We start from the raw sequence: 72,089 nt of genomic DNA on the forward strand, positions 1-72,089 counted from the left end.
TAATCATAAAGACTTTTTATCTTTATTGTTATCTACTTTTATTTTTTTAAAGCTAACCTAACTTTTTGTTTGTAAAAAGTATGCCTGTTTCTACACTTTTAGAAATCTTATAAAAATCTAAAATGTTTTCACAAAAAAAAATATTAACAACTGTAACGGTAACAATGACATCTTTGTAATTTTTGCAACTCATAATTGTTTTAACCAGCTGTTTATAAGATTTATCTACATATCTTGTATATGTATTTCCCATTTCTTTAATTAATTATTATGAACTTTATTTTATGTACACAAAGCTTGAAACTTACTGGCGCCGATATTCAATCATCGTTAAAAGCACCAGTGCCTATCTCTGTGAGAAAACTATCCTGGGGCATTTCTATGCACTGCAGAAAACTAAGCTTTTGCGAATTATTTATAAAAAACAGTTTGTCGAGCATCAAAGCAGGAAGCAGTTTAAATTTTATTGTAGCTTTTTTTCGTTCAAAACTTCAAAGTAGTAGAATGAAATGTTTTTCGCGCTGTTCATTATAATTTACGTTGCAAAGTTGAGCGTTTGCCAACAATGCAGCCTCGTATGCGACAAGCAACAAATTAAGTTTGACCCGGTGACTCCGGGAAATTCCCTAGTACGAGGGAAAATGGGTCCGAGAGAAGAAAAGGGTGAAAAGGGTAGTGTTGGCTAAAACGGAGCCGACCTTTCGAAGGAGGTTGGCAACTTAGAGCGCAAACTAACAAAAGAAGAAAGAAAAAGTTCAAAGTTGAAGAATTTTGTCAAGTCCATGAACGCGACAATATCAGTTCAAACTGCAGAAATTAAATCATTACTACTAAGTAGCGGTATCTTATTGCTTAATTTTGCTTATATTTTTTACTTAAGTAATTTATACTATTAAATAGTTTTCATTTTTGATATTTTTATAGATGAAATGAACAGCAAGATTATAGTTCAGGAAATGAAGATTGAAGACTTAAACAACACAAAGGAACAAAACATAAGTTTTACAGCTTGTTAAATTATAATCAAGTTAAAATACAGTAATTTTGGAAATTTTGATACTATTATTAAAAGCAAACTTAAAACTCACTAATTTAAACAAATATATTAACAAATAATTTGTTTTTAATTGGAATTTTTTTATACTTTTAGTTTACAACTTTAATGAAAAAATTCAACAATTAAATACAATAATTTTTGTAAGATGAAACCAACACTGTCATTTTCAATCAACAAAAAAAAATTGAACATCTTGAAAATTTATTAAAAGAACAAGTTGAAAAGTTAGAACTATTCTCAAACGCTGTTCCTAGTTAGTTTTTTTTGTTTCGACAAAGTAGTACTTAAGTTTTTTTCTATTTATTTATAAGTTATAACATCTAAAACTTGAACATATGTTTTTTAGTTAGGAAAAAATTCCTTTGTTTAAACTGATTTTACTCATCAGGTTATCATTTTTGTATCTCTTAAAACATTGAAACTTTTTTAATTTAAAATATATTGAACAGTAAAGTTATAAAAGCTCTTGAAAAAAAATATTTTCACAAGCCCAATAATGTGTTGTTTTATATTTAAATTTAAATAGTTTAACTTGTTATAAAAAACTGAAACTATTAACTGAACGAAATTGACTGTTTAGCCATTTAAATTTTGTTTAAATAAACTAACAAAAAATTGCCTTGTATAATAACTAAGCACATTTGGCTTGGCTGATACAGCAGTTCAACATGACTATGTGTGCCTGGTTAGTCCTAATAAGTCAATAAGGGCGAATTCAGGTCGCAAAAATAACATGGTCAACTGTCGTTCAGTTTACTGCTGAGTTTATAACACTTGAACTTAACTTCCACTTTAGAATGCAGTTTGGAGCACATAAAATGTTTAAGTGATGAAATACCTCGCAAAATACCGCATAACACAACAGTGGAGCTCTCATGCAAGTACAATTACAGAACTCATAGCCAAGGCAATAGGACGTGTAACTTTGGTAACTGCGTACCCAACTTTTACCAGCACAAGTTTTCTTGCGGTTGGTTTTAAATAGTAGATGCTATACGTATTCTAACAATTACCAAATATTGTTTAACTCCGCAAATGTGCTTAGTACTTTACAAACTTACAACAAAACTTTCTGTTTTAAAATGTAATCATAGAAAAGTCTAGTTTTGGCTATCTTTAAAGCTTTGTTAAAATTTCAACAGAAATAACTTAAATTATCTACCTCTCTTAATGCTTTGATCAAAAAAACAATTAGCTTGCATTTATTTAATTGTGATACTAGCATCTTTACAAATCGATTAGTACAAACAAAGCTGTTTTCATAATTTACAGTAATGATTGCAACGACATTGAGTAAAGCGAACGATACTTGTTATGATCGAGGAACAACTTTTGTATTTAGAGGCATTGAAACTGTTGAAATACGAAAGTAATTTTATTTCAGTTAATTAATTTTTAGTAGTTTATACTGCAAGAATTTTAAAATAAAAAGAATTAAGACAGATGTTAATTTAATATCTAAATCAAGGGTCGGCAGCCTTATATAAGCCTGTGAAGCAATTTTTCCTGGATAGAGTTGCTGGCGGGCTGCACTGCTAAAATAAGTCTTCTGCGAGCCGCAGTTATTTTAAAACATTTTTAGTAATCAACATACATACGGAATATTAACCAAAAAAAGTGATGAAATAAAAAATATTAGAGTATTAGTTACGAACAATTATATAATTAACAACTTTGTAAGATTTGCCAGAAGAGCTTTTCTTATTACTATTTATAAAAAGATATGTTTTGAGCTGAAAAGTACCTTACAGGCCGGATTCGGCCCGAGGGTCGAAGTTTGCCGACCCCTGTTTTAAAACAATACTATTTTAATATCTAAATTGAAAATCTGTTTTGCTTCAACTACCTAATCTTGTTTATGGTTTTTAAAAGCTAACGTACAAAAAACGAGCTTCAAGGTAACGTATGGATTGGGATAAGAAAGAAGAACGGTAGATGGGTCCTACCTGATGGAAGTATTTTGAACTGGATGGGAATTATCGAGATGACTATTTTTATCTTAAGTGCAACAAAAATTCACTTTTTGATAAAATTAGTAGTTCAAGTAACAGATATTATAATAATTACAATTCTTGTGTGAAAACTAAAACAAGGGCATTTTCGAACAAGACTTTACAAGTGCGTATTTGATTGATGGTTTTTTTAAATGTTTTTATTTCTTTAATATTTTGTTTTATACAACAAATTTTTTTGTTAAAATTTATGTCTAGTTTTGTTTAATTAAAATAATTATTTATATCTTGTATTTACTGTAGCAAAAGTCGTTGCTGAAATTTGTAGTGTTGTTTATTTTTATTTTACTATAAACATTTTAAAAAGAAATTAAAACACCAGTAGTTGTTTTTCCTATTGATGCAATTAATAATTTTTGTTTTAAGCAATATTTATTTACTATGCTTTAAAAACTGGTAAATCTAAAAGGAAGCTAATATAAAATTTACTATGAGTAGACGTTTTAAACTATAAAACACAAAAACAAAATTTAAAGCACATACTTAAAACAACTATTAAGTAATACAGAAAAATCTATACAAACTCTAACAGATTAAAATTTCAATTTTTCAGACTGATTTTATAGAGCAAATGCTAATTTCACATTAATGAATATTAAAAACCTGGAAAAATGTTCAACAATATTTTTTTTTTAATATAAAAGACGAGAGTAGTGTAAAAAATTTATGTAAAAAATAGTATTTGTAATAGTTTAAATCGAAAATTTAATTATTTAAGTATTGAATTAAACTATTATAGTACTAAGCATGTTTATCATGTGAAATGTTCTTTTAATAAGTATGTAGAATCAACCTCAGTTTTTATTTAATAAATGTTCTAGCAAGAGATAAAAAAGTACTTTCAAGTTGAAGAATAGTTTAATTTTATTTTATTAGTTACGTAACACCTATAAACTGATGTCAATAGTACTTAGAAACTTTAGAAGAATTTTTTTTATACTAAAGTTAATAAACTTATTTTAAATCAAAAAAAAAATTACATGCCCAAACTAACATAATTAGCCTGTAACTAATTTAAAAATATTCTAATCCTTTTTGATTTGTTTTCATCAATGTACTTGGAAATGCTCTAGAAATCAGATTACAACAATTAACACTTACTGTTTATTGAGCACAATACTTAAATTTACGCTTATAAATATGGTTAAAGGTCATGGTTTAAAAAACTTCTTTCGGTCATCAATCTACACACGTTTTTATTTACTTAAAATATTTTTATTTAAAAAATCATTGGTAATATCATCAGAAAATTTATCAAGAGAAAAAGAAGAAAAACACACAAATAAGTACTACACTTAATCCAACAGTAACTTTAAAAAACAATTAGTAACATTTAGCTAGAAATGTGCACAAAATGTAAACTTGTGCATAAGTATAAATTCAAACAAAAAACTATAATATTTAACGATTAAATTAGATACTTTAGTAGCAAGTTAACATATAACAAAACCAAAACAAGACATTTTTACAGTTGTGACTAAACCAATATAATAAGAAACCTAGTTATTGTTATTAAAATTGACAAGTTTTAAAGATGAAGTAGCTAAAAGCATTTTTCTAACTAGAACTTATGATAATAATACCCTAATGCTATCTGTTATGAATTTTTTATAAAATTTTCCTTAGTAAAGTATTACTCAGTTCAAACTGGAATCTTTCAAGAAGGCCTTAGTCTTTTACGTTAATAGGTTTTTCAGTACACGAGTTGCTACCCTGGTGAGCTAAAACTAGTTATTCATGTTTATATTATCGTAATAATTAAAATAAAATTCTAAAAAGTTTTGTTGAACTTTTATAAACTTCGTCTACGTGTTCAAATATTATTCATAATTAGTAAGTGAAAACTTATTTTTGACAACTTACTCCAAAGTGTTATTTTAGTTATACAACGCTTAAAAAAACTAAGAATAGATAACAGACAACCTATATAAAAAAAAATCAATTTAACAAAATAAAACTTAGATTTTGCCATAATTATAGTTATTAGTAAGGCTTAAAACATAATAAAAACATATATTTTTTAATAAAAATAAACACTTTTTTGATTTAAAACTTATAACAAAAATATTTTTTGAAGCCAATGAATTAAGGTTTTATTAATACACTTTTTAAGATATAAATATTTACATTTTCTAAAACCTTAACTTAAATGTTTTAAAAGACATATATATAAATTAAACACTGACATTTATAAACATACTTGTTTAAACCTTTACAGCTCACTTTTGAGTTTTGTTTTTTCTTAAATAAAAACTATCATACCTATTGTATAACATCTTTCAATAAAAAGTTATTGGATTTGAAGTTCAAATGAACAAAACATCAACGCTTAACTATGTTTTAATTTATTTTGATGCTGTGCTGTGATTTATTTTAACTTTTTTGGATCTAAGCAGTTTTTTTTATCGAATCGTCGTTATTTGAATAAAGTTGAAATAATACTTGTCTTACAATTTTAGTTGAGTTTCCAGCATAGCTTTTAATAGAAAATACATCATTTAAGTTTAAACAATTTTATCTAAATACAGATTTCAGTCTTTTAGAAATGAAAACTATAATAAAAAAAATTATAAAAATTATAAAAATAATTTGAAAATTTTTATTAAATATAGTACTTGTTGATCTATTTAAAAAAAATTATTTACTGCAATTTATTTCAAAAATTTTGTAACATTGGTGTTTTAATAAAAGTTAATTAATAGTTCAGCGTATGTGAAGAATATATTCTTTTTGATTTCTTATTAAGATAGACAATATCTTCTAGGTTAAATGATAAATATTTTAATAAGTTAGTCAAATGTTAATTAAAACTTATAACTAATCTACATTTTTTTTTAATAATTGATTTTGTTACTTTAAGTTTACAGTACTAGATATTTGTAAATCAATCAAACTTATACCTTGATATATTTAAAAAAAAGAGACTGCGGAGGAAAATACATAGTTAAGCGCACGATTTAAACTTTAAATAATATTATTTTTGTTAAACAAATATATATGAAGAAGTTTAAACTTTCAATTTAAAACATCGATAACCGAAAGCACCAAGCACCAGGACCATTTATTTTGAGCGTCTTTTTATTGTTCTAAAGACTATAAATAATAAACCTTTGACAAATGTTATACAAAACAAAATTTAAGGTATTTTATTTAAATTAAAAGTCATTATTTTTAGTAATATCATTTTTAACCTTGACTTTTTTCGATTATTGCTATTAATTTAATAATATACACAATAAAAAATACTTTGTTGTTTTTAGTTTTACTGTAATTGCAGTAGGTAAATATAAATATTATTTATAAAAACGAAAAGAAAAAAAAAATCAAGGTTCTAGTGGTAAGATGAACTTTTTAAACACTGAATAAAAAAGTTGGTAAGATAACAAAAATAGAATATTTTACTACTCCAGTAGTCCATATAGTCACCTTCTGACATGTGCTTAGGTTATAAATAAGACTCTAACACGCTCTTAACTCTTATATGCTCTCAGTAAATTGCATTACAACATCTAAATAGAAATTTTAGTATGTCAAAGTATTGTGTAATCATTTACTTATTTTGTTTAATTCATAAATAGTTGTAGTATATTTTTAATTGTATACTGCATCTCTTGTTTTTTTTCTTACAATATTATTTTTATGTATTTCTTAAATACATGATTCCCCATAGCTGTTTTTTTTTCTCACTAGAGGAAATTTAACTGGATATTCATAGGTGTTTTTTAAAGGTTAAATTCAGCTGGTTGTGAAATTTTTAATACATTATTTATAATAATAAAAATACAAATATAAACTAGATAGTAAATTTAAAACAGGTTGCAGAACTTCAAATGTCTTTTTTAAGAATTGTTTGTGTTAGAGTGTCTTAGTTAATGGCTTTTACTTTGAAAATACCAGTATATCTGTTTAAGGTACAGTTCAGAATGTGTATTGTTCATCTTGATAACATAAACTAAACTTGGTCAATTTAAGTGCTTCTTTCATGACTTATACTTCATTATTTTTATAATTTTTTTTTTATAATGATCTACAATGACCAAAGATTCTCCAACAAACTTCTTTAATCTTTTAAGTAATTTTGGACAAGTTTTAGTTTAATTTATAAAACGTCTCTCTGGAAAATTCAAAACAACTTAAAAAATTAAAGAAGTTTGTTTGAGAATATTTGATTATTGTAGATCATTATACAATTTTTTTTTGTAAAAATAATGAAGTATAAGTCATGAAAGAAGAAATAAAGTTGACCAAGTTTCGTTTATGTTGTCAAGATGATTGATACACATCTCTCTTACTTAGATTTTTAAAATTTTATGATAAATCACTAAATTTTGAAGTTGAAATGAAAAAATTGTAAAAATTACCTAATTTCTCTAGAATTTCCTTTTTTTTACATGGTGGAAATATGCAATTTTTTTAGAATTATAGCCTAAAAACTACAAAAAAAGTTTGTTGAAACCTTTTTTGATTTTAACAGGATAATAAGGGTATAGGGGTCCCAACTTTTTTTAATATTGGTTCTTATACTTAAGATTTAATAAAAACTGCATTATAGAATATAAAAAGTTTAATATGTTTTTGAGATATAAAAGTTTTTGTTAAAGACTTCAAATACCATTATCAATTTTCTTATAAATTAAAAAACTCTTTAAAAATGTAAATTCTCCTTAATTTTTTGAGCAAAAGACCTCAAATTCTTAAGGAACATTCTTTTTATAGTTTAAAAGACTCTTAATGGTTGAATTTTACAAATTTAAAAAATTAAATTTGTAGATATAAAAACAAAAAAGTGTTTTCTTTCAGTTTTATTTGTTAAAGATAAGATTTTACCTTTTAAATTAAAAAAAACAGGCATCTAATTGATTAAAATATTAGTAAGGGACTTACTGTAATGTTTAAATAAAATTAGTTAAATATGAAGGATAAGATAAATTAAAACAAAAAATCTTTTATTGTGTTTTTAGTTTGCTCCTTTTCTAAATAAGGAATCTATTTAGTTCACTGACTTCGACAGCTTATATCTAAAATGTTACTTTGAATTTTTTTAAGCAGTTAAAAGTGTCTGATAGCTAAAATAAAACTCTACAAAATAAGGTCAACTTGTTAAAATCAAAAAGTACTCCCTATGCCTGAAATGCTCATGTATTGACAAGTTTCCATTGACCACTGGTCAATAAGCAACTTTATTGGTTGAACTAAAAAATAGTTATAGTGAGCTTCACTTGAGTACCTGTTAGAGTACCATAATTTTTTTAACCAGTTATTTATTTTGGCCATCTTCAACAATGTTGAGATGTTTGGGCCATCAATAATAAATAATGAACTTCACCACCCAACTAACAAAAAAACTATTTCACTAAAACCTATATTCTCCTACATTTTTTGATATAACTACCTCAAACTTTCAAGAAATGTTCGTTGCAATATAAAGAAAAAATATGTAAAAACAAAATTTTAAAAAGTCAAAAAAATGAGTTTTATGACCAAAAATGCACTTTTTGGTTTACTTTTATTTTAGTTTTAAATTTTTAAAAGTTTTGTTCCAAAAGAATTTTCTAATTCTTGCAAGGAACATTTCTTTATAGTTTGAGGTAGTTATCCTAAAAAACATAGGAGAAGTTAAGTTTTTAGTGAGATAGTCTTTTTTTTCTTTTTTGGTTTGCGCCTCCCATAAGGAACCGATTGTGCCTCCAATTTTTACCTGCTATATCTTAACAACTATTTTGAATTTTGAAAATCCGAAAAAAGCATCTTGTAGCTTAATTAAAACTACAAAATAAAAACAAGTAGTGAAAAAAGTGATTTACCCCTCTTTCTCCCTATGCCCTTAAATATAATATTTTAATAGATCAATTTTCAAAAGTACATTTGGTCATTAAAGATTTTACTAGTAAGAAAGGCCCACACCTAAATTAGGCTGCAGATATTTTAGCTAGTATATATATGAAGGGTAAAGTTTATCTCTAAACTTACCATCACCTGGTCACATTACCTCTAAGGTAAGCAGCTCTTTTCTACCTTATTGAGTAATCTATTGAATATTTGTAAAAACACTAATGTTTCTATGACTACTAAGCAATAGTCATTTGATAAGCATTTGCTTGTTTTAAATTTGAAAATAAAACTTGAGTAATTTTTGTAAATAATTGTAAATTAAACTGGCAAGCCTGCTCTGTTTTCTGTTAAAATATTTTCAGTTGTCTTTTGAAATATTAAAATGTGGAGCTAAAGAGTGCTTTAGTACATTCCAGTTTTTGAATAACTTGACATTTAAGCAAGTGTTTTAAAAGTTCTTTAGAAGTTTAAGGATAAAAAAAATAGTTTGTAGTTAAGGTTCCCCTTTGATTAATAAAAATAAAATAAATATATTTAGGCTAAAATAAAAACTGGTATTTAGTACTTTTTGAAAAAACTTTGAATTAAGAACAAAAATCATGAAAAAACCTTAAAATTTGAAAACTTTTTTTTTTTATGTACTAGAATATTTGACTATTTATGTACGTCAAACATTACTAAATAAACTGATAACAATGAAGTAAAATACTTAAACAGTCTACTAAAGAATAAAAACCTATTTTTAAACAGGAAAAAAAGTCTAATTAAAATTGTTCAAATATACAATATATATTATAAAAGTAAAGATTAAGTTTGATATTTATATACAAACCTAATACAAATTAAGAGCATAGGGGGATAAATCATTTTTTCTCAATTTGATCATATTTTGTAGAGTTTTAATAAAGCTACAAGTTTGTTTTTACAGATTTTTGAAATTATAATTATATTTTTTTGATATAGCCATTGAAAGTTGGAAAAAACTGATATAGCCATTGAAAGTTGGAAAGTACAATAGGTTCCTTATGGGAGGAGAAAACTAAAGCAGTGAATAACCAGAAGTCACTAAAAGTTTTGTTGAAATAGAATTTAAAAATATATATAAAAAAAAACAAATGAAAAAACATCCTTTTTTGTTTTTGTTATCAAACTATTTTTCAAGTTTTTTAAAATGTTGTTGTTGCAAAGTTTTTTTCTTATTATTGCAAGAATAGAAATCCCTAAAAATTTGAGGTAATTATCTAAAAAACATAGGAGGAGATATATTTTGCGTGAAATAGTCTATTTTTGCCTTTTTAGTTTGAGCCTCCCTAAGAAAACAATTCTACTCTCCAACTTTTACCCGCTATATCTAAATTTTTTTTTTTTGAACATCAAATGATTTTTTGATATGAAAATTTGTAAAAGGCAACTAGTGGGTCAGTTAAAACTCAACAAAATAAAATTATGTTGTGAAAAAAGTGGTTAACCCTGCGGTGTTCCCTTAATAAATTATATTGCTCTAAACCAAAGTATCATGTAAACAAAGAAAAAGGTAAATAAGATTAATTAGAAAGCTAACTGTAGTATTAATTAATATCATCAAAAAACAGTGACTGTCATCAGCATATAAAATGCTGTAGTAGTCTACTAATGAACAAAAAGTTTTTATAAAAATTGTAGATAAACTTTATTAAGGGCATAGGGGGGTCCACAATTTTTTTTAATAACATTATATATAAAAATATCCAATATAAAAATTACATTGGATCTCATATGAAAGCATAAAGTACAAGCCTATTTTTATAGAATTAAAGAATATAATTTAACTTTTGAGATATTGTAATTTTTATAAAAAGTTTCTAATACAAACTTATAGACCACTAATTTTTTGGGGTCATTTTCCTCAGAGTTTTAAAAAATCACTAAAAATCTATCTTTTCCTTCATTTTTTGAGCTAGAGACCTCAAACTTTTAGGAAACATTCCTTTTATAGTTTATAAGACTTTGAATATTGGAATTTAAAAAATATTTTAGAATAAAAATTTTAGATAAAAAACAGAAAAATAGGAAGTTTTTTTTTTTTTAATTTTATTTTTCAAAGTTAAAAAAATTCCTGCATTCAATCATCTTTTAAAAATTTAATAATACACTTTCAGTGAAAGTTTAAATAAAGTTGCTTAAAAATGAAGGAAGAGATAGATTTTTAGTGAAATGGTCTTTTTTCCCTTCCATTAGGAACCTATTGAGGTCACCAACTTGATTTTTCATATCTCAAAAAATACTTTGAATTTTTTCAAGTGGTTGAAAATGTCTGATAGCTCAGATAAAACTCTATAAAATAAGATTAACTTGTAATAATCAAGGTGGACTATAACCACTGACCGAAGGCTTGGTCGTAGTTAGGTTAGGTAATTGCTTATTTTGGCTTTTTGCCTTAGTTTGTGACCGCGTCATGCGTTTTATGTCGTCCATTGATAAGCGTTTGGAGGGTAGGTCTTTTTATGTGTACTATTTTATGGGTACTATATTATGTGTAGAATTGCTGCAATCAATTCTGCCCATAATTTGATGTGATGTCATCAACATTATGTGTAGTATTTACATGTTGCTGCAATTAAGTTGCTGCAATTAAATGAAAAATAAAATACTGTCCAGGCCTTATATGAATATTATGGATAGTTTTTGAGTTTTAAATTTATAAACAAACAAATAAAAAAAACTTGTATACACATAAACCAATAGTTTGATTTATTTGTACATTTATTTGAATTATATTTGTAAACTAAAAAAAGTAGTGGCTAGACTTATTAAAAGATTATGGATAAATTTTTTTTTAAGATTTAATAAAAAAAAAAACTTGAATACACTTAAACCAATTGTTTCATATAAAATTATATTTTTGTAATTTATATTTTTTTATATTAACAGAAGCAATGGCTTGGCATATTATAAATATTTTGAAATTTTTATTTATTTAAGATTTTATAAACAAAATAAAAAAATTCAAATTGAACACACATTAACCAATTGTTTGATTTATAGTTGTATATATGTAATTTATATTCAGTAAACTTATAAAAGTAGTGGTTTGCTCTTATGTGTACTATTTTATGGGCACTATTTTATGTGTAGAATTGCTTCAATCAAATATATTCAATGGGTAGTATTTAGATGTTGCTGCAACTAAATGAAAAATAAAATACTTTCTAAGCCTTATATAAATATTATGGATAGTTTTTGTAGTTTTAAATTTATAAACAAACAAATAAAAAATAACTTGAATACACATAAACCAATAGTTTGATTTATTTGTACATTTATTTGAATTGTATTTTGTAAACTAACAGAAGTAGTGGATAGACTTATTAAAAGATTATGGATAATTTTTCAACTTAATATTTAATAAAAAAAAAAAGCTTGAATACACTTAAACCAATTGTTTGATTTAAGAGTAGACAGTATCTTTTTTTTATTTAATATATATAATCTAAATATAATACTAAACATCTATCTTCTCCTACGTTTTTTGAGATAACTACTTCAAACTTTTAGGAAATGATCCTTGATATATTTAGAAAATTCTGTCGGAAGGAATTTAAAAAAAAAAAATAAATAAAAATTTTATATAAAAAATAAACAAAAAAAACAGTTTTTTTTTTGTTTTTTTATTATAAAATTTTTATTTTTTAATTTTTTAAAATTCTGTTCTGACAGAATTTTCTAAATACTGCAAGGAACATTTCCTGAAAATTTGAGGTAGTTATCTCAAAAAACCTAGGAGGAGATAGATTTTTAGTAATTTCTAGTTATTTGCCATTTTAGTTTGCGCCTCCCATAAGGATCTTATTGTTGCCTCCGACTTTGACCGGCTATATCTCAAAAATTATTTTGAATTTTTTAAATCTGTAAAAAGCATCTTGTAGCTTAGTAAAAACTATATAAAATAAGATCAAAAACCAAAAAAGGGTGTTTACCCCCCCCCCCCCCCCCTATGCCCTTAATGTGTGTTCAATTTGAATTTTTTTATTTTGTTTATAAAATCTTAAATAAATAAAAATTTCAAAATATTTATAATATGCCAAGCCATTGCTTCTGTTAATATAAAAAAATATAAATTACATAAATATAATTTTATATGAAACAATTGGTTTAAGTGTATTCAATTTTTTTTTTATTAAATCTTAAAAAAAAAAATTTATCCATAATCTTTTAATAATTCTAGCCACTACTTTTTTTAGTTTACAAATATAATTTAAATAAATGTACAAATAAATTAAACTATTGGTTTATGTGTATACAAGTTTTTTTATTTGTTTGTTTATAAATTTAAAACTCAAAAACTATCCATAATATTCATATAAGGCCTGTACAGTATTTTATTTTTCATTTATTTGCAGCAACTTAATTGCAGCAACATGTAAATACTACACATAATGTTAATGACATCACATCAAATTATGGGCAGAATTGATTGCAGCAATTCTACACATAATATAGTACCCATAAAATAGTACACATAAAAAGTCCTACCGGCGTTTGGACGACATGAAATCTTAGTTGAATTATAAATATATATAATATTATAAAAACGTTCTAATGGAACGATAGATAACTTTAATGTATTGAGCTCACTTATAATATAGTGTCTAGAAAACAACTTTAAGTGAATAGTGATTTTATATACATTTAAAAACAAAACACGACAATGTGATAAAGTAACGTGATGAAGTTCTACCACAACTGACTCGAGGTTTTCTTAAGCTTAGTGGCTGTACGCTGGTTACGATTTACAAAACTCAAGCAATTCTACTATCCTTTGCAGTGCTTCTATTCCCTTTGCCCGATCCGTCAACAACACCCGCACAACAACCCAAACATCCTTTTAACACACTAAGAAAAACTTATTTATTTTTTTACTCTCTTCTCTACTTACTACGTCACGCACAAAAGTCTTTCTGTAATTTTCCACTTAAAACTTATTGACTCCTTTGATGTAATTTCCACTTAACTTATCTTTGACTCCTTCATTGTACTTCTCAAAACAAGTAGTAAACTACTACTTGTTATACTACCCTTCCTACCTTACTTAATTGATTTGTTTTTATCTTCTGAGTGCTAAAATATTTGAAGTTATTTTCTTGTTCTAGCTTTTAAAACAAGTAGAAGCTACTACTTGTTATAGGACCCCTCCCTTATGTGCTTAATTAAATGTTTTTTTTTTAATTATGTTTCTGTTTTCAAAGGTCATATATTTTTAGTTTTAAGTATTGTCATTGATTAGGTTTAATATTCATTTATGAAAACAACTTGAAAAACAATCATCAGAAAAAGCATCTAATAAGTCATTCTTGAAAAACAGATGGTTTTTAAAAAAAGTTAAAAACTAACTAAATTGCAATTTGTTAGTAACAGGATATCCAAAAAAAATTAATCCTAGAAAACCTATAGTTTGATAATGGCAAAAAAACCTTGAATTTCAAACAAAAATCACTAAAAAGCTTAGAAAACCCTTAAGTTTTAAACTATTTTTACATGTGTAATGAAGTTTGGATAAGACATGAAAAATCTATCATTAAGATTTTTTTATATCATAATATTAAAAGAATACACATTGAAAGTAGCATTAAGTATCTTTTTACTGTTGTTTACCTATTTTATTTATGATAGTTTTTACCTACAATTTTAGTTTCTACTTGTTCTTTAAAAAACCTGGAAGAAAAATTCAAAAAACCTTAAGCAACCCTGTTATATTAAAGTAGTATCCTAGCAAATGTAGCTGTGAAAAACATTGATGTTGTGTTTCTAAGATTAAGTAATTCATCTTGACTTTTCTCTAAAAACTAATAATATCATGTAAATTATTACAAGGTTGCCACACACTTAAGACACTCAGGACAGTTGAATTTTTTAAACTGTAAGGATAATGCAGGTTAGTTTGAATAAAAAAAACTCAGAATAACTCAGGCTAGTATATTTTTTATGAAAAACTCAGGTTAGTTTTAGATTTTTAAAATATAAGACCAGGTTTTTTATAGATCTTCTTAAATGAGATTTAGTTTTTTGAGTTTTAGTATTTTGTTCTAATTACTAGTTTTTATTGATTTTATAAAGTTTATTTAATTTTTTTTTATTTAGGGATTTAAAAAACTCAGGATAACCCAAGATAGTTTAAAGTCACTCAGTAGTCACTCAGGGTAGTTTTTTTGACACAAAGAGGAGCAACCCTGATATAAGCACAATATCATTTACATTGTTTCTGTATATCATGTGTTTTGTGAAAGTGTAGGGGTTCCAATTACATTAAGATATCAAAAGTTGTTATTGGTAAAATTGAAACTTACATCCAACACATACTCAAAAAAAAAAATATATTCTAAACCTACTAAAGCTACAACTTCAAAACTCCAACCGTACTTAGAATATGTGTTTTGAAATAAATTAACAGCTTAAATTAATTTACATAGTATTTCTAAGTTGCAACACAATCAGGATAGTTCAGAATATTAAGGTAGTTTTGAAAATCTCAGAATGATGCAGAACAGCTCAGGATAACCTAGACTATTTTGATTTTTTTAACTCAGGCTGACTCAGAATAGTTATGTTTTTCGTAAATAACTCTTGATAGTTTTAAGATTAAAAAAGTCTCATGAGTTTTTCTTCTAGATTTTGAATGAGATTTAGTTGATTTAATTTAAATTTTGTTAAAAAACTATATATTTTTTAATTTAGACAAGCTATTTTTTTTTTAAGTGTTCAAAAGCTCAGGATGATTCAAAACAGTTTTTAGTCACTCTGTACAACCTTGCAACCTTGTATTTATTAATATTCTAACATCATATTTATACATATTAATGGAAAGCAGTAAAGTTTGACAGTGTTAATGTTTGAATTAAGTAAGTTTATTCTTATTAAATTCCTAAAATCTTACACAAAACATACTAATGTCATAACTAATTGTGTTCATTAGTATAAAACAGGTGTTTGCAAACTAGAATGTGTGCTTTTTTTAAATTTTTTTGTTTCTTCTTTATTTAAAAAAAAACTGGAAAACTGGTTTTTTGATGATTTAAAAATTGTTTTATTTTAGATCTTTCAACTCCAGGAATAGTATATAATTAAACTTGTTAAAAATTATAAAAAAGAGTTTAACAACCAAGATTAGATTTTTCTTCCTATTTTTAAAAAAATAATTTGTTTATTACTAGTAAAATTTTTTAAATCCAAATAAATTAGTTTTGATGTATCACTTTTCTATATATATTAAAGTTTTGTAGAGTAGGGGTAGGGAGTACACCACATTTTTTTGGTCATGTTGTAAAATTTATATTTTTCTTTTTGATTTAGATGTGTTTTAGCATCATTAAGAAGAATTTAATATTAAAAAAAAAAAAAATGCCAAAAAAAAAAATTCCGAACCCAAAAATTGATTTTGACCCCAAAAATCACTTATTTTCATTATTTTTGACTTAAATAGTCATAAAGTCACTTATACATGTCCTATACTTATAGTTTTTATCTTAAATTAAAGTTTACAGTTATAGGCAAACATTTAAAGACATTTCAACTGTTTTTGTTACATTATGATGTCATAATCACACAAAATATGTAAATGTTTTCGATAAAATAGTACTTTTTAAAAATTTAATAAGCATAGCTCTATTTAAATTTTTTTATTCTAAAAGTAACAGTTACTTTAACATTTTAAACAAACTTCTTACTTACTTTTAAAGATTTAAATGATGTGGTACTGGTATGTATATTAGCGTGATGTTTGAAGTCATAATTCATTTAGTCATAAGTGTTTAAAAAACTCTTAGATAATTATTCAATTAGTATAACAACAAAATAAATAACCAAACATTAAAAAATTATAATGTATTATAGGCAAGATAATTTTTTATGGCATCATTAAGTTAATGATTGCAAATAATGATTATATTATTATAAAGAAATAAAGAATATTGCAAAATAAACGAACAATGAACTGTACCATTTAGTTATAATACTTGACTTTACTGGAAAATGACTGATACTTAAAAAAATAATTAAAAAAAAACTGTCACATGATGATAAAATCTTATGGAATATTTAAAAAAGTTAGGTAGATATAATGCTGTTGAAGACACAAAAACTATAATTTAACTTTCTTTAAAAGACATCTGTTTTACTAAAAGTTCTATATGATTATGGTTTCTCAGTGAAAAAGTAATTGATCTTTCATTTGAAACATTCCATTCACCATCAATTTCACAGTCTAGTATAGATTCTGAATGCAAATTAAGCAAATCAGGTTTAGTTGGGCGTTTCCACTTTAAATTGCTTCCATCTTGAACTCTCATAAGGTGGTCCATCTTATAAGTTCCATCACCATTTCTACCTTCACATGTTGCAATGTACCATGTGTCTAACAACCCTTCTTTAATTAACGTGGCATAAAAATGCCCTACCTCAATGTCTGCATTTTTCTCCTTTTGCATATTGAAGGAAGAAGCCCCTACAACTAGTGCTGCATCAGCATTAGTTGGTAATGAACACAGAGACTGAGAGCACTCCTCATCTCCAGTAAGAGTATCCATGTTTTTGCCTATGTCAAACAACTTGTCAACAACTAGAGGTACGTTTTTATGTCTACCTGTAAATATATTAGATTGTCTCCATTCTTTGTTGAGCTGCCTCAAACTCTTTTTGACACCTGATTTATCTCGGGTCTGCTCCTTATACACTTTACTAAAGTAATTATTTACTACAGTTAACAACTTTGACTGTACTTGTTTTATTTTTAGAACATATTCTTCACCAAATGCTTTGGTCCACTGTAAAATGAGAGCTGTTGCATACGCCTTAACACAATTTTTCATCTTTTGTGATTTTGGGTTAGAACAAATGTTAAAAATGTTAATAGCAACATCATAAGTTGTTGGTAGGCAATCTCCCAGAATTATACTTAAATTACTACTATTATTCATCTGTAAAAAATTAACAAAAACTGTTTTTTTAATCTTTAACAGTATAGTGAACTTTATAAATCTTTAGTACAAAAGCAACTAAGAAGTAAGTAATCAAATTTTTTGAGTCAACTATAAAACACTTGAAGATCTTGTAGATATCTAATACTTTTCAAACCACTTAAACAATAAACTAAAAATTAAATAAATTTCTATCTAGTGTGTAATAAAACTATAAAAAATTTAATAACTATTAAACTTTTAAAATAAATAAATTAAAGCAGATAACATATAATTTAACTTTAACTTTTTATCTAAAACTCAAAATTAATATATTGATGATTTGTTGCACTAGCCAGTTTTACTGCACTGATAAAATAAAACTGATAAAAAGTTGCATCATTGATTTTAAACTTCATTTCTCATAACTGCAACAAGCTCTAAATATTCTCTTGAGTTCAACAATGAATGATGCAAGCATTAGTTCATTACACTAATGTAAAAGCACAACAGCAGAATAAATTAGCTCTTTTTAATAAAATGTACCCTTACAGTCAACATTTACATATTTTGTGTGATTATGACGTCATAATGTTACAAAAACAGTTAAAATGTCTTTAAATGTTTGCCTATAACTGTAAACTTTAATTTAAGATAAAAATTATAAGTATAGGACATGTATAAGTGGTTTTATTACTATTTAAGTCAAAAATCATGAAAATAAGTGATTTTTGGGGTCAAAATCAATTTTTGGGTTCGGAATTTTTTTTTTGGGAATTTTTTTTTTTTCAATATCAAATTCTTCTTAATAATGCTAAAACACATCTAAATCGAAAAGAAAAAAAAGTCTAGCAAACATCACCCAAGTACTCCTTACCCCTATGTAGAGTTATTTATTTTTCGTTGAAATAAGGTTATCACACATTCAGGCTAGTTTTGGAGATTTTTTGAGGAACTCAGGCTATTTTTAATTATTAAAACTTTAATGAAATAAATTTGATTTTGATTCCAATGTTTGTTTGTTTTTAGTGGAGGCCATGGGTTACCATGTTGATGTTCATAAGTTAAATATCTTTTTGAAATTATTTTTTTCTTAATTAATAACAAAACTGAAGTAAGCTTTTGAGATATAAGGGTACAAATTTGGAGAGTTCAACAGGTTCTTAATATAAAAGCCAAATAAAAAAGACAAAAAAGACTATTTTAGTACAGTATTTTTTTCTAACAATTCTAATGGAATCATTCTAAAACTTTATCAGTTTAATCTTGAGTTAAAAATAAACTGGTATATGTAGGATTTTAGAACTTTTAAGTAAAACAATTTTTAAAGAATAAAAACAAAATTAAATATAAACAAATTATTTATGGTAACAAAATACATTTTTTTAAAATGTACCATATGCATACTGTATGCAAAGAAGATTACCTTAAAATCTGAAGTTTTTTAAATAAAGTTTGTTTTACACTTCTGCACTTAACTCTGTAACAATGGTTATTATAATTAAATTTTGTTTCTAGATCTATAAAAATGGAGCGAGTAAAAGTTGAGCATATAAAAACGGAACCAATAGATACAGAACAAAGAAAAATGTCTCCCAAATTCAAAGCAACAATTTCAGCATCAATTTTCAAGCAGGCACAGAAGAGCCAATTGAAAACAGGGACTTGGAGAATATCTCCTTATGGTCTGTCATACCAAGGACATACCAGGGCTGACATACCAGTTATGATAGAGTTGTATCTCTCCCCGAAAGAGTTTAAAAGTTATGAGTGCAAAGAAGAGTTTCTGATGGGAGTCGATTCTATGCACTTTAAAACAGCCATGAATAGTGCAGATTGGACTGATACTATTGACATTTCAGTTGATGACAGTGTCAGCCACTTTGATATAACCCTTTACAACACTAGGGGCGGCGTAAAAAAGACACAAACCTTCAGTTTAAAGTGTATCTCTCCCGTACAGTTAAGGAATTTTGTTGACAGTAGAAATGAAAATTTCGTGTGTGAGCTGGTGATGCCTTCTGAAAGATACACAAACATATGTTTTGCGATGAGGAAAATCAGTGATTGCACAAACGACATCATGATTAGCATGACACCAGACAAAGTCCTGTTTGAAGGTTGGGGAGGTACCAAGTGTAAAAAAAGCGCTGTCACAATCACCCCCAAAGGCAAGGATTATCTGTACAGATATTCAAAGGACGTGGGGGCGCCGTTTAGGAACATCATGCTCAACTACCCAACGTTCAACATGTATCTGAACGAAAAAATCTCCCTCAAGTTCACTGATGACAAGATTTTAGTGGCCGAGTACAAAATTTTGAAGTGTGGATTTTTGAGGTACTACATGGGCCCTAAAACATCGCATAAGTATTCGAAAAGAAAAGGTAACGTCAAAGTTAAGAATGAAATCAAGAGAGCAAGGTTTTTTAATTGAACCAGTTGAGGTACACATATGTTTGCTAGAAGGTGAATTCAAGAGGAATAAACAAACTATTGCTTGTTAATTTTATGTTTTATAACTTGTTAATAAGATTTTTATTTACTATTTTAATATCTATATTTATTTATTACAATAATCTATTTTATTGATGTTTATGTTTTACTTTTTTTAAATAAAAAAAATTAACAATATTAATTGTCTTCTTTATTTATAGTTTATTTTTCTATTGAAACAAGTGTTTTAATATACTAGTTTATGTATTTTCGATATTTATAAATATTCTGTTTAATTAAATTTTTTTAGTTTTTTACCTTTTGAAATTACAGAAGAATGTAGAAAATAACAACTTATTCTTTTTTCTTGTATTAAAGTTTAAGCTGAACTTATTTTGTTAAAAATATATTTGTATGTTTATTATTTTGACATATTAGATTCAATCGATTAGTATCTAAGTTAGTGGGTGCTAAAAAGTTTTGATGTTTGACAAAAAAAAAGTTTCTTGCAGAGTCACCACACGCTCAGGCCACTTTGAACTTTTTAGGCTAGTTTTGATATTTTTATAAATCATAAAATATTTTTTTTCGACTTATAAATTTTAATTATATTTAGATTAAGTCATTTTGTTCTTATTTTGGTATTTTTGGTACTTAAGCTTTGTTATTAAATTGCTTGTTTCTTAGTTTGACTATGACTATTTTTCTTTTAATTGTTTTGCTAACTCAGGCTGCCTTTTTGACTTTAAGAGTGGCAACTCTGTTATTGATAGGACTATAAACTTGCTGTTATTACAACTATAATTTAAAATAAATTATGATGTTAAGCAGCAATTAATTTTGACATTTAAAATTTTTTATAAATTTGTTTTACTTTGTGTAAATTATGCCAGATTATGATTTTAATTTAGTGTTTAAAAAAAGGACTGTTTTCTTTATTATTGAGTAAAGGTCCTCAAAGTATTTTTATTTTAAACTTTGTTTATTTTTAATACTAACTGGCTATGTTTAAGTATTTTGCTGCTCTAATTGGTACAGTTACAAAATTATTATCAAATTTGGTTTTTAACATTAAAAGCATTCACATTCTAGTATATACTTTTTGTAATTAAAAAATCATACTTTTATGTTACTTATTTTCGATTTTATATTTTGTTATATCTAAACTAAAAAATTATCATAGTATGATTCCTTAACAAAAACACAAAAAGTATATAATATTTAAACAAAAACAATATGGTTTTGTTTTTTATTCTTTAATTATGTGCTAATCAAGCAGGTTATGAAGTAATTCTTAAATTTAAAATATTTACACTGAAATAAGTTTTGTATTTAATTTTTTTATGCACAGTTTCAATGTACGAGCGTGAACTTGGCTTGAACGGCTTTTTTCGTAATTTTTTTTTTAAACCTAACTTTAAAACCATCTATTTTCAAATTCTTTAATGTTAATCTGGAACTTTTTTTTTTATTCTAAAGAACGTTCTTTTGCTTTGCTTTTCACAATAATTTCCATTGTATTAGGGTTTGACTTTTGTAGTGGGGCCCCTTTAAAAGTTTTGAGTTTTTTTAATTTTACAAGTTTTTCTCAGAAAATAATATATTTTTTTCAATTTTTTTTTTTTAAATTCTTATTAAACTAAGTTTAAACTTGTAATTATTTTTTTTTTTCAATTTTTTTTATTATACCATATACCTAAATAAAATTTTCAGAAAAACTTGAATTTTTCAAGATTTTTAGGTTTACAAACTTTTATGCAAAACTTTTTTTTTTTTATTATTTTTATTTTTAATAGACTTGTTAGTTGAATTTCATGATGTAATTATATTTTTTCCCAATTAATTATCTTTTTTTAAATATATGACCCATACAAATTTACCTAAAATCTTTGCAAAGCTATTTGAGGGATTACTTGCTTAAGTGCTAAGAGTTTAGGTAAAACTTGTATGGGTCATATATTTAAAAAACAATAACTAATTAAGAAAAAAACATGATTACATCATGAAACTTATCTATACAAGTCTGTTAAAAATAAAAATTATTAAAAAACATATTTGCATATAAGTCTGTAAACCTAAAAATCGAAATTCATGGAAAATTCAAGTTTTTCTGAAAAATTTATTTAGGGTTACGGTATAAAAAAATGAGAAAAAAAGTTACAAGTTTAAACTTAGTTTAATAAGTATGTTAAAAAAAAAATTTGTATTATTATTTTCTGAGAAAAACTTGTAAATTTAAAAAAGTAGAAAAAAACTCAAAATTTTTAAAGGTGCCCCATTACGAATTTCAAATCCCAATTCAATGGAAATTATTGTGAAAAGCAAAGCAAAAGAACGTTATTTGGAAAAAAAAGTTCCTAGTTGCATTAAAGAATTTAAAATTAATCTGTTTTAAAGTTTTGTTTAAAAAAAAATTACAAAAAAGCCGTTCATGCCAAGTTCACGCTCGTTTTCAATGTTGCTCTTCCTTACTTCAAAACTTACATCTAAAGTTCTTGAAGTACATTATAAAATGATTTATTTTAGCCCTTTAGTTTCCCTGAATTAAATGAAAAGTTATAAGTTAAAGTATGTGCTTATTTATAGCAGGGAGCATATTACCGTTTGTATTTTAGTTTCAAGCTGAATTTCATACAATCAATCGTTTCTATATGTTCGGTAATACATTTTCATAAATGAGTATTGATTGTGACCACTATTAACTTTTTGATATATTCAGAAGTTGATATATTTAGTTGTGTTTATTATACAAGGTAAGAAATTAAGGCTTTAAAAGTATTTAAATTAGAACAATTTGATCTTGTCCCTAAAACTATCAAACATTTTTTTTACGGTACTATTCAAAATTCCTTATATAATTTTATTAAAAATGAATTAACAAAAGTTTCAAATAAAAATACTTATTGAATTATTTTTTCACATACATATATAATTTCATCAAAAGTTTGTTCAGAGATTGTTACTTTAGCTAACACTGTTTCTCCCAAAAGGATCTCCAGAGCTTGTAACAATTTTAGATTAGTTTGTTAATTAAGCTAGTTTTTGGCTCAAGTAGGGGACAACATTTCTATTTTGTTTTTATTTACTACAAGGAATTTATTCGAGCCATACTTGTTAATAAGTCTTCCAGGACAGCATATTTATAAAATTATGTTTAAAGAGTACTAAAAAGCAAATATGTAATAAAATAATCATTTACTAAATCAAGTAGATACTGATAACTAACTAAAAGCTTAAAACTTAAAAATTGTTTTTATAAAATAAAAACTTTACCTAGTATTTAATTAGTAATAAAAAAATTAATATTATTGTAGGAGATTGATTTTTAGTGAAATAGTCTCAAAATTATTAAAAAAAAATGTTTGTAGAAACATTTAAACAGGTTTCAAAAATTCCTTTGTAGAAGCGCCACTAGGCAAAAGTTATAAAAAAATAATGCCAACTTTATTTTAGACGTTAGTGTTTTATTGATAAGTTATACATTTACTTTTTTGTCATTTTTTTAAATACGTATTGTTATAGCTAAGCCTAAATTTTAAAATAGTTGGTAAAATTTATAGTATATTCCAATATTTAACCTGAAATTGATTTTTTAAGTTGTTAGCAACGGGAATAAGATTTTTGTCGTAAATTGGCTAACTGCTTACCATTTGGCTTGGCTGAGCTGTTTAAAAGTAAGTTTTTTAATTAAGTTTATAACATACTTATTTGCTTTTACATAACTTATATAAAAACAGAGTATTTTTTTTCTATACCTTGATTACTCATACAAAACTATATATAAATTAATGTATGATTAATGTCGTAATTTAAATATAAAACTTAACACACAACTTTAATCTTGGATGGAGTACTTAAATTTGATTTCAATTTTGAAGCTAGAGACTTATATGTTTAGAGTCATAATTACTAAAAACGTTTTTTTGAAATCTTTTTACGTTATCAAAAAATGGCTGCTTAAATTAAATATAGTTTTTTATTTTCTTTAAGTAAAAAAGTATTACTATTTTCAAGGAAAAATACATTAAACATTATAAAACTGTAGTTATTATTCAACTGTTTATTTTGAATGTACTAAGAATTTCAAGTATTTTGTGGTACAATAAAGGTGTAAGGTAACAAATTAAAAGAATTCTAAACAGTTAAACAACTACTTATTTTGAAGAATATACTGTTTGTCTACCGTTTTTATTAACTTCTCCATATTAAAATTTAATACTTAAATGTTGTGAGTTTTAAGTAGTAATTCAATAAATTTACTAAGACTTGGAAATAAAAAAGTTTTAATAAGTTTTGGTACATACTTCTTTTCAAAACAAGTTAACAAATACACGCTAGTTGGAAAATTTTTACGTATACCTTAAATTAGTTTTGAAAATCCTTTGTAATAAATAAGTTTTGATTAAAATTAAAAAATTACAAGTTATAGATACTATGATTTTTTGAAATCAAAGTAAAAAATACTTTAGTTTTGTTAATATAAAAGTCTACTAAAAAATCCTTTCTTCAGTATTTACATGCAAAGTTAATTTGTATAAATTATTTATGCCGTTAGTAATTAATTTTATATTGAAAACTGCTTTCTAATTTAATTTATTAAATACAATTTTAAAATAAACCGTTTGAATAAGAGTAGACAGTGTTGTTGAAAACTTGAATGGGGATGTTTATTACCATAGAGTTGATCATAGTAAAAACCATAATGACTCCCAGTTGTATCACATAGGTCTGTAAAAATTAAAAAAAAACTTATAACTTCTATAGTGGAATAGTACTTAATAGAACTTTAAGCTTCTTATTATATAAATAGGCGCTTTCTTAAATAAAAAAACTTAATTGTGTAAAAGACTTTTTGTAAACCAAAGTATGCATCTTTGTCTAATACCAAACAAGCAATTATTGTGTTTTTATATTAACATTTAAATAACTGTACTCTAACTATAAAAAAAAGAGTAAACATAGATATGTAGATCTGTATGATTTTAATTAATGATTTTTATAAATTAAAAACTTTTGTTTATTAACTTTGTGTATATAAACAAACAAAAGTCTCGTTCCAAACTAATATAATGTATGTAAAGTAGTAGTTTAAATTAAGGATTAAAGAAATATTTCTGTTGGTATCTCTTTTCACATGCACAGTTATAAGAAACTCAGGTAATCATGGTATGCAGTGTTATAAAAAAAGTACCTCTATTCAACAACGAGTCATCCCTGGTTGCTGCATTCAACACCTGGCTCGAAGCTTGTGCGTTTGTTGGATACACACCTAGACACATTCCCTGGTTTCCTGCGTTACCACCTGCGTTACCACCTAATACATTTAGCGTATTTTTAGTATTATTGTTGTCGTTTATTGTCGTATTTTTGTGATGTACGTTTTATTTAATTTTGTTTCAGGTAACATTTCTACTATCTTAAAATTTTTTGATTTAATAGGTTTTTTTTATTAACTTCAAGTCAGTTAAGTATAATTCAACTCTAATTTAAACATCTAAAACATTCTTTTATACTTTTTGACGTAACAATTTTTAGATAGGTATTTAAAAATTACTGATTATAACTAAATTTACACTATATTAGTATCAGTTTTGAGCAAGTTTATTCTGATGAAGAGCTAAACTAATAAACCTTTTCAAAATGAGTGACTTATGTTTCATATTTTTTAGTTAAAACCAGTACCAAAACCTAATTTTATAAGTATGTATTGTAGCATGGTTGTCAACCATCAGTATACGACTCAATTGAAACAAAAATTGCAAAATATGGTTTTTTAAGTATTATAAAGTTATGTATATAGATATTTTAAAAATTTAAGACTTAAAATTGGTCAAAGCTTTAAAACTTTATTTCCCACAATTTTTGAAACCCTGCTCTAGATAGTTAAATTTTATTTCAATATGTTAGTTATTTTGTACTGTTTTCTAAACATGCTTATAGACATTTAGTATACAAGGTTATACTGGCTTTTAGTAGCAAACTTTATAGATGGTTTTGATTAAGGTTCACTTAACTTTTATTTACTAACAAAACTGATGCTGATGTAATTTATGAAGGGAGCGTGTTGATATCTTTTCAGTATAAAAGTTTACCAACTTATTTATAGCGGAATATACTTATACTTTTGAAGCAGACTGTAGCGAGTTCACCTGATTTTTTTAGTTTGCTCGCTTATCAATAGCTTGTTTTGAGTCGTTTATAAATGCACTTATAACCATCTTATAGTATACTATATCTTAGTAAAAATATGCCTTACGTTTCATAGTTTGGTAGTCTTCATTAAAACAGCACAACTGCGTTTACATATTGTCTTAAGATTGTTCTTAGTTTATTTACGATTAAAAGATACTAAACAATAAAACTACTTAGACTATTTTTTGTTTGAACGTTTTGTATCTTGGTAAAAAACAAATTTATAGAGTTTTGCTAAAATTCTAGTATGTATATAAAAGTTTTTATGTTAATAAACTGCTTTTAATATTAAAATTTTCTTTTGACTTTAAAGTTAAAACTATGTACTGTACTGTACAGTAATCTGCTGCGCAGCTTGCTAAACCGAACTCAAAAATATAAATATATTAGTATGCAAATAACCATGTTTAAATGTTTTAGTAGTTTTTGAAGATTCCTTTTAACAAAATAACAATCCTTCTTTGGGTATGAGCTTTAAATTTATTTAGTATAAAAAAATTTAAGCATTTACCATACCAATCAAACAAGCAAAGTAGTTTCAAATTTTGAGTTGAAATGTCTAAGAAAGCTGAGTTTCAACATGAAAATATTATAAATGTTTTTTTAGAAATTATTAAATACACATAATCTAATCTACATGGCAAATCTAACAAATAAACATCTGACAGTAAACTTTTAAATTTATTTGTGAATCTTACATCATTTCAAACAGCACTGTGCAGTCTGTTAAATCATTTAATCAAAATTTAACAAATTTTTCTTCAGCTTTATTTTATTCAATTCTATATTAAATTACTAAGAGTTTTAAATAGCTTTAACCAATTCTTTATGATTAAAAGAAAGATAAACTTTCAAAAACTGATTATAAAACTTATAAAAATTATTACATAACTGTTTATACAGCTGTATAATATTGTTAGCAATTTGTAGAAAAAATAGTTTATAAGGCACTGTTGTTACACAGAAATGTTGTACTTAAAAGGTGTACATTTAAGTAAGTAATATACAAATTCCTTCAATACACCAAGTTTTTATATAATTCTTAAATGTTTTTTAAAACAACAGTGTAGTGTTTTCTAGGTTTTTTATACAGACTTACAGTCAATTTATTAGAATAAACCATCTTATTTAGTCTATAATGCGAATAAACAATTTTAGATGGAAAAAGAAAAATTAAAAACATTACATAGCATATTTGTTACATTTTGAAAACACTTATATTTTAACCTATTGTGAATACTTATTCAAAACAAGGTTTTCATAGCGATTTTTTTTTTGAAAGAAATTTAGATATCTTGTGTATTTAATTACCGTTTTGAAAAACATAAAAAAACTATAAAGTATTGTACTTTTCTTTTTAATCTTTTTTTTATTATTTTTTTGATTTTCCCACCTTACAAATGCAAATCAAGAAAATTGTCGCGTTATTTATGTGAATAGTAATAAATCTTTTAAAAGCAGATGTTCGGCGAACATCTGTCGCTGTAAAAAGAATATCTTTAATTTTAAACAACAGTATTCTAAATTTTTGGATACTAGTTCGTATTAAAATTAATCAACTGACTGTTGAGTCATTTGCACAGATCTAATCAGTCTGAAATAAAAGATTTTTTTTTTGCTTTTATTAGAGAAGTATAAAAAAAAATTCTTTTAAGAAAAAAATATTTTAATTCGTAGGTTATTTGGTATATAGCATTCCAATGTTATATATTTTTTATTTTGTATCAAATTATGCAATGAAATGTTGATCAATCGTTTTCTATTTCTTTAAGTTTAAATTTTTACCTATTTTTTAGTATTCAGTTGTAATTGAAATTCTGTTAAGCTAAGTAAGTTTATTTAAAAATCTGAGCTAACGTTTGTTATGTGAAGTACTGAAAGTTTACGCTTTTACTTTTCGAATATTGTGCAACTTTTTTAAAGATGTTAGATATAAGCATAATATATTGCATGAAATAATTGGCATGTTTTCGAAACATTAAAGATACTTTTAGATAAGTTTTTGTTGTTAAAAGTTTTATTGATTTGGAAAAAAAAAAGTTTCCTAGTTTTTTATTTAGCATCCATAATTTAAATGCACGGTTAGTTTTTATCTTATAAAAATGTTTAGTATACATCAGTGGCGTAGCGTGGTATTTTGGTCAGGGGTTGCGCAAATTTTTTCTCAAAAGATACCCTAAATTAAAACTTTTGTAGTTAGCTTTAAAAAGATCTTTTTATAAGTAATAAAATTTAAATAAATTCATGAAGTAAAATAAGTTCGAAGTAACTTTTTTGAAAAATACTTATATATTACAAAATTAAACAATTTTTAATAAGTATAAATTTCATTAGAATTACTTATACTTGCACAAATGTAAACTTACTAGATTTTTTTTTACTTCTTACAGTAAACTTTATATCTTGTTTATAATTAAATGATGTTATTTGAAATTAGTAAAATGAATGTATTAAACAAAACGAAAGTATCTGTTTTATTTACGAAAAAATATCAATCTCTTTAATATACAATACAACAATGATAACAACACCTCATACAACATAATTTAAATAAAGTTACACAGAAGTTAAAAAAGACCAACTTTATAACTGTTATTACAATTTATTACAACTTTGCAAAATAGTTAAAAGTATACTTTTTAAATTTAATTCACCTGATTGTATTTGTTTAAAATAAAAATCACAAACAAAGTTTATTTCTCATAGGTCGACACCCTTACAAAATTCAAATCAGAAAACTAGCAGTAGTCTTAACATCTATTGTAGCATAAAAAAAACTTGTAAAATTGTTTAATTTTCTTTTAAGCGTGACGTATTTTTGTAAAGTTTTTGTAGAAAAATCTGCCATAAGGTCATACTCCTGCGGTGCACTAGTTAGTTGCGTTCTTTTTGAGCCCAAATTCTTATGAAGTTAATAAAGTTATAAAAATTTTCATTATAAAGTTTTTCATCAACATCGGTGCGCACTTTCGCTTGCGCACCGAGTTAGTATATTGGGTAATTTCCCTATCTTGTCACTAATTAGTATTCAAAATTTCGTTTGACTTTTCGAATACTAGATAAACATAGTTGAAAAAAGGCAAATTAAGCAGAAATATAAACAATAAAGGATAAATATATTACATTCTTTTTTTTTACTTCTTTTCTTTTTTTGGCATGCACGCATGCGCCAGTGTCCCTCCCAACGCTACGCCCCTGGTATACATACACGCATAGTTTGCGTCAAAAAGTCCTTAAAGTTACGAATGCTTTGTAAAATTAAAACACTTTGTAAACTACAGAAAGTAAAGCACGACCTACGTTAGCGTAAAATAATAGTCATAATCTACTAGCTAGTCGCTTTGTTTTGTTAGTGTATAATAACATAAGTTATGCTTTGAAAGTTTACTAATTTAAAGGTAAACACATTACAAAAAAGATTTTTCCGAACAAACCGTTATGTTAAAAACTTAATCATTTCTTAAAACATGTTTCTGAAATTATGTTTAATGTATGAACTAGAATTTACAAAAGTTAAGTTAACAAACTTCAGTTTTTTATAAACTCGTTCAGATACTGATCACTAATTTAATTAAGAATTTTAATTTATTTACTTAAAACTAAAAAAAAATTTAATATCCACGCTAGTTTTAACTAAGATTTTTGAGTAACTAAGATTTTCACAATGAGCTCAGTGTTTAAAAGATCACAATTTAAGACAAAGTTTTAAACTTTATGATTTTTTTTTCATAACGTAATAACCCTAACCAACTTTTCATATACAAGAAAGTAAAAATAATTAAAATATTTGCATCAAATGACTTTATTAAAAATTATTAAAAAAAATTTTTTTTTAGGAAAAACTTAACAATGTTCATAGATAGAAACTAATTAAATTGAAGATATTCTAACGGAGTTAAGTCTTATTTTAGTAACTGCTATAAGTTAGGCTAAGGTTATTGAAAAGTCATAAATTAAGATTCATTAAGTATACTAGCTTGAATCAAATTCTAGGATATCTTAACTTACCATAAAGTGTAAAATTGTTTTCACTTAATTGTGTTAATAAAATTTATTTTTTGATACACACAAAACATTTAGCTAAAGTTTATTTGAACTGATTCCATCGTGACGTTTTATTATTTTTTTTCTTACGATTAGAATTAAAACACTAAAGTTTTTTGTATTTTTTATTATTTTAATTGGCTTCTCGATCAACACTAAAATTGGGTAAATACTTACAAAAATACGCTAAACATCAAGTTCTAAGTACCAATAATGTAAAACTGTAAAGTTCAAATTTTTAAAATAAAAAACGTAGCTTAGAACAAAAGTTGACGTTTAAAAAAAAAGTGCAATTATATAAACTATGTTACAATAGTAGTTGTTCCTAATATTACTTGCTTAACTAAGAATTAAAAACTATTTTATTATAAAACTTTGACAAAAAATACGAATACTCTGGAAAATATTAAGCTAGTTTAATATTATTGTATGTTCAAATTCAATTCACACTTAAAGATCAGTGTAATATTACTTTCTTTTAAAAATTCATTAAGCTTTAAACAATTTTTTATTATTTGTTTTAGACTTTGACTCGAGACTTTGTTTTGATTTCTTGGATCAATAGTAGAAGTGTCTTCGTTTAGTTCAACCTGTAAATCAAAATAAAAGTCTTCAAAATAAGTTTAATTCGAAAATGTAGGATTGATATCTAGAAAAAGCTTTATTGAACTAGACAAAATGCAATTTTTTTATTAAAATCTTAAATGTTACAGAGAAAAAAATCATTAATTTTTTTTTATGCTAATATTAGAATGTGCAACTTTTAAGTAATTACTTAAAAATTGATTTTATTTTTGTTAAAATTTAGTACATAATTTTCTTTTACTACGTGTAACTACTTATATAAGTTCTTTTTTAGTATACTAAATCTATCAAATAAGCTTCTTAATAAGTCAGGTAAACTACAAAAAAAAAAGTACAATTTAAAACCTGAATTCCTTTGAAACTTGGTTGAGTAACCCTCCTGTACCCTCCATTGCCGTCTCTTACCAATTCGTGATGCCTCCTCATTTGTTTGCGGAGTTTCACCATCACAACTGGTTCATCAAATTTATCGCTGTTCACTTCTGCGACTTTAGCTCTGATCACAGCAATTCGCTTCTCGTGTTCTTCATGTGATTTCACCTTGTTGTGAAAATCTTGCAATGCGTATCTCTTGTTTCTGTATAAAGTTCGCACTACGTTAAGATTTAATATACAGTGCAAATAAAAAAATAAAAATCGGTTTTTTATATTTAAATATTTACTTCGAACTTTTCTTGTACAAAATACACTTGATAAAATGTATACATTTAAATTTGTTAGAAAAAAGCAAGTTATAAATATTTTAAAGGAATTTAAATATAAAAAAATATCGATTTAGATCACCTTGATAGAGATTTTCCTTTGCAACAAATTGATGTAAATATTGCAACAAAAATTAGTGTTCTAGTCACACAGCGTATGGTACTAAAACTCATTTTTGATTTTTTGTTTTGGCTACAAACCTTAAAATTGACTACTATTTCGTAGAAAATAAAGTGATTGTAGTAGCGATTTAACAGCGCGAGAGCTTTTATTTTAAAGATGAGATAAGTAAATGAAAAACGCGAGGATTGCTTCTTCTCTTTATCTCTTCATCTTCATTAGTCTAGTTCGTAATTAGGCTTACACTTTTTAAGCACATGACTGGTTTATGCTTGAACATTTTACAAATCTTTAAAAACAAATTATTAAACTGTTTTTTAAGATTTAAAGAAATTATAATTTTAAAACCATTTAAAATCTTTTAACGTTAAATACACTTTTTAAACTTATATTAAAATAGTTTTCTCATATACAGTTGTTTATACTCAAGTTTTAAAAATACTTCTCAAAAATTAAAGCGTTCATTTTTATAAATTATCTATAAATGCAACAAATGTATCATCTATAAAATATTAAGCTTTATATGTATAATTTATGTCTAAATAATGTCTTCTGCTATTTATACTACCTGTTAAGAGAAAGTTATTAAATAAAATAAATACATCTGTGTACTTAGTTAATTAAATCACTTAAACTTAGCTAGACTTAAGTTTTAGTTTTGAAAGTACAAATACTAAGTGTACTTAGTTTGCTTTTAATTTTAACAAAAATAAAAATAAAACAATAATTAAATCTATACAACATTAAGACTGCTGAATTTAGCAGAGACAAAGATTTAAACAATACTTTAGTTTGTAGTTTATACCGGTTAAGTGAAGTTAAAAATGTTTAAAAATAAATTTAACAAAATATGAAAGTACAAGTTAATTTATGTAACCTAAAAATTTATTCAAAAATACTTTAAAAACTTTTCTGTATTTTCGGTAGAAAATAAATTATGCTGTGTAGTTTATTCATCTTAGAAATTTATAAACAAAAAAATTTCGCTTAAAAAATTTCAAATTTGATTTTAACACATTTAAGTATGTTTTTTTTTTTGTTTTTGATAAATTTTTAAGTAATATATTCAAATTTTTGTAGTAAGTGAGAGGTAATTCAAAACTGCAGACGGTGTTAATTACTTAAATAAATCTAAATCGTAAAAAAAATAACCAGATTTTGTTTTCTTACTTATAATCCTTTTTTATCAACCGATTATTAAAAAATAAAGATTGTTAATATAAAAATGTAAGTTCATTTTCTATTTAAAGAAGTGCAGTTTAAAAAATTATTAAACTTTATAAAACTTTTTTTTTTCAATTTAATGAATTTTTTGATAAAATTTAGTTATTAAAATGCTAAACTTTTTTTTTATAACAAATTTATAAATTTAGTCTTACTTTTTGGATGGGTGTTACAAAAGTAAACTATTAAAATTTGTTTAATTTTTTTTCAATGTTTTATAAAGTTAATTAATTTGCACACTTTATTCTACTGCTTTTGGGTGACAAAAACATGAATAATACAAAAGCTTCATGAAAAGCTTAGATATGTATTTATAACAATAAAAACTATCACAAAGTTATATTAGTTTTAATTAAAATCGTAAAAAAAAACAATCTTTTAGATAAAAAGACCTTTTTGTTATATTGAGTGTCAATTTCTCTTTGTATTTGTTTATAGACTATTAAAACAAACTTACCTGTAAATTAATAATTGTTTTCTGCATTTTCAACCTATTTTCTTGCTCAATAGTGTTTCACAATTTTTTAAGAACTTTTTAGACACAAAATCTTTATTTTTTATTTACTCTAAAGCTTTATTCCCGTACCTCAGTATTTTAATGTTTTAAAAAAAAAAATTTGCTGTTTTAAATGTGCATGCGATATTAAGTTATTTAAATCTTTAATTCAACTGGTTTAAAGAAACTTTATTGATTTTATATAATTATATATAAGATTTTGCTAAGTTTGCTATAAAATAAAATAGTTATAAAAACAAATTTTCTTCGATTTTTGTAACTAAAACGTTAAAATTTTTTAATTTTTTTGCTAAATTCATTTTTTTGAAATATTTTATGCATTACATTTAATTTTATGTTTTTTCTACATTGTTTTATTAAAGGACAAAAAAAAGCGCTCAAACAATTGGTCCTAGGACCTAGTGCAAGAAAAAACCTTTCGGTTATCGAGTCGTGCACCCCTTGGATACCTTTTAACGTCCTGTCTAGGAAAGGTCTATTGTTAAAAGCTAGAGACAATAAAACAATTGTAATCTTTGTTAAAAAACTTTTATAATTTATTTTAATTATAAATTAGACCACTTTAATAAACAACATTGCTGATTTATAATTAGTCGTAATAACAATATTTTTCTTTTCTATTGTTAAAAAACAATTTCCAAACAACTATGTTTGTTAAACTTTAAAAAAACTACTGGGAAAATAAAAATTACATTTAGCTTGGAGGTATTTATTTAATTCTCGACATTTTTTAGTTAGAAGGTTAATTACAGAAAAAAGCCCTTTTATTAAGAAATCAATATAGTAGTTTTCCAACAAATTTTAAATTTTAAAATTAAGTTTAACTTTTTAACGTACATTTATAAGAGACCATATGATCGAAAAGTTTCATTCAAATTAAAAAAAAATATTCCAGTTACCTTAGTTTAGTGTCATAATTTTTTAAAGTACGCAACTTAAGTATATAAAATATTTTAATATTTTTAATATGAGTATCCTTGTACTAATACTTTAGCTATCATGCAGTATTAGTTAAACTAAACTTTTTATAGTATGAGAAACATATTCAAAAAACCTATGTTATGAAATTAAAAACTAATAATTATATGTAACTTAAACTTAACTAAATAAGTAAATAATTTTAATAAGTAAACTTTATTTCGTACAATAAGTTAACTTTTTTTAATCCTTAGTGATCGATATATTGACCTATTATACTTTTAAAACTTAAAATTTATAAAAGACTTTTGCATTTTTACTTTATTGTAAATCAAATAAACATAATATAAAGTTACTTTAACTTAAATATAAACCAGCGAACCAGTTTGATATAATAGTCTCCATAAAACAAGACTGTTTTTAATGTATAAGTCAATGTTTTAAACATAGAAGTAAATTTTATTAAAAAATAAGTTTCTTTTTATATACGGTTTGCAATAAAGTATAAAATAAAATGAGTAATTTGTTCATAATAAGTTGCAAATGGTGTATATATACGTTTAAAAAACTTTCTATAATAGTACTTATGTTTCTTTTTATCTTAGACTTTTTAATGCATAGCTTACCATCTAAAAGTAAAGTATACTTTTTCAGCTAACTTACGAGAAAAAATTTTTAAAGATATTTTTTTGAACGAAGTGTATAAGTCTGTATACGTCTGTTTAAAGTGTTTAAACTAAGTCTTTTCAATTGCAAATGATGGAAGTTGTTTAGTATGACTAATTGCGAATGTTTGAAAGTAATTTTATTTAAATATATAAACAATAAATTAACTTTAGCCTATTTTTACTCTGAATGTTAGATAACAGCAAAAATACCATTTTTTCAGAAATCCAGCACTGTTGTTTTTACGTAACTGGTTCTGTTCATTACAAGAATGAATTTTCTTCTGTTGAATTGCGTAGAAGAGCAACGATTGTTGTTAAATTTAAATTATAAGCATAAAGTTCAATATTCATGATTTTAATTGAACTTGTTTTTTTATTTAAAGTTACGCATTTAAAATATATTTTACTTACTAAGAACTCGATCGATTTTATTGTATGTAAAACAAACTTAACTTACATACTAAATTGGAACATCTATGCTATTATGAATCATATTCATCATTTGTTAAGTTTGAGCATTTAAAACAATCAGTCAGGTCATTTAAACTAATTGTTTTAATTTTTTAATTTAGTTTAAATATTTTTTTGAGTATAAGCTTATGACGACATACTATATGACAAATAATTTGTTTGGACATTCAAAAAGTTTTACTGGATGAAGATAGAACATTAAAACAAATAACATGTTTCTAGGTAATGTCTGAAATGTTTATAAATTTTTTAAAACTTTTAAATTGTACTTTTTATAATGTACAAAAAAATAATATGTTTACTTAAGTAATAGCATTTTTCAAGTTTATTAAAACTAGTTTTACTTATTTATAAGTTGTTCTCATGTTGTTTGTTTATATCAAACTAGTATGTATGAAACGTTTTGTGATTTTCGTGTTTATGTTGTGTAAGTGTTTGCAGATTTTTAAGTGCTCTTTTTTGTATTTTGGTTGATCTTATTTTATAATATAACTTGATGTAATTATTAAAAAAATATACATGTTAAAAAATAGCTATCGAATGTTTTTCTGCTTATATAAGTTTTCATAATTTAATATATAACTGAATTGAAATGTAAGTAAGCTGAGTAAAAATCTAACTCTATGTATAGTGTTTGTTACGACCTAATTAGCAATTTAAACTTTCAAATATTTTATTTTTTAATTTGACGTAAAGATTAAAATAAGTTAAGTCGCAGTAAAATTTGAAATTTTCAAAAACTAATAGCTGTATCGTTTATTAAGAAGGTAGTTAAACTGCAAATAAACTAGATTTTAAAAAAGATTTAAATACAACTTGTTTATAGCGTAGAAAAATATAAATACTGTTTTCCGTAAAATAACAAAACAAAAAAAAAACAGCGCTTAAAAACTCCTTGTGTTCAAAAATATATTATATATGTGGTAGTACTTTTCAAAATTATCACTAAGTTTTAGCTGTTTTTCATCTAAAGTTTATATCATAGGTCTTAAACAAAAAACATGTTGCTTTTTTGTTTTTACATACATTTTATTAGTTTAGTTAAACCTTTTTTTATTAAAATTCTACAACTTGTTTTAATAAAAAACAATTTTAACACTTTTAAAGCAAATAAAATTTAACCTAATAGTCTTAAAGTATTTATTTTTAACTAATTTAAATTTCCTTAAACCTTAATTTTATTGAACAAACAATTTTTAGAAGAATGCCCATTTAAACGTGTAATGATTACAATAAAACGATTAGTTCGAAACAATAAAAACTGCATAACCAAAATCATATATATTTTACAGGTTGCTGTCTAGTTTAGATTTTTTAATTTAGTTTTACTTAACAATAAACCGAATACTTTTAAGGCAATGTTAGAATATTAAATTTTTTATTAATTGTTTTAGTCAATGTACTAAGCGTTAATTATTTTCAAAATAAATTTTGAAACATAGCTGTAAATTTTAATGAAAGTGATTTAAAAAAATTTACAAATAAAAAGATATATACTATAAGTTTTGTTATATATTTTATTTCTTAGTTGTTTCAATTCAGCAAGTTAAACAAAAATTTAATTAAAGCGAAAAAAATATAACAAATTACAACTGAATTTGTAATAACATGCTTCAAATTATTAACATAATTGGTTAAAAAATGGTTTAAAAGTCATTGCTTAAATATTTTTTGAGCTCGTAGTGAAGTTTTTAAACCTTAGTTGTTAATACAATAATTGTTTTATATTTAGTTTATATAAAAAGCATTTATATGTGTTAATATTTTAAACCATTGTAGCTGAAATAATCTTATAGAAACAACCAGATTTTATGTGTCTAAAAAATATCCGTTTTAGCAATATTAAATTTTTATTAGAATTTCTATTGGAGACGAAAGTTGTAATTTTATGTATTCAAATAACCAGTAATATATAATAAATTTAACTATTACGAATTTGTTTACAGCCCTCAATTTTAGCTCGTTTAGAATCAGCTTAGACGATCTATTATTTCGGTTAATTTTATTTACTTATCTTTTTAGTTTAAATGTTGTTGTCACAGCTTATAATGTAGTTTTTTGTTAAATTGTTACGTTTTACACGTTAATGCTAATGTAAAAATGATTTTTTACAACATTAGCTTGTTGTACTTTAGTTTTTCCTTGCTATTTTTAGTTTTTCACTTAAATTTGGTAACTGATAAATAATTTAAGGTTTTCAAAAAATTTTTAAAAAACTTGTTATGAAAAGTAAAAAAGTTTTCCTGTCGAATTTTTTACTGAAACTTATAAGTTTTACATAGCATAATTGTATTTAATCTAATTTATTATTTTTCAATTGAAGTGAAAACAAGTTTTTAATTTTTATTATAGTTATAGTAATTTATTTATTAAAAAGCTTAGACTTAAGTCCAATCCTCATTTAAACTTAATTTTTTTTACTAGTTTAAAAATATTTGTCAAAGCTGATTGTAACTAATTTATTTAAACTTTAGTTTATTGTAAAATATGGTAGATTAAATGAACGAGTAACAATAAAAATAAAATCTAAATGTTCTATAGAAATTACTTAAGAGTATAGTTTTATTATCTGCTAAAGATAAAATATGCATAAAAAAAAGTAAAAAAAAAACTTTTTTTGTTGGTTGTAAACAACTTACAAAGTACTAATGCAAGAGTGTTAGTCAATTTTATGAAGCCAGTAAATTTATGTTATTTGAACTGTGATAGTCTTTTTAGTAAGTTTTGTAAAACGCTTTTTTATTCAAATAAGTAAATTTTATTATCATTTAAAAGATTAAGACTAAAATTTTAGAAATAAATAAACTTTAACCTAAAAAGCAATGGAAACACTTAACCTATTTAAACGTTTTTAAAAAATGTCGTTTAGAACAATACCTTCCTAATAAGTATGAAGATTAGAATGAATACGTGACATTAGACAACGATTAAAAATTGCTCAATTATGAGCATACATGTAGTTCAGCCTTTTCGTTTATTTTACTTTATGTGAAATAAAGTTAATTAGGTTTTATTTGACAAGATTGACTAAATGAGTTTTTTACTTGTCAGAATATTAATAGAGTTTTTATATTCAAAAATTTAATTAATTCACTGACAAATTGAGTGAACATTAGTAAAAGTAAAACAAAAAGGGGCCAAAGGAGGTAGATGCATGACTGGCCATAAGGCCATAAATTGAAACCTATACTAAAAATTCTGGAGTTGAAAGAAAAAACCCAAAAAAAAAGGTATTCGGCATATACAAAGGTAGTTTTAAAACTGACACTAGATATTGCGGGAAAATTTTGAAGCTTTTATTAAATTTCCTTGAGTTCATTAGCAAGAAAATAGGTCTTAGGTGTATTTAACGGTAGCTTAAAACTTACACCAGATCATACAGGAAAGTTAAAAAAACTTACACTAGATCAGTGCTTTTCAAAGTGGGCCATTTAAAAAAGTTAGGAAATCATAAGCTGCAAAGAGTATCAAATAAGGTTATCATTTGAAGCTTGCACTAGATCAAGGGTCGGCAGGCAGTTGGTGCTCGTGGGCCAAATTTCAAGTTTGCTAAATCTTCGCGGGCCACAGTTTTAGTTTTAGTGATATTTGAATAATTTTTTGGCTTTAGTTTTGGTCACACCAGAGATAGTTTTACTTTTATTCACTTAATTAATTTAATTGACTTTTAGCTACACATAGAATGCCTATTTAATATATAAATGTCTATTGTAATAGAATTTACATTGTTTAATATACTTAAGTCTTTATAAAATATGTACTTTCTTAAATACTTAATAAGTTAAACTTAATAAAGTACTTTTAGTATTTTACTTACCACCTAACTCTCTATAAAAACCGAGTTTGAAAACATATATGGGTCACTTTTATACATTTTATATACTGTGAACTACCTTTTCATATTTTAAAAATGTTAATTTTAGTAAATATTTTTTGCGTTTTAAATAGTTTGTGCTCTTTAGAAAATTCATTAATTAGTTAATTAAGAAAATTAACACCTATTTATACTGTAGATAAGGTAAATATAAACTTTTAGCATAATTAAAGCTAGAAAATAATACTTTATAAAATACTTTATTAATAACTAGTTAGTCTTTTACACGGTTGCCACTTTAAAGCAAAAATATCTAAGTTATATTCAAAGTTTACTAAAACTTAAAATGGCTAAAAAGTTTCTTTTAATCAGGCTTATATACATAACTCAAATATTATTATTATAAAAAAGCACAAAATGTAAATAGACAAAATATTAAAATAGTAAACTACATTACAGTCATCAAAACTATTTTGAGAGTTCGAAGACATATTCAAAGTGTTTGAAATAAAAGTTTCAGATAGACCTGAGATTTATAAAAGTTTCTTAAACAACTTCAACCTAGTCTTTATTAAAAAAAAAACTAGCATGTTGTTTGGCAACCATGTTTAAAATAAAGTTGACAAAATAAAGATATAACGAAATTTATTAACAGTTAATTAATTATATAATTAAAAAAATTGATGTAGTTCAGCTTAAAGGGATAAATAAGTTTTTAAACGTCTTTAACATATGTATAAAAACTTATTAAACTATTAATGAATTTGAAAAACCTATTTTTATTGAGCATTATAGAAATTCTTTATTGCAATAAAAATACTGCATTTAAAAAGAGAAAATGTGAATTATAAGACGAGCTATAAGAACTATAATACGTTAGTCTGGATTTATTGCGAGAAAAAAAAAATCGCTTATGTCAGTTTCAACAACGCACATATTTATTTTCAGTAAAAGTAAAAGCAAAAGTAATTACTAAAAAAAGATACCTTGAGAGTTGAAAACTTATTTAATTAATTTGTGTTTGCCTTAGTAAAATATTTTTGTTTATTTCTTCAATGACAAGAATAAGTCGTGTTTAGGAAATGTCTGAAGATTATAAAGCCGCATAAACCAAATTAGGACTTAACCAAATCTGTTAAGATGCGAAAACTGAAACAACAGATATTGCTAATTTTAGAATTTTTAATACAGGTGGTTTTACTAATTTTGACATTTTAGAAGAACTTCTAGGTTTAGTTCCAATAGAAAACACAACAATAGGTAAATACATTTTAAAAGCAAAGGTGCAATGCACCAATATAAAGTTTTTAAAAGTTCAACTTTTTGTTTCTATTTTTAGTATATAATTAAGTTAAAGGTAATAAAAAATGTCTTAAATAATATAGAAAAATTTAAAAGATACTGTTAAGATACTTAAAATGTGTTATTTAATAAAGAATATTTATATGGTAGATTTTTAGTGTCAAATCGAAATTTCATTACTTTAAATGTAAAAACTATTTAAAATTTCAGGTTTTTTTAATAATTCTCAATTTCAAAGATTTTTCAGATTTCAAGTATAAATTGTCAAATTCCAAGCTTTTCAAGGTTTTTTTGGCAACACTAATTGTTCACACTTATATGTATACAATTAGTATAAATATTAATTCAAGTTATATCAGCTGAAAGACTTAACATTTAGAATATGTTTTAATTCAAATCAACACTGTGCACTGAACAAAACACACATCTAAAATTTAATTTACCACTCTTTAACGCAAAAAAGTCAGTCCGAGTGACGAAAACTAGCCTGATATTTTAGCATACAAAAAGCAATTCAAGCCAAAAACTGAAAAATGACTAAATCGGCCTGAGATTTGAAGTCTTCAAATAGTCATAGTCTAAGTATGTGGCAATTTATATTTGTTTATTTGATCGAATTTGAACTATTTTGATTAAAAATGTACAAACCTAATAAATTACCATTCCTCAATCTAGTTTGTATTAAATAGGTAGTTTCAAAAAACAGCACCTAGTTATATTAGTATGCAACGTATAAAAATAAACACTCATTTTGCCAAAAAACATGGTTTGAAAAATCAAAAAGTATACCTAACAAAAACTTTTTTAATTTATATCATATATGTTGTTTTAAACGTGTCTATACACACTTAGATGTTACATGTAGAAAGAATAGTGTCAGAAAATTGTGCATTAACTAAACTTTATCTCGTTAAATATTTAATAAAAAGTGGTTTAAAATATGAGCATATTTGTTTATTCGTGTGCATAGGAATCAATTTAAAATGCAAAGAAAACTTCTAAAAAATCAAAGGTGTTAAATCCAAAATAAAATTAACCTTATTTCTTATTATTTTTGTTATTATTATTAATATTATTATTATTGTGTTATTTTTAATTTTTTCGTTTAAACTAGGATTTAAAATTTATAAATAAAACATCTGTAATAGAAACTTATGTATAAAAAACGTGTAAAAAAAAACTATACTGTAAAGAAATGACAATTTAGTTAATTACTGGACATTACTTTTGAACAAAACGGAAAACATTTGCATTTAGTTTTTATCAAATAGGTATTCTATAACTTCTTACTAGTTCAAGCACTTTCTACACTCTTTTTTCAGAAAATAATTTGGTTTTGTAAGAAGAAAGTTATTATAAAATTTAAAAAAAATAACCTGGTCGAATGCTAAGCTGTCTTATTCACATTTATAAGCTAAATAAGTAAAGTCTTTTAATTTATTTTTAAATGTTATACAGGAACTTTAAACTATACTTATCAAATAAATTTAACTTATTTTCTTTTGTTCAGCGGGCCACATTTACATACTCGAGGGCCACAAAATTTTCTTTCGCGGGCCGCATTCCATTCAAAAAAATAACGTGCTCGCGGGCCGCAGATTTACCCTTCGCGGGCCGCATTTGGCCCGCGGGCCGCAGTTTGCCGACCCCTGCACTAGATATTCTGAAATTGGTAATAAACATCAAAAAAAATCTTTCTGAGAAATCTTATTTTAGCAGCCATTGATTTTCAAATTTCTTTAAGAACAACTTAAAAAGAAAGTTTGGAAACCCTGATGTAGAAGCATGAATTTATTTTATAGCTTTTTAAAACGTTTTAAAAGATACTATGAAACAAAGTTTTAATTACAACTTTTGCGTAACTCAAGTAATATTTAAGTCCTTCATTGGTTTTTCTAGTACTTTTAGTTGATTTAGTTTATACATAAAGCATTTATGAAAGATAAAACTTGAAAACTTATATGTTAATGAATAATCGTTTTTAGACAAAATTTAGGCATGGTTATAAAGAAAGCTCCAAGTCAGAAGTTCCCAACCAGGGGTGCTCGCACCCCTTGGGGGTGCGAGATGGCTTTTCATTTTTGTATGATAAATAGGGAGATTTACACTCTCTGATAAAGTTTTTAAAGTTAAAAAGTACGTTTTGTCATAAAAAGAAGTTGGCGTTAATTTTCTGAATAAAATAATTTTATAAATACGTCATAGAATAAGAGCGCTTTTCTAGAAGTAAATTCATTTTACTAATTTCATTTAATAGCTGTTAGTAAAGAATCAACATTTCAGTAAAGATTTCTTAAAGTTTTACACCTGTGAATTTTAATCATCTATTCTTTAAATATTTTATTTTCTTAACTTGCCATTAATTGTTTAAAACAGTTTATGAGCTAGCATCTGTTTTAATTGAAATACTTAGATAACAATTAGTATCTTGATCAGATTTTTTATTAGCTGTTAAGAATAGGTTCTGTTAAGTCTATTACATTTATAATGTAATCTTTTATTAAGCTTAGTTGTGCAGAAAGTGGTGCTTAAAGATTTAAAATCAGTAAATTGTAAAGTTTACAGCAATTATTGTATACCACTTAAAAAAACTTGTTTTTAGCTTTAGTGAAACCAATTGATCTCCAAACTCATTTGCTTGACCTTCAGAAAACGTTAAAACGTTAAAACGGAAAGAGTGAGTTCTGATGTTTTCTACCTTATAAAAAAAAAACAGATAAAACTTGTTCGAATATAGTTTGTTATGTTTTTAAATTTCAAAGTATTTTATTTTTTGTTAATATAGTACACTATCATAAAAATTAAAAAAATAATGATTTTATAATCAAAGTATTAATAAATAATTATAGCATATAGTATTAGGGGTGCAAGATCAAATTAAGAGACTTTAGGGGTGCGGGCATAAAAAAGGTTGGGAACCACTGCTCTAAGTTACTATGCACCGACTTATTGACAATTTTTAAACTTCTTTAGACAATAAAAAGATTATACAAAAACTTATGCAGTTGTTTGATTATAGTAATTTTAATTTTTATAAAACTATTTTAGTCTTTATACTGTCGAAAAAAGTAATCTTTTATAAATAAAATTGATACTAGTTTAATCCAATTTTTTTTTAATTAATACAACTGTTTCTTTTAAAGATTTAATTTTTAGTGTAAGAAGGGCAACATACGACCCGTCAACAGAAATATTTAGTTTGCAACACATTTTGTAGCTTAAAAACAAAAAAAAAGAGCTTTTCTTAGAGAAAATGTTTTAACTGTGCTGTTAGTTTGTTTTACAAAACTAAGTACAATAGTTGCCAGAATTTTTATCTTACTAACGTTTTTACGTGTATTTTAAATACGTGTGGCTTTTTAGCTGTTTAAAATATGGCAACACTGCTAAGTAGTACTTTTTAATTGATTAATTACTACAGTGTCATATATTATTTATATTTGTTATTTTTATTTTTTCAAAATTACCCAGCCCGAGACGATAGTTTATAAATATGGGGTTTGAATAGTTTCTTACTCTTTTTTTTTAATAATTTTCCACTATTATTAAAATTTTGCCTGTCTTTAAATTTATGAAAAGGTGTATAACTATGGTAACTGAGTGAAAATGTTGGTAAATAAGTAACAACTGCAAAAAGTAATACTTAATTGTATAAATTTATATAAGTTTTTAGAAAAAAAAAAACGCCCAAAATATTTTGTCCTAGGACCTGGTGCACAAAAAAAACCTTTCGGTTATCGAGTCGCACACCACGGATACCTTTTAACGTCTATATATGTTAGTTACTAACAGTTACTTTACATATTGAAGTTAAAAAAGTTCCATAAGACACTTAAAGGTATTTTAGAGACCTGAACGGCTGTACATTACAATTTCTTAAACTATCTCAGTTTGAAGCAAAAACTATAAAGAAAATGTAAGGATTTAAAAAATAGTTTAAAACTTTTTTGAACAGATATGCGTAACAACAAAAAATTGTTTTTTTTATAGTAAAGTTTAAAAGATGTATTTATACTGCGTCCTTCCTATGATTGTTTATTGTTGCGAAGCATTTTTAATGATTACAAACCCGGACGATGAGTTTTCTCTAGAAGAGTACAACTTGACTGAAAATTAGTTACTGTTTACATTTTTAGCAATTTGAGTTAAAACTGCACAGTTACAATGGTGCGTAAGTAAAACTATTCCATAATCTAAAAACCCTAGTTGTTATAAATTTATCTTTAGTCATAATTTCTGAGCAAATTTTTTTTGTCTAATATAACTTCAAAAAACTGAAAAAAATATCTTGATCTTTAGAGACTAGTTTCTTTTATTTTATACTGTGTTTACTTGATCAAAAAAAGATTGTTAGAAACAGAAAATTTTAATCCAAGAAAAAAATGCACTAAAGACGAAATTGAATGTAATAACTCCTATGGATATAAAATATGCGTACAAAAAAAAAACGAAAATGATTGCTTGTGCAAATTATTCAACAAAGCTGTGCGATGAAGATAAGTTCATTGCGGACAGTGCTTTAGGAAAAAAGTTGGTCTTAATACTAATTAGAGCAATTTTTGGATAGGACTTATAAGATTATTAAAAAAATTTCAAACGTTTTCTAGTTCTAAAAATTTAGGATTGTGTTTATTTTATTTTTATGTTTTTAATTTTTGAGTTAAAAATAAGTTTTTGACGGAGAGGAAAATTTAATAAATTAAATCCAAAAATGTTTAAGGTGCTTTAGATGTGTGAAAAAAACAAAATATCCGAGGTCGTTCCCTAATTTAGCTAGCAATAAAAATGACATTAACGAGCTATTTTCAAACAATGTTGTTACAACTTGCAATGATTTAAAAGTTGGTTTTGTTTCATTCTATTAGGAATACAATTTATTTAAACTTTTTTCATAAATTTCACTATGTCTAAAATGCTAAGTTGTATTAAAATTTAAAACGTTTATTTCTTTATTCTAAACTATTTTTATTATGAAAAGTTAACTTAAAATATAAATTAAAAGTAAAACTATAAAAAAATCTTTTTTGACATATAGATTTTTTATAAATCGACCTATAATTAAACTTTGGTTTGAAAATTAAAACTTTGATTACAGGAATCAAAGTTAAAGTGTACCTTGAAAACTGAGTTCCAATGCAAAACTAAAACTACAAAATGCATTCCAAGAAACTCCGTCAACAATGGAGTCTACGATTGCACTGACGGGTCAGATGAAAAAATATCAAATTTTTCTTGCTACGACTTTGAATACAGTTGTTCAATATACAAAAAAAAAAAACAGAATTCTCGTGCAATTCACCTTACACGAGGTGCATCTCTTACAACATGGTCAGGGATGGTCAATCAGATTGCTTTTCCAGCTTAGATGAAAAAGTAATGATCGATAACTGCACGCATGATCATTTGTTTTTGTGTCTGGACCAAAGCAGATGCCTGCCGAAAACACTGAAATGTAACGGAGTTACGAACTGCGTCGACGGTAGCGACAAAATAGAAGGGTGCAGCTACCCCACCATCTTTAGAAGGTTTGATGGAGACAAAGCGTTTCTTGTCGACTGGGTTAAACTAATGATGGTTTCCGAAGACTTACTTTACACGAGTGAGATTGATTTTAGCGAAAAATCGGTGTTAGAAAAAGAAAAAAAGATTCTAAATGACAGAATGTTCGGATTCAAATGCAATGGAAAAGGCAAGAACGGACTGGCCACGGTGCCTCAACCCAGCAGCTTGTCAAAAACGTACTGCAAGCTCGACGAAGACAAATGTTTCAACGATCTCGGTGACCTCACCAGCTGTTTCAGGTGTTTTGACGGGACAATCATTAACAAGAGGCAAGTTTGCGATGGAACATTTGACTGCCAAGATTTTTCGGATGAGTGCACATGTGAGGTCACGGACGCCGTAGAAGCGTGCGATTATTTTAACAAGTGTAAAAACTCGAGTGCTTTTTTGTGCAACTTGCAGTTTAACTTTCCCGGAGGCGTCGATGAAATTTTCTGCTCAACCGAAGCCGTGTTTGCAAAATTAAATTTCATATTTTTAAACGAGAACTTACTAGATATACATCAAATTTACTGGCCTTGTGAATATAACAAAACAGTGCTTGTAAAAAAAGAAAAATTTTGTGACTTTAACAGCGACTGCACAGATCATTCGGATGAAAAATATTGTTCAAGCAGAACTCATTTCAATTGCACTTCGGGTATTCCTGTTTCGATTTATGTAGCGAAAGTCAATGACAAGGAACTGGACTGCGCCGATCTGTCAGATGAATGCGAAGAAAACCCTATAAGGTCAGTGAAAGAAATGATAACAAATAGCTACTTGAGGGATTTAGTGTATGTGACTTTGGTCGGAATTATTGTTTTTAATGTAGTTGGGTTCAAGAAAAACTTTAAAAAACTTAAGAGCATTGATGATAACCAATTGACTAAGTATTTTAATTTGATTTTCATTCTCAACCTCTCATTTTCAGACCTAATTTATGGTTTCGTTATGGCTGTGATAGCTTATTCTTCAAAAAAACTCTCTGGTGTGTTTTGCACTTAAAACTTTTATTGGCGTTCAAGTTTAGTTTGCGAGGCGATGGGAATTTTGACTTTTATATCATCTGAAACTTCACTAAATATTTTAGTTCTAATGACAGCTTTTCGACTTTACACCGTTCATTACCCATTTGACTGCTTAGACATTAAGAAGCGGTCTGTTTACGTTCTTTTGCTAGCTTGTTGGCTGCTTTCTTTTGTTTTGTCCTTCATACCAATAGCTTTAGAAAAGGAGTTTATGCAGAACATGATCATATCAAGCAATATGCTGTTTAACAACAAGAAAACCGATAGGATAATATCACCCGATGAGTTGAACAAACTTGCTGGCAAAATTGAGCTTGTTTGGATTAACGCTCGGTTTGAACCCATACCACCATCGAAAAGCATTTACAATGTTCGAGATTATAAAAACTGGTTCTTCAATTCGCAAGAAATGAAAAGTAGATTTCCAAACACTAGTATCGACGTCCAGATGAAGTTTGGATTTTACAGTTCCTCCTCAGTTTGCCTTCCAGATTTTTACTCCAAATCTTCCGTGTCCTCCAAATTTTCTATTGCAATAATGAGCTACAACCTCTTTCTGATCAGCTGCATCGCAGTTAGGTACGTTTTGATTTTTCACAAAATCAGATCGACTAAAATGAACAAAAATTCTGAGAACAGCTTGAAAAAGGAAAGGACCATGTCCGTCAAGATACTTTTAATTGTGGTGACAGATATAGCTTGTTGGTTGTCAATCATCGTTTTTTCATTTGCGAGGTTTTTGGGTTTTCAAATTCCAGGAGTCGCACACTCTGTGACTTCAATCGTCCTTTTACCCATCAATAGTTTGCTTAATCCGATTTTGTATTCAAAGGTATATACTACTATTTTTAGAAAGTTTAAACTATTTCTTTCTAAGCGTAATTTTAAATAACTTTTATTTTTTTTAAAACAATGATACACCCATTTCCTTGGATTGTTAACATTATATAACTAAAAAGCTGTATTTCATTATAATTCTAATCATGTTCTATATTGTCATTATTTTTTCATATTTAATTCTATTTTCTCTAGTTTTCTCTCTCTACTTTCTGACAGTTTAAACTTTGTTAAATACTCTCAAAACTTATAAAGATTTGATAATATTACAAACATAATTTTAAAGTATTTACAAAAGGTAGTTACTAAAATTTTTTGTTTTAATTAAAGGGAAACAAAATATATCCAAAAAATTGTGTTAAATTAGTTATAAAATAGAATTTTTAACTCAAAATATAACTTAATATTTGTTTTTATTAAATTTGGTCATAGTTCATTTAAAAAAAATTGTAATAAAGGTAAACAGACCATATACAACTTGCATAACACATTTTAAAGTTATAGTTTTTAGATTAAAAAATAAGAATTAAGACTTTCCTTAACTTTTTTCTACAAATTCACATATTTATAAAACGAATTTTTAAATAACTTTAATAAAAGTTCAATAAAATTTTAAGGTTTTTAGGTTAACTTCACTGAAGGTGACTTAGGCACAACATATTTACCGAAGTAAAATTCAAAATTTGGGTGTAAAAATCTACAATTAACGAATAACTTTGTTGTTACAATTCGTGTAAAAACAAGTTCTTTTATAAAGTTAGTAACTTTTTAACAGTTAAAAATAGCAATGTTTTGTTATTAAATTTTTTAATAAATTTTTAAATTATTTTTCAAGTTTTAGTTTAATTTTCACCTGAAAGTAACTTTGGATGTCGAATTCAGCTGGAAAATGCGTGGACATGTTAAAGATGCAAAGAAACGTAGCAGTTTAAAACGTGAACTTAATACTTACATGAAAATAACATATACGTAAATTTTCTGTCATACATATTTTTATATATTTTGATTATCTTAAAGAGTTTTAAAAAGTTACAATTAAGAAAAGTTCAAAATCTATCCACTTGTTATTGATAATATTTTACGTAAAAATCTAAAAAAAATTAAAAAAATTCTACAGAACAAGCAAAGCCAATGTAAGGTCTTGTTTTGCTTATTTTTTTGATCATTAGTATTTATTATCTACTTAAATTAAAATATAGTATTATTTATAAAAACGAATGAAATTAACTCAAGATTAGTAAAAAAATACTCGGTTTTCTAAAAATCTAAAGTATCAAAACGGTTTTTAAATACGGTCTGCATACTTTTTTCACTTCTTTTAGTTCAGCAAAAATTTATTATATACTTTGGGAAGCTATGCATATTGTTCTAAAACTTACAAAAGTTGAAATTAAAACAGTAATTTTTAAAAATATGACACTCATTTTTCTGAAAGCTAAACATTAAACATCTACAAAAGTTAAAGCTTTAAATTATATTAATGTTTGTGAATAACATAAATAAACCTTTTTCTGATTTTGGTTTTAATACTTTATTTGTAAAAAGACACACTCTTTCAGAGAAAGTCAAAAGGTTAGCGTAGTAAATAAAAAAATAATTTTTAAATACTATTTTAACTATTTTTCAATATTCAAACCATGTTTATAAAGTTTTATATCACTTTTATAGATCGTTTATTTACTTTGAACATATAAAAGTTTTTTTTTAACACACATTTAACTGTTTATGATATTTATCACTAAGTCTATTAACTTGTTTTGACTTTTTTCTGAAATTTTTTAGAATAGAATTGTTTTACGCATTTAATTAAGTTACACTTTGAAGAAAATTTCATGTTTGCTAAGTAAGTAAAACAATATTGCTTAGTATATACAGTAACTTATAAGTATAATTGTTTAAATAAAGTTTATAAGTCCTAAAACGAAGCTTGTTAGGTTATTATAAATATGTTCTAAACAAAACAATCAAAAATTGTCTATACACTTTTCATGCTTCATTAAAATCTTATTTTCTTTAAAGTAAAATATTTAAACATAATAAGTTTAAAAATAAAACTGCGTGTATTTAAAAGTAAATAACTATCGTTACGCTTTTTAGTTAAAAAAGAGTTTATAAAATACTTTGTACAGCAATCTGAATACCTCTTTAAAGTATCCTAATGAAAGTAATCTTATACTAAACGTGTATAACAAAGCAATATTTAATTCAGAATTTATATTAACGTAGTAATAAAATTACAATTCAAATATTGAGATCCTCTATCTATTTCAATCGCATTTAGCATTAATTTTAAGGTAGTAAAACTAAATTGCTTAAATGTCAATTGTTTCATGTCCACTTATCAGCTTTAAACTTATACTTAGTATTTGTAGTTTGTAATTATCATGTTTTAAGTTAACCTGCTTTAAAAAATACTTTCTTACCTACTATCTTAAAGTTTTTGTTGTTGATATCATTTACAGTAAACTTTATTGAAAGTATTTTTATTTATATAAAATAACAAAGACTTTTTATTCAATCAAAGTTTATTTATTATATTTGTATATACATTCGATTTTTTACTTATACATTTTTTTAATAACCAAGTATCTATAAAAGTAATTTCCTGTTTTTTTTTTTTTTGTTAACATATATACACGTCTTTTACAAATTACAACTCTTTGTATAATTTAAAATTCAATAATTTTAATTTTTTAACGCCTACACTTTTTTATTAGTTCATGCGTACTTGCCATATGCTTCGTTAATAAAAATAAAAACCAATTAAATATATTTTTGAGATTAACTTAAAAAACAAACTTAAACTTTAATAACTTTACTACGTAAAACAAATAATTGAATTGTGGGAAACTACTTAATTTAATTTTCTAAATTTACAAAACTGTTAGTAACTACTACTTACATACTTTTTTTCAATGCTTTTCCTTAAACAATAACTTTTAATACATCTAAACTAGCTAAATATTTTATCCTAGAAATTAAAAAAGATTAAACTAAAACATTATTTTGTAAAAACATGACACTTATTTTTTCTGAAAAATAAACATCTAAATATTACTATTATCAACTAAAATTATATCTAAAAAAATTAGAACTTTTATAAACAATTTGTTTTAGCTAAGTAAGTTAAAATAAAAATCTAAATACAAACAATATCTTATAAGTATAAACGTTTAAATAAAGAACTTTAAAGACTTTTAATACTTTTAAACTTTTTTTATTATGTAAGCAATTTTTTGTAAATTCTCGCATGTAAACTAATGTGTATAAAACTTTTAACAAAATGTTTTTTTATATAGTACTAACGCTAAACTTTGTAATTAAAAAGTACTTAAAACTAACTGCTAAAAACTATAAATTTATTTATGTACAGTGATACTATTATTAATACATTATTTACACAGTTATCTTAAAACCATGTAAGAAGTTAAACATAAATTAATCCTAAAAACAGCTTGAAAGCGTTTATAATTTTTTAATTTTTTTAATTGTGTATTAACTTTTTATAACAATTCTGAGTTTTTATATTTTCGTTTCTTCCTATTTGAAGTACTAGTTACTAATAAAACAATATAATTTTTATATGTACTTGGTTAATAACTATTTTTTCGCACTTAAAAACGACCTTTTTGAAATATATTGCTTTTAAACAAATTTTTTTTTTTTTTTTTTAAAGTTTTGTAAACTAAAACGTTAATTTAAAAAAAAGTAATCAATACATAAGCTCCTTTTTCAGTATAAAACTAACTAAAAGGTGTATAATTCACCATAATAGAGCGAGTACCAATTAAAAACAAATAAGTTTTTCGTAGTGCTTTATACAACAAAAGTTTTACTATTAAATTCGTACTTTGATAAATGATTTGAAAAGTCTAAACAATCTATAAATTAAAATACATACGGTTAACATTTTTTTATGATTCATATTTTTTATATCTAACCCAGATACTCGATTTATTTTTTCGTAAATTCACTCATTTTTTCAAGTATATAACGATACTTCTATTAATTTGTTTTGCTAATATTTGAAAGAGTTACCTATAAGTTAAACTATATAGTATTTTTAATAAAGTATTTTCGTTAAAACTATCAAAAAATTTCAAAATGTTATTTTTAACTTAGTATCAAGTTGTTCAGTATTTAGTTTTTGTGCTTTGAGACTATAGTTAATTTTTTTTTAAACTAAAATTTTATTTGTAAAAAGTAAATGCAAAGTTTTCATTTTAATACTTAAAAAACAAAAATATAACTACCTGGCTTAGGGTCGGGCAACATACGACCAGCGGGCTATATCAAAGTTTTATGCAAACATAAGTACGTGGCTTGCGACTTATATATTGCTTGAAAACAATTTGTGCTAGACAAAAAACATGGTTTTTTTATAAATATTTATTAAATATGCAATGGTTATTGTTTTCAGTAGACATTGTTGCTTACTAAATGATCACTTTTTGTTTTAGTTTTTTAAATAGTGTTTTTTATTTTTGATAACATTATACGCAACTAGCAAAGACTCCGACTGTTTTAATAACTCCAGTCGGCAACTAAAAAAGTTGCCGACCAATAGTCTTACAGGTTCTAAACAATTGAAATAACGTTTTTTCATTTTTATTTTGTGTAGCAGTAGCATAAACTGAATGTAAATCATGTTAATAAATAATTGTATATTCATTGAAACACATTATATCTAGAATTTTATTATATTTTGTACATCAGTAAACCAATAGTTAATTTTATACTTACTTTTGAAAAACTATCTTTTTTTTAATTTATGCAAAACGAAAGTTTACAAACACAATATTTATCTTGAAGTAAAACAAATAAACTACTTTACGCTTTAAACAACGAAACATTCACAATATAAAAAATAAACTATACCAAATTCGTTTAACATGAATTTTTTATTGTATGTTTTTATTTTTAGAAAACAAATAAAGAGATCTCAACTATTAGAGGGAAATAATATATTTAAAGTTTTAAGACTATATTAGGCAAGCTATTTAAGCAAGACTGACGAGGTCTTTGACCGAAACTTAGTTTGTATAATTAAGTCTGAAAGAATAAATAATAAAATAATTCCATTATACTTTAAAAAAAATAGTTTAAATTGATAAATTTGTTTAGAAGCAAAATCTTTTTTATATCTAATTTATTTTGAGATATTATTGTGTATGTATTTAAATATTAATGTTATATTACTTTTGAGAAAAAATATCAAGTTTCACCTTATAGCGGTTTTTAAATTGTATATCTGTAGTAAAATAATAATGGTAAAAGTTAAAAATTGATATATGACGTTATTTAGGCAAAACTTGTAATCCACGAGGCAATTTATTTTTGATCTACAATTCCAAATTTTTTCGTTTTTATCTGAATGATATTTTTATGCAAATTCTGTTAATTATTTGGTGGTAGATGCTGTCTTTGTTAAACTGCTTATTTATTAACTCCAGAAAAATCTTACCAACTTTGGTCTGTACAGATTTACAAATCGGAGGGGGGGGGGGGGAGAATTGTAATAAATGCAATTTGTTTTTATTTTTTTAAATGTTTGTACTACTAAATTATTTTTAGGTTAATTTATATTTTGAATTACTTTATTTAATGCATTTTGGTATAATCCTTTAATGTCATTGAAAACTTCTTCTTCATAGTATTTAAATATACTATGTTTAAAAAATTCTAGATTATCTTTTTTTTCTTTTAATTGTTTACTGAAATTTAAAGATTAATATTACTAAAAAAAAGATAAAAAAACTAAATAGTTTACGCTAAAGTACTATAGCGTTTAATATTTTAATTTTTGTTAAATAAGTAATCGTTTCAACCAGCGAAGTAAGTCCTAACATTTTTACAAGCCATAAAAAAGTTATTTGTATTTCAACACGTATTACAGTCATTTATTTATAAGAATTAAACGTTAAAAAGATTTAGATAGTTTAATTATAGCTTTTCATTTTAGTAAAAGATGCTCTAGCGATAAGTATAATAACAGTTTTTTATAAAACCAGAATAGAGAATCTATGTAAATTAAACATACTCTTCCCACAAACTGTCTTAGTTATGTTTTAAACTTTATCTTCAATAGTATTGTTTATGTTCCAAAGTTTAAACAGTTAACTTACATTGCAATTAGTATAATCACAGAATCATGAAAGTCAAGAAAATGTCTTTCTCATTGATTTCATTTATCGTAAATTGCATTTGCTGTTTTTTGTACCGTAATAAAGTAAAAATTAAGTATATCTAAACGTTTTTTTAAAACTTACTGTCCTTATGAAATACATAGTTAAAAGATTTAAACAAAAAATGTGTACTGTTTACTAGTAAAAAGCCAATCAAATGATTAAAACAAAAAAAAATGATTCCATTGAACATGATATATTTTTAAACTAATTTCTACAAAAAGTACCCTACTTAAACAAAATTTTCGTCAAGATGACTCATATCTGTTTTTTTCTGACGCAACGTATGTTTGTGTAAGTTAAAAGAATTACTTTTATTAAAAAAATTTCGTGTTCTAACTTCATTAGTTACAACTATTTAATCTTTTTTATTGGGGTTTTCTATGCATAATATGTATGACCTACAATAATATAAGAGTAGTTAGTAATGTTTTCATGCGATTAAAAACAAAATAAGCTTTAAAACTTTTCTTGATTAGGTAAAAGGTTACATAAGTTAAGACGGTTAATTTTTTTAAATACTTGTTTAGATACTTAGCAGTAGAAACAATTCAGTCATGAGCATACATAACTTAAAATTAAACACTTAAACTTTAATAATAATAGATTTAAAAAGTTGATAACTTTTTATTAAAATTTTCTGGTCATATCAAGACTAAGCTCTAAAAATAAAGTAACTTAAGATATATATCTTAGTAAAAGTCTATTTCAACAATATGAGTTTTATAAAATCAATACATTACAAAACTCTTACAATTTAAGTGTTTTCTTTTTAAAAATATTGAACAGGTGTCCATTAATAAGCAAGTCATAGGTTTAACCGTAGAAAATTGTATAAAAGTAATTAAACCTAGCAACTTTCAACAAAACAGAATATATCGAAAAAAAATTTCTTACGCTTGTTATTTCTGTTACAAATATCGAGCTACATGTTAACATTAAAAGCTTATGAATTAATCATTCATGTTTTTAAAAGGAGTAAAACTTGTTAAATAAACTTTTTTTAGGAAAATTTAAAGCTTTAAACTGTTTTTAGAATTCAAATCGAAAGAAAAATTTCAAACACTTACGTTTTTATTTAGTTATAAATCTTTTCTAAATACCAAAACATTAACCGCCGAAATTATATATCAAAGTTTTCAACTAAATGTTGAACGCAAATATACCTTCTGCTTGTTTGTAAGTTTTTAAAGCACTGAAATTAATATCAAAGAAATTTTAAGTCAATTAGTTTAAATGTTGATTAAGTAAACAATATTTTAGAAAAGCACTTTTAAAGCAAATTCAAATAACAAAATTTTTGTTCAAAATCAACATATGTTACTAATTAAAACGACAAAATAAATATTTAATTTTGGAAAAAAAAAAAATTGTTTTTTTAAAGAGCACAACTAAAAAAAACACTACCTAAACTAAGGAAATTATTAAAAAAACATATATGTTTAAGTTAATTAAAAATCAATAAAGTTTAAGCAGTATAATAAAGGCAAACAGTTAAAAGTGTAATAAAGTACATAAGAAAATAAAACAAAACAATCGAAAAACAATATACAACACTTATTGGAAAAAAATATATGGCTATTGAAATATACATTACATTTTGTGTTATAATAAGTCTAAAGTTTTCGTTCAGTTTTTGTTGTACTTATAAAATAAATATAATTTTAAATTAAGAAAAAGTTTACCAAATTAGTTTAGTATCAAAATTTAGTTTCACTGCTTGCTAAAACCTACCATCTTAGACTTTCATGTAAACACTTTTTTTTAATGATGCTTTTTTTTTGCGTATAAAAATATGATTGTTTAAAAACTATTTTTTAATGTTAGGCTATATTTTTTATCTAATCCAGTGGTTCCCAACCTTTTTGATGCCCCGCACCCCTAAAGTCTGTTAATTTGATCTCGCACCCCTAACACTATATGCTAAAATTATTTATTAATTAACTATAATTCCACTTCCTTATCTTTGACATGATTGAGTACTAATTAAATAAACTGTATTCTAAGAAAAATAAAAAAGTTAATTACTAATAATTTTTTTTTTCATAAAGTTTATACGAAAACAATGCTTTAGCCTATGACTTCGTCATTTAGTTTTTTAAGATTTGAAAAAGTATTAGAAGTAAGGAAAAAGCACTAGAAAAGTAATAAATATTAGGCTTAAACTTAAAAATAAACTTTTTATACATTTTGTTATGAATATATGTACGTAAAAAATAAAAATCAGCTGTTCTAAGTTAAGATTATGTAATTTTTTATTTTCAAAACTATTAGCAGCTAGGAGGTTTCAAAATAATAAAGGTTTGACTTAAGATTTTAAAAAATTAAAAGATGTTTAGTCTTAAGTTGTCAAAAGATATGTATAAAAGCAAATACAAAAAAGTTTGTATGCTTACAACATAAACAGAAAAAAGTAGGTTGAAAAAGGTAAACGGTTGAAGTTCAAAAAAGGAATGAATAGAAATAATGTTGATGTATTGAAAACTTTTGCTGATTTATAAAAATGGGTTTCACTAAAGCTAAACACAAGTTTTATTAAATGGTATAACATACAGTAATTGCTGAGAATATTACAATTTACTGATGTTAAATCTTTAAGCGCCATTTTCTGCACAACTAAGCTTAAAAAAAGATTACATTATAAATGTAATAGACTTAACAGCTAATAAAAAACCTGCTGAAGATACTAATTTTTATCTAAATATTTCAATTAAAATAGATGCTAGCTCATAAACTGTTTTAAACAATTAATGGCCAGTTAAGAAAATAAAATATTTAAAGAATAAATGATTAAAATTAAAGGTGTAAAACTCTAAAAAAGCTTTACTGAAATTTTAATTATAAACTAACAGCTATTAATAAAAATAGTAAAATGAGTTTACTTCTAGAAAAGCGCTCTTGCTCTTTGACGTTTTAATAAAATTTATTTATTCAGAAAATTAGCGCCAACTTCTTTTTATAACAAATTGTACTTTTTAACTTTATAAACTTTATCAGAGAGTGAAAATCTCCTTCTTTACCATACAAAAATGAAAAGCAATCTCGCACCCCCTGGAATGCTGCCTCGCACCCCCAAGGGGTGCGAGCACCCCTGGTTGGGAACCCCTGATCTAATCCATATGAATTTATTAATTTTATTATTTTTGCTCGCTTTTTTACTTAGAGTTTATATAATTAAAAAAAAATCTAATAAGGGTTTAAAAATACAACTTAACACATTATTATTTAAGTTGTTATAAATACTTAAAGTTTGCAAATCAAAAAAAAAAAAAAACATACAACAAAAAGTTAATTTACAAAAAATAACTGCCGATCGTAAAATATTAGTTTTAAATTAAAACAAAATTTAAGATTTTACAACTTTTGTTCGTTGTAAACAAATCATTCAAACTCAAATAGTTTTTAACCCTTTTGACGAATCTCTGTATAACTTAGTTTAATAAAAAAACAAAATTCACAACTTTTCAATTGTATTAAATGGATTAAATAAATTTAAGTATTACACTTATTTTAAATTTACTTGAAATTTTGTCATTATAAATAGTAGTTTAATTTTACAGACAATTCTTTATTAAAAAGTAAACACAAACAATGAAATTTTAAATCTATGATTTTTTAGCTAACACCAAGGCTATAATTGTTCAATAAATCAATATGTTTCTTCCAATATAATAAAATGTAATATTGCAGTTGATTTATGTATAGTTGCCTTTTTGAACCTCAAATAATGTCTACGTTTTAAAATTGACCCACTTTTTAATTTACATAAGTAATTTTCTTATCTAAAATTAAGTAGAATTGGCATCGAAAAAAAGCACTACTTTCAGTTATGTGTACATAAGCTAAATGCTTATAAACTTAGCTTATAATAAAATATTTGATTATTTAAATCTCACGTATAAATTAATAGATATAATTTTAATAAACATATAATCTAAATTGATAGCTAACAGGCAAATGGTTCAAAGCAGGGGCGTCGCGTGGGGTGTTGCACTGCCGCAACTGCACCACCTTGAAATTTTCTAAGAAAAAAAATAAGTATCTATAACGTTTTCGTTATTTTTTTGAACGAAATCTCTTTTAAAACCTCAATTTTGAAAACGACCATTTTGCCCACTTCACTGCCGCAAACTCTTAGCTGACTGCCGCAAATGAACTCAAAAAAGCAAAATTTCTTCAAGAATTACCGCAAAATCAATATCTTGCGGTAAGTAAGCTAAGTTGAAAATTCCCTAAAACAGGACTTGCTTAAGTATCATCTACAAGCTGTTGTAAACATAAAATAAAAAGAAAGCAAGCTACTGCAAAGGATTAAACTTGAGTTTATGTACCCACATGATTTTTTTAAATTTAACAGATCACTTCTATTAAAAGATTTGTCATAAATTGCATATATTGAAAAAAAAAGATAAAAACCCTAAATCACCAAAGTCTTAAAAATTTGATTTTTTATTTTAATCTGCATTCATAAACTTAACTATAACTGATTATTGTTATCATAAAGTTAATAAAATAAATAATAAAATTCAAGTTCTGAAAAAAAGAATTAAGAAGTTTATTATAAACTTCTAGTTCACTCTTACAGAAAAATATTTTAGATTTATATTAAATAAAAAATAGTATTATTGAAACAATCACATATTTAAATAAAGTAAATAGCCTTAATTTAGAAACTTTGATTACTTAGAGTAGTTTAACATTTTAGGAAAATTTAGTCTACCTCTACTTTATATAACTTTTGGTTTAATTTTTTCATAAACAAAGCAAGATTTTAGATAAAATTGTTGAAACATGGTTGCCTTGCCTCATAATCAGGATAACTTAGAAATGTTAAAAACTCAAGATGACCCAAGATAAATTAAAACAGACCAAATTAGAAAAATATTCAGGCTGACTAAAGCAGTTTTAATTTTTACTCTGAAAATAACAAGGTTATTTAAAATTGAAAAGTAAGTGTTTTACCCCTATGGCCACATGAAAACTAACTAACCAAACTTTTACTTCTATAATGGTTACATATTTATAAATTATCTTTAAAATTCTTGAAAATTTCAACAGCCTTACAACTAAACTTAAAAAAGTTGAGCTCCTGAGAAAAATACTGTCAACAAAATGAAAAACAAATAAATATTAAATAAAGAAAAGATACCCTTAAAAAACTATTGAATTTTAAACCTCCAACAAAAAACATTAAAATTAGAAAAAAAAGTTAATAAAAATGTTAATGTTTGTAAAAAAAAATGTGCAAATTAATGAGGAGTAAGGGGGGAGGGTGTATAGGCACTTTTTTACATGTTGTTCTTGTTTTAACTTTTTCAGAAAGCTAATAGTTACTCTTTAATAAACTTGAAATTTCCAATTAAACTTTTAGTTACAACCAGTCAAAGCCAGAGAGTACAATGGTTTATTATACAAGGAGCAAACCAAAACAGCAAAAAATACAATTTTACTGAAAACCTATATTCTCCATTATTTTTAAAACAATTTTTAATTAAACTTTTTCATCCTAATTTTTTTAAAACTTTATACTTTTGTTGAAGAGAAGTTTAATTTTTAAGTATCAATATATATTTCTATATATACAAAAAAAAACTTTTGTTATAACTTTTTTTTTCTTGGTGTTTTAAATATCTAATTTAGCAATTTTTTTTTGTTTTATAAAAGAAACATCTAAAGATTTTGAGGCCAACTTATAAAAAAAAAGATATGATTTTAGTGATTTGATTTATTTGTTGTTTGAGTTTATATTATAAAAATAAGGATTCATTTGTACCTCTGACTGTGAATTACCATATCTCAAAAATTTTAAGAATTTTTTATATTGATAAAAGATGACTTGTAGTTAAATTAAAACTGTATAAAGTAATTTCAGTAAAATAATTCTAAAGTAGATGTTAAGGGCATAAAGGGAGGGGGGTAAAACATTTTTTTAAACACTGTTTTAGTTTGTGCCTCCCATTATGAACCTTTTGTTGCCTTTGACTTTGACCGGCTATATCTTAAAACATATACTGAATTTTTAAAATCTGTAAAAAGCATCTTGTAGCTTAGTAAAAACTACATAAAATAAGATCAAATTGTTTTATCCCCCCTATGCCCTTAAAAGCAAAGGTTATCTTCAGGTGTAGCAAAAGTTCAGTTGTTTTCAAACTTGACAGTAAAAACATATTTTTATTAAAATAATTGATATTTTTTTTAAATTCTGCACCACCTAAAAAAAATACCACGCGACGCCACTGGTTCAAAGATAGTATATATTTTTATTTTTACTATTTAGGTTGAAACTTAAATAATTTACGATGTAAAGAATATTTTTAGAGTACAAATTAACTTAATTTCAAATAAATTAACACTATTTAATATTATATTTATTAAATAGCAACTTGATAACAATACTTTTTTGAAATCTTTATTTGAGAGTAAAACTAAAACAATTAAGTGTGAAAAAAAACGTGTAAGCTATCATATTTTACTTAGATATTATTTATGAGATATCAGCATGATTAAATAACTGATCAGGAAAATGAACAAAATTTAATAACTTATTCAATTGAAAGAACTTAAACTAATAAAAGCCAAAATGTGCATTACGTTAAGAACTTTAATTTATCAGAAAGTCGGTGTTTTTACTAAAACTAACTATAAAATAAAACATTAAAAAATATAAATCAAACTTTGTATACAAAAGTTTATGTTACTGTATATTGTACAACTTTGTGATTCACAATGTTTATAAGAAAAACACTAAACAGTTTAAAACATGAAAGACCTAAGTTTTATGATTTTAACAAGTCTAATAGTTTCAAAAGTTTTAATTAAAATCTTATAGTTTATAAAATCTTATACTTTTCTTACTTAACATAACTGTTTAATTCAATGAAAACTTTAATACAATTTTTCTTTGTAAAATTTATTTTGAATTTAAATATGCTAAAACATTTTGCTTATAAGATATTCTTAAGAAAAATAAAAGTTCATTTCATATAGGCATCTAAACTTGAAATAATATTACTATATAAGTATAACAAATTCAAGCTTTTATTTATTTAGTAACATTTGACATAAAAAAGACACTTTTGATTAGGTTTATAAGCAGTTCGTTTCAGTAAATTTAGTAAATCACAAAAATATAAAGCCTTATTTTACAAAACAAAATGCAAATAGCTAAAATAATTATTCAGAGTTAGCAACCTAGCTAGAAAACCTTTAAAACAGTTTTGTCGTATTTAATAATGAAATTAAGTTTAAAGTTACTTAGTTTTGTTTTTAATAGTGTAAACTGTAAAAAAAAAGGAATAGTTCAATACTATCAGTTTTAAATCAACATTGTCTTCAAAGTCGTATAAAGATAGTTTAGATTAAGTGCTGTTTGTATATCTGCATTAACAAATTAGTATTTTATTATATGCATACATATATATACAAAGTTTTATTTTCATGAATGTTTAATACTTCATATATTTAGAAAATGAATAATAACAAATGAAACCTTGTAAAATAACAAACTAATTATTTTGAATAAAAAATATTTTTTTCAGTTTCTTCCGTATAGTTCTTACGATTATTATTATAGTTTAACTTTTATAATGTTTAGGACTTTTCTTCAATGCTTAATTTTAAATATTCAAACTACCTTAAGATTATATTATTATTGTTTTTATGTACAAATATTTCTTTATCATACGGTTTGTTACACTTTTAACTACTTCAAACATCATAACAAATTATAAAATAAGTGTAATTTTATAAGTATACAGTTAATTCTGTGCACCGTTATAGTATTGTTATGTATAAATAACTAATATATTCTACAGTTCGTTTGACATTTGAATTTTCAAAATTTAATAATAGATAAGCAAAAAATTTTGTATATAAACCGTACGCTTATTTACATTTACTTTCAAGTTAATTTTAATGTGAATATGAAAACAACTGTACTGTTTAATTATGTTAACATTTATTTTTAACAAGTAACATAAGTATGTTCGAAAAAAAAAGAAGCTTCTTCAAACCATATTTTCTTAAGAACATGCAAAGATACCAATTCGGATAATTTCATTAATTAGAACTAGGCTGCTTCCTTGTTTCTAAATTGTTAATTTGAAACAAATACCTAATTTTAAACCATTTATTTGAGCTTAGTTTCACTTACTAATTTCCTGAAGCTATACCTGTTGAAACAAAATATTTTTTTTTTAATTAGACTTTGTTTTATTAAGACAATTGAAAACAGCAACTGCTAACTTTTTTGTAAGTTTTTTTTTTATATGAAGTTTTTAAAGTTTGTAAAGCATTCTAAACAAAGTTAAATGTTTTTTTACGATGTAAATAACGACATCATTCTTAATTTTTTTTTCGCTAATTGATTTTAGTTTATAGTATGCTTCTCTTATCGTTAAACCTTTTTTATTATTTTATTCATTTTTTATTTTAATAAAGTTTTAGTTTTGTCTTTTTTGTTCAAATATTTTTTATAAAAATAATTAATAGTTCTCTGCTAACTTAGTTTTGAAATTTATAACGAAAAAAAAACAAAAACATATATTTTGAAAGTATACTTTTGAACCTTCCAATAGTAATTAAAATCAATCTTTGAATTAACTGTTTTAAAAATAGTAACCAATTCAAAGTGTAATATAAAGCGATATTCAAATATAATATACTCTTTTTATTGGCGCAATAGTCAGATACAGTCGATATTAAAAAAAAATGTTTAATTTTCAAGGCTTATATTTTTAATAAAGGTCAACAACTAATCATTATCCACTAAAGTACTAATAATCTTCAAAATTGTAGATCAGAAGTTCGCCTTTAAACAGAAAAAAAGAATCTTAATTATGTCTTACTTTTTTTGATGTTTCATTACATCGTTAAATAAAAAGTTTTTAAATGATTTCCAAGTTTAGTACTCCAGTTCTTTAAATCTCGTGTAGCTTATAAAAAATAACAACTAGCATTTAAGCATTTTAAAGTTTAATAAAGAGAAACAAGAAGCCGTTTTTTTATTAACTTTGTAGAAAAATGTTACCGTTTAAAGAAGCGGTAAGTATTTGTTTAAAAAAATACCTGATTAAGTAAATTTTCTCCGTTAGCTGGCGTCTGGTGCACAGTTGCCATTGTAAACTGGTTGGCAGCTGTTCATCTGGCTTGCCTGATCTACAACCTGGGTGATTGAAATAATTTACACCATGTTATTTCTTATATAAAGTTGATTGCTGTATACGGAAATGCAAAATGTAAAACTTTTATTTGCTTTAAACGTAAACAAATAACTGCTCAGCACAAGTTTTACGCGACAGTTTTGATTTTTATATAGCAATTCACTTTTAACTATTCAAAGTTGGTATGAACATAAGCTTTTTCAACTTTTTGCTATAAACATAATATTCAGCGTTCATAACATACTAGTTGAAAATATTTTTAATTGAATTTTGACATCGTTCATATTGTTGTTAGCAGCGGGAATAAAGTTTTTGTCGTAAACTCTCTTGTTTCCTACCATCTGGCTTGGCTCGACTGCCATCTAAGGTAAAAATTTGTAAAATGCATTAACAGCTCCTACGGTAAGAATAAAAACAAAGAAAAGTGTAAACTGTTTGTTGCTTGTTTACCAGAATATTAGAAAAAAATTATCATAAAATATTCGATCACATTAATTTTCAAAATTTTTTGGGAAACACCTTAAAACACCATACCTGTGTTCTTGCTTTACAAAACAAAAGGTTATCAAGAGAAATACCTAAAATATAACAATTACGTTTAATTATTTTTCTTTTATTGATGTTTAAAAGTTATTTGTAACCGTAAAAGTGTAACTATTAGAAAAAAGTAACATACTTTAAGATATAAAAGCTTTTAAATACGACTAAAAGTTATTTATTACATACATACTAACATAAAAACACTTGACTACATTTGAGATTAAAATTAGGTAAAAATAAACTGTGTACCGAATTTTTTGTAAGTATTAAATGTATTTTCAGAGTTTTTGAACTCTTAAATCTTTAACTTGTGTGAAATTAAAAAAAAAGGTTAGAAAAAATATGTTTTTACAATGAATAAACAGTGTACACATAGTTCTTAAGCTAAAACAAATAAAAATATTAAAATAGCTAATTTATCAAAAAGTTTTAAAACATTGAAGAGCTTTTATAGACGTTTTATCATTTTACTTTGGCATGTGTTTATTTCCTAGAATACTGTGAGCATGTTTTAGTTTAATGGAGATAATGTTAAAAGAAAACCTTTTGTCCAACACATTTTACAACTATTTTAGGTATCAATGGTAAAATTTTTTAATTCGTAAGTAATTGTTTTCTATAGATAAAGTAAATGCTTTTTAGGAGGTAGATCTAAATATCTGTGGTAAAGAGAAGTTATTAGATAATTATAGTATTAATGCCAAAAAATCCTAATAAATGACACAATTTAGGCTAAGAATCTATAAAAAAAAAGAAAACTTTTTACATTCATTACTTCAAAGCTTTAATAACAAAAACTAGAGAATAAGCAAATGAAAGCTTAATTAAATTTAGCATATCAGTTAAGACGAATTAGGTTTTATTTATATCTGTGCTTTATTACTATTTAACGGGTCAAGAGTCAACATTTTAAATATTGAAGGTTTACGTTAAATACATTGTTTTACAAGCTTAACCTTTTACAATTGAAAATTGTTTGACTATAAAGTTGTTTTGATTTTAGTATAGTTTCTATAGTAGTGAAACTAGAAAAAAATAAGTATGTATAGAAGAAGTTCACAGCTTATTTTGGTTTTTTCAATGATTTTAAAATCAAAAACCATTTACAACTTTTACTTAAAATACACAAAGTAACAAAAATTAGTATGTTTATGAAAATTAATTAAATTTTAAGTTTTTAAACATAAATTACTCCAATAATATCAGGTGATTTAAATGAGCTTCTTTGAATACAATTTTTGAAAAGAAAGAACACTCTTTTAGATTGAAGATGATGGTTTTAAAAATATAAAACAAAAACAAAAGTAAAAATACACTGTAGCTGTACAATAATCATGAAATCAAAATTAAATCAAAGCAAAAAATTAGAAAACCTTTATTTAAAATATGTAGTTAACCAAAAGAAATGTATAACAACAGAGAGGAAAAAAAAAACAAAGTTTTAAAAGTAGTCGTGTATATAAAAGTAATAATAATATACTCTTAAGTAGTTCAGTTTAATCGATATGTGGCGTAAGATTTAGTAATTAGTTGATAAAAATAATTACAAATACCACAAACTCCAATTTATTCAGGTTGTAATGCGTCTAATGATTATAACTTATCTTCTGTCAGGTTATCTTTTATAAGTCTGTTTCTATTTAAATCATTAAATTTTTGTGATTCTTTCCGTATTTTGGTTAAATAAAGTAAATTAATTTTTGTTATAAAGTTATTGCAATGCAATTTACAGGTAAACATTTTGTAATTATGCTTATGTGACCAAAAATGTATCTGTTAAAAAATCAGACGGTTACTCAGTTTTATCGCCTGATTTTTTAATTGATAATTATTTTAAGATGTGAACCTTCAATTTGATTTGATTTCTGCGTTAAATCTATTTAAATTATATATTTATATAATTGAAAATCTTAAATTTTATGTAACTTATGCTGAAATAACTCTTCTTAATTCTTTAAAACTACCTTATAACAAAAAGTTAAATCTGTTAGTTAAAAAGTTTCAATTTGTCTTTACCGAAAATTTTTTTATTCGTTAGAAAAAGATTCTTTTTATTTAGTACAAGTTGCAATTATTGTGCTTGTCTTTTAAAAATATACTAATTTTTAAATGACATATAAATATAATATTATCCTGTTAGTTCAAGTAGTAAGTCAACCAAAACATTTTTCGTATTTATTTCTTATATCTTAAAATAGTTTGTAAAAATACTCTAGTTAGATATTGCAATTTTAAAATTATAAAGTTAAAATTAAACTTATCGGATTTTAATTGAGAGGTTTATTAAACACGATAAATCAATCGTCGCTTAAAAATATTGGTCCATAGATCTTGTGTATAAAAAGAACTTTGGGTCATCGAGGAAATAGTCTACTTTATGTAGTTTGTGTTACAAAAAAAAAATTTTTACATTAAAAAAACTCGTACCTTTACCATAATAAAATATATAAAAAGAAGAAAAACATACAGTAAAAATAAGTACAACACAACATGATATTTAACTGAGAATAACTTAACATGAAAAATAAATATTACTTGTATAAATTTAAGTAAAAATACTAACCATAATAACCTTTTGCTTAGATTGAAAAACTTGACGTTTTTATTTGTATTAAATTATACAAATAGTTGAGATCTATGTGATTCCAGAATATAAAAACATCATTTTGTCTGTTTTAAAATTTTAAATAAAAAATCTCGATTCTTTATTTACTTACTGCAAATGACAACATTTGAAAACAGTTTAAGAACGCTATTTGTCTAATTCATTTTTTGTCTGTTATTAGTTTTGTAGTTTTTATAAAAATTACAAAATTCAAAGCGAACAGACCTAACAAAATAAGCATAAAAAAACGTTAATGGAATTGATAAAATATCTAAAAATGTGCATTTTCAAAAATTTTAAGTGTAACAGACTTTGAGAATGATTTACTTAAAGCTGTTGCAGTATTAACTTTAGAACATATATAGTCGTAGCACAAAAACATCCACAAACTGAAGGTACTAGTTTAGTAGGTATTGCAAACAACTCAAAAACTAGACATGCTAAAGTTTCTTTCACCTTGAAGTTTTTCTTTATATTTTGCTTGTTTTTTGGCTTTTCGTACGTTGTAATCTGAAAACTAGATTCATTAAGTTTTTTGTTTATTACAACGTTAAAACTTAACAAAACTGATATAAAGCAAAATAAAATAATAAAATAAAAAAATATGTTATTCAGTTAAGCTCAATTTTTTTGTTGTTGTAGTTTTATAACATCACTAATAACTCTACTGAAATTTTATCAAATATACGGCCCTTAAAAATCAAAAACATAAAAACTTCATGATTTTAAAAGGTGTATTTTATGTTTCACTTTAGTCTAAAACGTAATATCGATAAAAGTAACAAGTGTTAAAACGATTACATAATAAACTTTTGATGAGAAAAAAGTTATATAATATGCTTTTCAAACCATAATTTATCAAACTAAAAGTAATAATTCGTTAGAGATTAATAGAAAGTTATGAAGTACCTTAAAATAATAAAAACTACTTTTTTGAAAAACAAAGAATAAACCTTAAAATTGTTTAAAAATTTTTATTTACTTTTAATTAAGTTAACATGCATGAGAATGAAAGCAAACAAAAAATAGTTTTATTGGAATTTGTTACTTACCAAAACCTATAACTACAAGAACGAACATACAAGCCAGAGCAATAGATACACCAAACAACACGTTCAAAGCAGTCAGGGCTGAATCTAAATCAAGCTCCTTTCCTAGAAACTCCATCTTGAAGTTGACATCCTGAATTTCAGGAGTGTTTTGCGTAGGACTAGGTATTTCAGGTCCGGGTACTACAAAATATATCTTTCTTTAAAACAGTTATAGATGGCTTTTTTTAGTATAAATCTGCACTGCCTATCTAATAAATTTAGCTGATGCAACAACTAGTTTTCAGAGTTTATATTTAGTAATAGGTGCTTAGTTTTGAGACGGTTCTTTTAAAATCCTATTGTAAAATAACTTTATTTGAAAAGCAATCTAGATAAGAAAAAACTATATTTTTTGAAACAATTTAGAAACTAAACCAAAGGTTATTCATAGTAACCTGGATCTAGTTCAACACTTTTGCTGCAGTATTTCAGCTCTTCAATACCACCTGGCGGAAATCCGTTTCCTCTAACGATCTGCTTGTAACATTCAACTGATTGCTTTGCTACCCTTTCCCGCGTCGGGTCGGTGAAATTTATCCAGTACATCCCGAACCTGAGAATATTGTGAGTAATATTTATCAATTTTAGCTGAACAGTTACTTATTTCGCATTGTAATAAACACCTTCTTAGTTACAATTAGTTACAATTAGCATAAACAAACTAAACTCATTTCTGGATACTTTGAGTTTTTTCTAATTAATTTTTGCAAGCAAACAAAATCAGCATTTATATTCAAACCATATATAAAACAAGCTAAATCTAATGAACTAGATTATGAATTGTAACTGTGTAATAAAGCAAGTATTAGTATAGTACTAGTATTAAAACCTCTCAGCATAACCATATTGCCACTCAAAGTTGTCCATCAACGACCATGCGACATATCCTTTTACTTTTACACCGTCCTCGTTTATTGCTGGTTAAAAAAGAAAACGTTTAATATATTTTAAATAGAATGACTATTTGGAGATAAGATTATTTAAATTAAGGTTTTTCAAACTTGTTTTCATAATTACTTATAGAGCATGAATTAAAAAATTAACGCCCCTTTGATTAGATATCGTCCTGTTACTAGTTAACTACCAATTTATGTTTCCCCTTTACAAGTTATTGCTCCTAATAATATATTATTAATAGGTTTTTAAACTTAATTGTATATTTTTTAAATATAAAGTTACATAATTATGATTTAATTAGTTTTATATTTTGTGTAAAGTTTGTATTTACCTATTACAGTTGACTGCTGGGTATTTCTGTATTTTGGACAGTATTCAAAAGTGCAAATATACATTGTATGTTCAAAAAATAGTGGAAGGTTAACAATTAAAAAGCAAAAAAAAACATGTAAATAAATGTCTGAATAGAAAAAGATACATCAATAAAAAACTTTTTAAGTTCTTTTCAATTTTTTATATATTGATTAGTATTTAGTATGCAATATACAAGTTATTCAAAAAAGTTAGAACTCGATCCTAAGAAACTATGAAAAAAATTTGGTTATACAGGTTTAAAGTAACAAAAAAAGTTAGTATAATTCAAGTTTAAAACTAAAATTTTGGAGAAGTTTTTAAATCCCTATGCAGTAAAAGAAAAGTTCTTGACAAAAACTTTAAAAAACTATATTAAATACAAAACTTATAACCTTTGAGTACTTCGTTTAAATATCCCACAAGATATTCCTTTCTCCAATAGTCGTTCAGCTCATGATAAGTATCTACTTCCGCAAATCCATTTTCAGTAACAAATATATCAGGGTCGTTGTATTGCAGCTTAATATATTGTAGCATGCGTCTAATTCCCCAAGGAACCTAAGAGTCAAAAGAACTTACTCATTGAAATGGGAACAAAAACATTTGTATACAACAAGGAGTAGGAATAAAAAACATCAATAGATATATAGTTTTAAATAAGTAATTTACAAGTTTATTATAAAAAGACGCTTTGTTATACGTTAAGAATATTAAAGTCTTTACACTTTCCTAGACTATCTCTTAGATTCTTTTAATGATTAAATCAAAAACTTTTATATTACATGTATAAAATTTTCATGAAGTTAAAAATACCATAAAATATCATGGCCGGAATCCAATAAACAATAAGCATTTATCAAATAACTTTATAGTGTTAGTATCATTTAGTATTTTTAATTCTGTAGCTAAAACCTCGTACGGCCAATATGTTCCTTCAGCCCTGGGCCACGTGTAATCGGCGTCCGTGCCGGTTTCCACGTCGTCTTGGTAACCGACGGTTGAAGGGTCGGCATGGGAGAAGGTTTTAAAGGCGAGGCTCGTCGTGTAATGATTGAGGCCGAAGAAATCTGCCGATCCGCGGATCATTCGTTTTTCTTCCTCAGTGAAATGCGGAAGTCTCGAATTGTTGAATCCTTGTTGGGCGCTTCTCTCCCCGATCATTGTCTTTTGTTTTTTAATTTTTGTTTACTGTTAGTTATATCTGCAGGAAATCTATATATTTTAAATGTATTTGCTTAACATTATGGATGTCTTGACTTGTCTTAAAGTAACTAAAAGAATATAACATTTTTGATTTCAGTATTAAACTAAATCTAATGAATATGCTTATATTAGTATACGTTGAATTTTTTTAACGTTTGATTAATTAGAAATAAAATTTTAGACTTACAAAGTCACATATATAGTATTCTATCAAACCTTCATAATATTAGGGTAATCCCCATCGACGAAAATAGGTTTGGCAAACCAGCCGAGAAAAAACTCTATATAGTTGTCCCTAGCAACATGATCGACGTGTTTGTGCGGGCTGCGAGGTTCCGTCCAATCAGAATTCATTGAAATTCCCACGATTCCACCTTGCACAAGTTTGTATTTATTCTCATACAACCTGTAAAATGTATTTTTTTTTTTTTTGATAGTTAAATTAATGAGCCAAGTGCATACGGCTGGTTTGGATTAAAATCAAAACCTAGTTCATCACATCTGAAACTTATGCTTTGATTTAACTGATTTTAAATTCTGTTTAAATTTACACCTAGGTTACTTACCAAGACAACAAAAAGAATATTATTCGTTCTTAACTAAACTTCTTAGATTTAAAACTCAAAACTATTAAAAAAAATCCAGTAACAGATAGTATTAATCTTACTAACTTTTTTTTTCTTTACCTGTAAGCCATAGCGTGTGCCCTAATAACGTTGTGGGCCGCTTTGTAATCCAGGTGTCCGTTCTTTTTCACGTTTGGGGCCATTATGCCGTCGCCGTAGCCCAACCTGGCGATTTCCCACGGCTCGTGGAAGGTCACCCACGTTTTCACCCGATCCCCAAACAACCGGAAACACAAGTCCGCATAACTCACGTATTTTTTGATTATCCGTTCATCCGGCCACCCTCCTATTTCCCACTGTTTCAATTAAGTGAACAATTTCTACTAAATTTATTTATAAAATTTACTTAAAATTGCAATTTATGTAGAAATTAATAGAAATAAGATATTGTTTTAAATATGATTTGTTCAATTGATTTATTTGAACAGATGCTACAAGTTTTATTTATTTATGCTAGTTTCTTAAAATTTTGATATTACATTATCAAAAAACAGGTTCTTATATGATTTAAATCAGTTTGAATATTTTAGATAAAGTTTGTAAAAGAAAAATATATTATTTTAAACAAAACTTAATATCGTTGAATAGACAAAAAAGTAACATACAATTTGAAATAAAAGATCAATTTTGTTTCAAACTTGAAGCTGAGCCGGGAGGTCCCAGTGGTAGATAGTAACCATCGGTTTAACATTTATATCGATTAACCGGTCGATAAGCCTGTTGTAGTAGTCAACTCCTAGTTGGTTAATAGAGGTGTTGTCTGTATACGAACCGCTAGGCAAGACTCGAGGCCAAGATATACTAAACCTAACAACATGAGTTTAAAACTTTTATATAAGAACCGCTGTTTTTTACACTAAGACTAGATAATTAGATTGATAAGAACTATTGACGATATTGACAAAGTTTATTTAATGGGCTGTTATATTTAAATAAATTATAGGTATAGGTTGCTTAAGTTCAAGACTATACTTTATTGAAATTACTTTGTTTATTTATTATTAATTAAAACCAAATGTATGAAACAATTTTGTTTTTGCAAACTTTTTACTTTTTGTTTAATCCTTTTAACTCACTTGTAACTATTAAGCTGCATGTTGTTAATTGCTTTGATATCGTCTTCAAGTTTGTTGTAAGAATTACAAGCAACATCGGCAGTGTCTCCGTTCTGTTGCGTGTATCGTGTTTTTAACATGG

The 72,089-nt window shown here is 25.1% G+C and overlaps 2 protein-coding genes across 2 annotated transcripts in view; one reads left to right on the forward strand and one right to left on the reverse strand.

The window, feature by feature from the left end:
• The first annotated feature begins 19,356 nt into the window (after nucleotides 1–19,356).
• Nucleotides 19,357–20,265, forward strand: LOC145836493 (DNA sliding clamp PCNA-like). The gene has a single exon (XM_082944291.1). It carries the CDS (start codon nucleotides 19,357–19,359, stop codon nucleotides 20,263–20,265), a length of 909 nt encoding a protein of 302 aa, XP_082800417.1.
• A 47,500-nt stretch (nucleotides 20,266–67,765) lies between these two features.
• The window catches only part of LOC145836494 (lactase/phlorizin hydrolase-like), a 12,983-nt gene continuing 8,659 nt past the window's right edge, over nucleotides 67,766–72,089 (reverse strand). Inside the window, exons 23-31 of the mRNA XM_082944292.1 lie at nucleotides 71,969–72,060; nucleotides 71,531–71,699; nucleotides 70,953–71,188; nucleotides 70,483–70,672; nucleotides 69,976–70,227; nucleotides 69,456–69,621; nucleotides 68,642–68,729; nucleotides 68,208–68,365; nucleotides 67,766–67,953 (exon numbers count right to left, since the gene is read on the reverse strand). Coding sequence (XP_082800418.1) covers nucleotides 67,766–67,953; nucleotides 68,208–68,365; nucleotides 68,642–68,729; nucleotides 69,456–69,621; nucleotides 69,976–70,227; nucleotides 70,483–70,672; nucleotides 70,953–71,188; nucleotides 71,531–71,699; nucleotides 71,969–72,060 — 1,539 coding nt within the window. The remainder of the gene's footprint in view (nucleotides 67,954–68,207; nucleotides 68,366–68,641; nucleotides 68,730–69,455; nucleotides 69,622–69,975; nucleotides 70,228–70,482; nucleotides 70,673–70,952; nucleotides 71,189–71,530; nucleotides 71,700–71,968; nucleotides 72,061–72,089) is intronic.

The sequence above is a fragment of the Thalia democratica genome, chromosome 5 (assembly GCF_965202585.1).
Source record: "Thalia democratica chromosome 5, ktThaDemo2.hap1.1, whole genome shotgun sequence".
Classification (NCBI taxonomy): Eukaryota; Metazoa; Chordata; class Thaliacea; order Salpida; family Salpidae; genus Thalia; species Thalia democratica.

Coding starts and splice junctions, on each gene's coding strand:
- LOC145836493 (XM_082944291.1), top strand. CDS start 19,357: ATGGAGCGAGTAAAAGTTGAGCATATAAAAACGGAACCAATAGATACA.